This window comes from Haplochromis burtoni, unplaced genomic scaffold (assembly GCF_018398535.1).
Source record: "Haplochromis burtoni strain Fernald_Lab_line unplaced genomic scaffold, NCSU_Asbu1 Contig_7, whole genome shotgun sequence".
Lineage (NCBI taxonomy): Eukaryota > Metazoa > Chordata > Actinopteri > Cichliformes > Cichlidae > Haplochromis > Haplochromis burtoni.
The window spans coordinates 2,615,368-2,687,456 of record NW_024582368.1 but is presented as its reverse complement, the minus strand read 5'-3'; the positions used below and the strand labels follow the sequence as shown (position 1 = coordinate 2,687,456).

The following is a 72,089-nucleotide window of genomic DNA, read 5'->3' as shown; positions in this document are numbered from 1 at the left end:
AACAACAGCTGTGTTCATGCACGTCCCGTAAAGGTGAAAATACTTGTATAATGAAAAAATAAAGGTGGAGATTTATTTTATTGTATTTCTGTTATCAGAACCATGGTTTTCCATCCAACCCCAATGATGCTTGCTGAGCCCAACAAGTACGTCATCAATAGCTTGATAACAAGAAAAAAAAAGAGAGAGAAAGGCATCTCAATATTCTGGTGCAGAGGAGATGCAACATCCACAACCTTTCATCAGAAAAGGTCAGCACTAGCACACCCCCATATTTTAAACAAACCAATTTTTCTTTGTGTGAATTTGTGACATAAATGGTTAGTTTTTAATTAAAGGGATTTTGCAAAACCAGTGGGTGTTTCTTCTTTTTTTTAAATTTCAAACATTCTCATATTCTCTTTTCTGTACATATTTGTATTAGTTTTATATCAATAGTGCCTCATAGTGGGACAATCTCATGTAGAAAATTGCCACACCAGGTGACAATTTTAGATATCAGAATAATGTAACTATTATATTATTACTTTTTTTGAATAGAAAACACATATAAAGCTTTGGAAAGATGGAAAAGCAATGCCATGGGCAAATGCCATGTAAACACTGTACCACATTGGAAGCCAAACAATGAGAAGCTGAGCTGTCAGTCGGAGGATGAAATAATTTCTTTGAAAATGTTTATTTGTAAAGCCTAATAGCAGGTTCTCCAGGAAAGTGAGGTACTGAGGGGGGAAAAAATAACACATTTTCACTAAGTGAGCCTTTGCCCACAGGGAAGCGAGCACAGAGACTGATGGAGACAATAAGCAAGGACCCTGATAATGGCAAAGTAAACATTTCCAAGCATCAACCAAGAGCCAGCAAGAAATTCAGCGCAAGTGAGCAATCTTCACATGATGTAAATAGGAAACTAATGGCCAAATGATGAAAATGAGCATGACTAAGCTCAGTGTAGACTAAGTGTGACACATGCTGTGGAGTGTGGTTAATAAAAAAGGTCAGCATGTGCGATTCAAATTAAATGTGTTCCAGAGATAGAACCTCTTCTTACCTCCGCTCCTGCTTTACAGGCTAATGATTTCGATACTGTTAAAATGTCTCCGTGCATTAGTATAGCCGGATGGCATTGTTGTGCCCACTGCCATGGGTTCATTTAAATTTGTTATGAGTAGCCATCTTACTAGCATGCATTTGGTAGAGAAAATGAGAAAAGGAATGATTTCCTCATTAGACGATTTTCAAGAAAACAATAGCAATTCTCTGCTTAACTGTTTATCAGGTGAGAAACCGTATTTGGGTACCTTCAGTGGACACCCAAGCTGGTCTCCCTCCCTGTCTCTGTGAGATTATCCACACTGATTTCTCCCAGCCAATCATCGAAAAGTCACCTATAAGTGACATCACTATCCAATTAAACTCTAAGATGTAAAATGTGAATTTCCAAGTATTTCAGTGAGTGCCCTGTAAATGGTTAAAGACATGTTGTTGAATTCTTTTTGCTTAGATATTTTCACTTAAATGCTTTACACTGGGAAATAGGGCAATTAAAGGAAGTGAGTGGGTACTGAAAGACCGAATGGAAAATGGGGGGAAAAAAGTTGTTTAGGAAAATGTGTCCGCATTAATTTCAGTTTGGACTGGGGAAGGAAACCAGAGTACTCAGGAAGAACTCACTCAGGGAGCCTATTCAGGCAAGCTCCACTTAGCATGGCCCCAGAAAGTAGACGATTCCCTCTAAGGACCTTCTTGCTGTAAGGCAAGAGTGCTAATCACACTTTATTTACTTTTGGCCCAGTTGATCTAAAGTTGCTAATACTTCTTAGCTTAGCTTGTTTTGGTTCATGCAGTTTGTTTTGTAGACTATTACACTTAGAGCATTTACTTATCTCTTATAACTGTGCAATTGACACTGCTGTCTCTTCCAAAGAGGAGCTTAAATGAAAGTGAATGATATTTAATAGATTTAACATGCACTAGCTTAATCTACAATGGACACTAAAGGTCCCCTAAAGGTCAACACTATAAAGATAGCTTGCTATTTAGAAGAGCAAATCCTTTAATGCTTAACTGTCCTTGTAATGTTTAGCTGAAATTGCCCATATAGAGTGGCTCTTGTGACCACAGTGATTTTGACACAGACATTATCAACATTTAAAAAGCCTTTTAATCAGCGGCCATTTTTCCAGGTGCATTGCTGATGGTGACAACGGATACAAGGTTAGGTGGCCAACCGACCTTTGTCAATATTAACTTGGGAATCAGGTTTATATTGACAAATCCTTGTAGGTGCAAGAGGTACTGTGCCCAGTATGTAATAAAGTAGGACAAATGCCATTATGGAAATGCCAGAAAACATTAAATATGTCCTATAGTTATAATAGGTCCAGGCAGCACGACTATTTTTTTAGGTTGTATGTAAAACACCCATAGGCCTGAAAGGTGAAACTAATGTCGATATGCCTTAGACTTCTGTTCTTTGTAATGACCAGTATGAAAAAGATTTTTCTGGCTGAATGTGTATACAGCACTATGCAGCAGTTTTGAGTGACTACTAATTTCTTCATATTTTGCTAGGAAAATAGGGGAAAGGAAAATTTATTGAAATGTGCAAAGACATCTAAAAAAAAGACAAAAACAGAATCTGTACAATTCAAGCAAGCTTGAAAATCAGCATTGAAAATGGCCACTTTATTCTTCAATATAACCTAAATTGGCTCAGGCAAGCTTTCTTATCATTTCTTTAAGAAGTCTTCAGAAATAATTCTCTGAGCTTACTGAATGACTTCTTTGGATGCTGACTTTTGTTCTGTTCTCTGTCAAGATGATCACACACTACTCCAATAATGCTGAGGTCAAAGCTCTGGGGAGACTATTGTGTGTTTGTCTATCTAGGCATGCTTTTACTGCACTGGCTCCATGTGTCATATCATTGTTATACTAAAATTAAGCCTTTGCCTTTCAGAAGCTTTAAAAAAGGTATTGCATGGTGGATCAGTAGCTGATGGCACTTTCTGTGTTCGTAATTCCATCAGTTTTGACAAGATCCCCAACCACTGGGTGAAAAACAGTTCCAAACCATGACAGAACATCCACTGTCTGTTTCTGGTGAGCAGTATATGTATCAATTGAAGAGTCAGATGCATCTCTCAGATCTTAGTCTGGTCTTTGTTGTTTTTTTCTTTTTCTTAAGGTCGTGGCTTTTAGTAGCTCTTCCTCTGCTGTAGATAGTCATTTTTAGATCGCCCACCTCTTCTATTGTCCTCCACTTGTCTGTTTTTCTCAATTTTTTAGGGACACTGCACACCATGCTGAGATATCCTGAGTGGTCACTTAATGGGACCTTCTTCTAAAAATAGTATTTCATGTCTGTCAAACTCTTTATCTTTGTTATTTTTCATATATTCTACTAATGAAATGGGAGAAAATGATGTGTTTTTAACACAGGCTGCTAGTAAGAACTTATTCCTGAGAATGGTCAGGTTCAAGAACTGGGTGGAAAATGAGTGAAAAAGCATAGTTCAAAGAAATAACTTCACAATGCCACGTTTTTCTTTTATGACATCAGCAGATACTTTCCTGTGTTTTGGGTTATAGTCACTTGTTTCAACTCTTATTTAACATAATACTTTAATTTTGTAAAGTCTGATAGCTTTTTAAATAAAGTCTATTTAGAAAAAAAGCATGGTATGCTTTAGGATATGGTTATCTTGATTGACAAGTCACTACCCTTTGAGTGTACATTATCCTCAGATTTCTCAATCAGATTCTTATGTGACATTTACTACAAAAATCCAAGATGCCAACAGCAAAAATGCTCAAATCCAGCCTTCAAAACATGACTTCACAAAGCAGTGAGTTAAATCACAGAGGCTACATCCATCTTTTATGTACAGACAGTAGGGTTACCAGGGTGACGAGTTCCACCCCATCTAATATCAGATTGTTTCCTTTACAAGAAATGTCAGTAGAAAAGAAAGGCCAAAAATAGCAAATACACATCAATCACTTATTGTTGTTAAATGTCACAAACTTAAATAATAACATAACATTTAGCTACATGGAAATGTAATTTTTAAGGAGCCGTGCTGGCTATTTCACACTTTTCAGCTCTTCTTGGTATCATTCACTGTACATCTCTACATACCCACAGGACCGATAAAAGTACCCATATGCATTATTTATACCAACTCAGAAAATATACGGGAGTATAAGGTTTGTACTTTGTCTCACTCTCACAGTTGGAGGAATAGCACATTAAGTATTCATTATAGCCCTTGTGCGTCAGTGTGGTGGTTACCAACATGACCAAAAATAAATCTCACTAAACTTTATTCTCTATCAAACAAATTTACTTGGATGCTTGAAGGCTGCCAAGGAAGATATTGTCTTTTAGCCCCTCACTGCTTCTATGTCTATAAATGAAAACAAGCTGTGAAGTATTCCAATCTTTAATATTTAAAACTTACGCTGTGATAAAGAATACATTCAATAATAGCACAGGCAACTGAGGGACACATAGAAAAAAATGCAGCATGGTAAACAAAAATAGCCTTTGTTTCCAGTTTCTTATAGTTTATTACCATCAGGAAATATAACATGTACTGTTCTACAAATAAGCATGCAATATATTGATTGTTGTAGCGGAAATGATGAAAAGAATGTATCGTTACACTCAGCAGACATGGAAATATGTCTTTGTTGGGTTATTCAGTTGTTAAAATGAACTTTGCTCAATGTTCAATACTTAGATATACTTAAATGGCATGGAATTTGTAATTTCATGGAATTTATAAAATGTGCACTTATATAAAACACACACACACACACACACACACACACACACACACACACACACACACACACACATATATATACGCACAGTAAAAATGGGATTTGGTATTTTAAAATTGGTGTCAACACTTATTTGATTTTGTTCAGAACTTATACAAGTAATACCAAGATAAGCATTTTGGATGGGCCAGTTAGGGCAGCAGCAGCTATTATTCACATGTTTTCAGTGTAATATAGTGTATACAGATGAGACAATAATCTACAATGCACAGTTAATACCCACAGTATGAACAGCACAACGATCACATTCTCATAATGCAGAAAAACTGTAGGTATTTGGAATATATATGGAACTGCCTAATGGCCCAGTAGTCAGTTCAGTGGTTCCGTGCGGTTCGTGAAGCTTGGACAGTTTCCATAATCTGAGCACAAGATTTGATGTCCAAATCTCAGCAGTCTACTACAGAGACCCAAATGTCAGTAATATTTAGTTTGACAATTTTTCTCTTCACCTTAGGTGAATGCATTCAATTTCCTCTGTTACTGGCAAGGAGGAAGTTCTCACATCCATCTCCTCGACAGTCTTACTAGGGGTATAAGTTGACTTCCAGCGCAACAGTACAATCTTCTTCAGGTACTTAACTGTGTTGTTCTTGACACTAACAAAACAGAAGGTATTTATCATGCTATTGCTCATGGCAATACACTCAATAATGTAAAAAGCCACCAGTGAGTTCTTCTGGCGGGAGATAAGTGTCGGGTGGAAGTCTCTCAGAATGGTGAATCCAAAATACGGTGCCCAGCACAGGATGTATGCGGTCAAGATTCCGATCAGGACCATCACTGTCTTACGGCGACAGCGCAGCCTCTTCCGTATTTGCTCTGTCTGAAAACCTGGGACATTTTTGAACCACAGCTCGCGGGAAATTCGGGCATAACACATTGCCATGGCAATCACAGGGCCAACAAATTCCACAGCAAAGACAAACAGGAAATATGACTGGTAGTACACTTGCTGGTCCACAGGCCATATTTGGGCACAAAAGACTTTGTGAGTGTTTGAGGTGGCGCCTCCATGAGGGTACATGGTCTCAGAGGCAAAATAGGCAGAGGGAATTGATATCAGAATGGGAACAATCCAGACTCCTGTTATCAGACAGTAGGCAGTTTGGTACTTCATACGAGGCCTCAGAGGATGGACTATGGCCATATACCTGGAAGAAAAACAAGACAACTGTTATGCAATATTAAACAGCATATTTAGCAATCTGAGTGTTATGGAAGTGCCATAGTTACAAAGAATTATATCTAAAATTGTATGAAAATATAAAATTATATTGGCAGAAGTCATTTTAGTATGGAAACACAGATAAAAGAAATATGTATGTCCATATGTAAAGGAAGACAGAGGCAGTAAAATGTTTATTGCTACAAATAATTACTTTTTAAAAATAATTTATATTATAATTATTCCTCTAGACACAGCTAAAAGTTTAATATTTACACATTTAAATAAAAAATGCTTATATATTGATGTATGACAGCCCTGGTTTTACATCAAACAGATGACGAAGACCCAAAAATTATGCTACCCCTTGTCCCCGATGTGAACGAGAGCATTATCAGTATGGTGACCACTATTACATCACAGAAATGTTGCATCATACATTAAAGGTGATTTCAGGGAAACTTTGTATTGATTAACGGCAATCCTTCCCTCATAGTGGAAAAGTAGATAAAAACCATGATGGCAATATGGCCCCACGGCTTTAACAGAGCCACCAGCTTCCCTTAGGCCAACCACCAATTAAAGTATGTAATCATATTGCAATTGTTTTAAGGATGGGTAAATTTTGTGTGTGTCTGTTTGTGTTATTTCCAAGGGCCTTTTTAACCTGAAAATGGAAAAAAAAAAACAACTTTTCACTGCAGCTGTTCTGATACGACAAAATAAGAGACATTTAGTATGGTTCTGTTGTGTTCTGACCAACTGAGGGACCACAAATGGAACGGTCCCTATACGGCACTTTCCTGTTTGACCACTTCATACAACATGCCTCATTCACCCATTCAGGACACCTAAATGCTTTCTATCTAACAGCCACACACATTCATACTCTGACGAACACATCGGAAAGCAACTTGGGGTTCAGTATGTTGCTCAGTGATACTTTGGCAAACAGACTTAAGCTGCCAGTTATCAAACCAACAACCTTCTGATTAGTAGGTGCCCTGCTCTACGTCATGAGCTACAGTCACCACAATGCAACCTTGAAATAAAAGCAGCTAAATGAAATTCATTCGTCATTATTTTTTATTTCTTACACCTGTGCTTTCCCACACGTCAAATTCATTATCTCCTATAAAAAAAGGCTTTTAAACAGCTTCTGTTTAATTGAGCACTCACAATGATTGCACCTGTGGCCTAATAGCGTATTCTTAAAAGCCCCTCAAGCATATAAGTCTGAAGGGGACAGAAATGGCTACACTTTGCATCCTCCAGAGAGGTTTTTTTGTCCTTTCCTATTTACTCACCAAATATAATATTGCTGATATGCTCACTTGTCATGTTTCATGTTATTCTTTTTTACATTTGAAGACGGTCTTTACCTAACATTTACCAAATACCTTATATTTAACTTAAAGATGGCCCCTTTGGGACCGTGGAGAGTTACAAATATCTCTGAAGTTAATATACATCATTTTTCAGATGTTATAGGGATGAGAATTATCAATTATTTAGAAACAAGTTTATCATCATACCAGTAAGATGAATATTGAGTTTCTTTAAGCACGGCTCCTGTTTTTTACTTAAAAATTTTCCAGCTGCTATGTAACATATCTTGTGCCTTCATTGCCAAATATTTTATTATGTTCACCAGTTAGTCACTTACGGCATCTGCTGATGATGCAAGGAAGATATATTGCTATCTGAAAATACTATTGATATCTACTTTAAGATAAAGTACTGCTAGTGAGAGACTGATCTACTTGACTACTAGTCAAAAATGTTCATGTTTTGAAATGCATTTTTTAGTAGGATGACCTTTCTGCTGAGCCAATGTTGAATGTTTGATATGTAAGTATTTCCTGCTCATTTCATTTGTATGCTGTAGTATAGCATGCGTATGATGTGCCAGAAAACTGAATAGATAATATCAGTAGGACAGATGGAGATGGACATGAAAAAGATTCATCATAGCAGAATATCTACCTGCTGCATGCTAAACAGAATATTAAGCGGATCTGTTTATACTGAGCTTCTTCAGATAATGAGCAGTCAAAAATGAATTAACCAATGTTACTAATGTGCTCTTTAAAGCACTAGTGATAGAGTGAACAAATATTTTTTCCTTATTGACAATGTCCTAACACTTGAAAATAAATCTGAGCCATGGTTAACTTTTGCACAAAGGTACAAGACTATACTATATAGAGCAGTGTTTCCCAACCTCTGCACATAGGTGTGCCGTGGAAGATTATCTGGTTACACCTGCTGCATCCGGCCTGAGTAATGGGCAGAACAATTACATTCTCTTCCACTAGAGGGCAGTACAACTACCTGATCTAATTAAATGGTTTGCAAACTGCCAGTAAAACAGAAGAAGAGGAAGAAGAAATTAAATAATAGCCATGCTTTGAGTGAGACAAGCAGCAATAGCAATGGATAAATATTTGAAAAGAAGAAGTAGTCAATCTGACCTGTGTCCTGGAGAGAATACCGACCTAGATGACTCTAGCATGAGTAGTGGTCAGAAGAGAGCAAAAAAGGCATACTGGGCACATACTGAGTCAATTCCGCTATGCCTGGTGCGCAGGGAAAAATTATCAATATGCTTTTTGTGACATTTATTTTGGTGGTTTGACAATCTGATAATGTTAACCAAATTGTCAGTTTGGTCAAGAACCAAATAGCATGCAACAACGTGCCTGATACCGTCAAAGCACAACCCACATGACACACATACTCACTGAACGCCTTCTTCAGATCTAAAAAACACGTATAGACTGGCTAAGCAAACTTCTGTGTTCCTTCAAAAATGGGTGGTCTACTGTTTAATGGCTAGGGAGGGAACAACATTGTTCCTCTTAAATCCAGCAGTTGGACTTTGCTCTCCTGTAGGAGGTCAAAGTGTTTCTCAGGAAGTCTGAAGCACGTGATTCCTCTGAAGTGGAAACCCACCATCTACCTGATGTTGCAGAGGCAACCAGGGTACCCCCGCAATGTCCAGATCCTAAAGGAAACTGGGTTTTGACTTGTCTGATGGTTTGACAGAATCATTTTGAAGCCAACCAAAGGCCTGACCAAACCATGACCTCTCCAAACACCTCCCACAGTTCTTCAGCAAATGCCAGATGTGTGTTCCTTTTGCCTTAAGGGCTAAACAAGCGAACCAAACTTAATAGGATCATTACTTCAACTTGACAGTTCCTTCCATAATATCACAGTTCTGGGTCAGTTTCGACCCAGTATTTTGAGTTTTGATTGTTAGTTTATTTTTGGATGATTGTTGTGGTTTTGGGCACTATGAGTATCATTATTATAATGATGATTATTATTAGAATTCTATGTTTCTGTTTATTCATGTTAAGGATTTGTTCTCGGTTGTATCTCACGTTTAGTTTAGTTCAGGTTCCATGTGTCATTCTCTGTCTGTCTGTCTCTCAGTGTCAGGTCTGCGTCTTGGTGTAGTGTTCTCGTTTCCTGTTTTATTGTGAAGGTCTGCGTCTCATGTGAGTGTGTTCAGTTTTACCTCTGTCTCGTCTTGTTGATTATTCCCAGCTGTGTCCACCACCTGTGTATAATTCCCCTGTGTTTTTCTGTGTGTATTTAAGTCGTGTCCTCTGTCATTGTAGGTGCTGGTCCGTCTGTGTATTCACCGTGTTTCATCCATGTGTTCCCTGCTGTCTACCATTGTCTGCCTCTGCTCGCCCTCCTTCTTGTTCGTGTTCTGGTTTCTGTGCTGTAGTTCAGTTGTTTTCCAGTATAGTTTAGTTTGTCTTCGTTTGCCATTTTTCCTTTGCCATTTATTCAATAAACCACCTTCACACCTTCACGACTGCCTGCGCTTGGATCCTCCTTCATTTCTTCCACACGGCTCTTCTCACTCGCCGTGACACATAATTTGGTTTGAGAATTGCCACTAGGAAGCAACAGCCACAATTCCTTGCAGTGGAGGAGCAGAACATGATTCATTGAGACGGTGTCCCTAGCCTACATCAGAATGCTGCCCAAGTTCTGCCAGAGGTGAACATTTCCCACCTCTGCAACAGATGAGATAAAGATCTCCCACCTATGAGCTCCAAGATGGCCAAGGTCTCTGAACTGCCATTTGATTTGTGAGCACAAACAAAAGCTGGGATCTGTTCCCCTGTCCAAAGGCAGAGGAAAACAACTCTGGGGAATACTGCACTGAGCAGGGTGGGATATAAGTATACTGGCTTGGCTCATTGCCCTCCCCACTCTGAACAGCTCCAGAGTTCAGCTTCTCTGCAGGAGACTAGCTCCAGAACCCAAGCTGCTCATTGAGGCAAGCATGGCAATATATCGGTGGTAACACCTCAATCACTAGCTCAGGTTACTTCCCCACCACAGCAATAACATTCCATATCCCAAGAACCTGTTTCAACAAGTGGGGATGAGACCAAGCCTCTGCCTTTGACTACCTGATTCACATGGCCAGATTTGGTAGTCTTAGAATCTCATATCTGCCTTTTGCAAATTATGTCATTCTGTTGGCTTCATCAAATGATGGCCTGCAGCTTACATTGAGGTGGTTGAGAAGTGAAACTAAACTAGCTAATACCTCCAAATCTGAGGACATGGTTTTCTGGCAGAAAAAGGCTGCATGCCCACTCCATGTTGGGAATGAGTTGCTGCCCAAAGTGAAGTTCAAGTATCGTGAGGCCTTGTTCAAGAATGAAGAAAGGAGAGAGCAGGGGAATGAGACATGTATTGGTGCAGCATCTGAAGTAATGTAGATGCTGTACCTGTCTGTGATAATGAAGAGAACATGAAAGCAAAGCTGTATATTAACTGTCCATCCGCATTTCCACCATCACCCATAGTCACTTGCTGTGGTTAGTGAATGGAAGAAAAAGATCACAGTTGCAAAACTAAAAAAATGCTTCCTGTGAAGGGTGGCTGACTCTACCTTAGATATAGGGTGAGAAGCTTGGTCATTTGCAAGGAGCTCAAAGTAAACCTGCTACTCTTCCAAATAGGGACCAACTGGTGTGATTCAGGCACCTTACTGATCCTTGTTTTTGTATTTATGCTTTTTCCCTGTTGGATTATGCTCGCAGACTTCTTTAAACAGCCCAATAAAGACTCTCATTTTTTGTTATTAAGCATATCTGTATTTTTCTTTTGGGTTGATACCTCTGCATTCAAACACTCATCATAACCTCTTGGCTCTATCACTCAGAGAAACATACTGTGTTGTTTTCAAGTGAAGTAAAGACCTCAAGTTCAAAAGACAAAGACAAAGAATTGCACAGAGTTTTCATATATCCCATTATAGCTGAATAAATCAGTGTACAGTTTTCAAAGTTTTTCAAGTTATATAATCTCTATACACTTTATACACAAAAATGAAATATTTTTTTCAAATAAAAAGAACTGAATCTAATTGCACACCCATGCAGACTCACTCACAGACATACAGACAAATGAAAAGATTGAGAAACTCACCTGTCAACTGCAATGGCAAGCAATGCGTTTGTCGACACATAGAGTGACACAGTACGGAGATAGTTCACAGAGGCACAGAGCACCAATCCATGATCCCAGGAAAGCTGCTTAACCACGTAGTAGTCCACCAAGAATGGGCAACAAACGACTGCCACAATGAAGTCGGAGATGGCCAAATTAGCAATGAGCAGGTTGGTTAGATTTCTGAGTTTTTTGTATCTTGTCAGTGTGGCAATGAATATGAAGTTTCCCAATCCACAAACAAGCATGATGCAGACAAGGACCACACCGATAACAATGGTGGCAACAAAGAAGGCTTGACCCTGTGTGGTATCGGGGATCTCATCTGGAGGGATGCCATAGTCCATGTCATAGTTGTCCATATAATGATCCAGCTTGCCTTCTCTGACATTTTCCTGCATCTCTCTAGAAGGTCCTACCACGAGGCTGATATTTGACTCCCCCATATCTTAGCAGAAAATCCTTCTTTCTTTGGGTTTGTTTGGTTTTTAAATTGAGAGCAACTTGATCCAATAAATTAGGTATTAAATGTTCATACTTTGTGGTACATAATGCATTCCAGAGCTAAGATGTTTGCGTGAAGATAAAGTATTTCAGCATGCTGCGTCTTCTTTGGAAACAAAAGGACATCTTCACCTGGAAAAGACATTTCCCAACTCAGCATTACTCATGCAGGGTCACATTCATGGCAACAAGATATGATCACAACAAATTACATGATCGCAATGTTTCACGCTTAATCGTGTTGGCAAGTGTGACATGTCTTTGATTTTTTCCTGATGAATATGTGTGTGGGTAAAGACATCTAGTCGGTGATTTTATGTAATTTATTAGGACCTTGTCACTTTACTGCAAACCAACATAACAGACAAGGCTGATCCTGATGACAGTGCCCTTTATTTCTTGCAAAATTTATCACTTTAATGCCCCTGCACATGAGGTAAGCAACACTAAATATGGCAACCCATCGCAGGAAAAAGGGCACATTTTAACAGGATAAAAACGGATTTGTAGTGATAAGCTAGTGCAATGCAATTAACCCGACTGACCCAAAACAGCGCACAATATAATGTTAGAGAAAGCAGGGAGAATGATACAAAAAAGTAGAATGAAATTTTTTTCTAATAAGAACCATACAAATCAATAGGAGCGTTACTTATTGCTGTCATTGGAAAAAAAAGAGACCCCCCGAAAAAAGCAGAAATATATAGATGAAATTCAGCGTGAAATTGAAATAATATTTCAGGCACTTACCAGCAAACATTGATAAATGTTCCGTGTTTTTAAAGTTTAGGATAAAAGAATAAATAAACAAAGTTTAATTACCCGCTCTTAGTGAGGTGTGAGCGCAAGCTGAAAGTGGTTGTTAACGCACAATCCAGCCGGTGGAGACGCAAGGTCTCAGCTTTGCTGCTCACTGATTAAACTGTGCGTGCTGATGTGACGACTGCTTCTCTGTCCTTCGGCACTTCTTCACAAGGAAAAGTTGCGTCTGGTTCTCCTCAGCTCCAAGTGATAAATCTGACGAGGAGGCGCAGTGAGGAAACCACACTCGTCTTTCGGGTGGAGTGAAAAAAGGGGGTGGGTGTCAGTGTATGTATGTGTGAATTATACCTGAAAGTTTACCAGTTTAATAGACGTCCATAAATGCGCAGCTTGGCATAGATAGGATGTTTAGCTAAGCTAACATTTAATATAAGACTAAATGGTTAAAAAAGAAAATAGATACGGTGAGGCTTTAGGCATCACACCATACAGAACAGAGAGTCCCTTCACCTTTTGTGTGTTGTGTTGTTCATCGCGCCACACTGTGGTTTATACAGATGATTAACTCCCGACTGAATCTCACTCAAAATGCGTGATTTTCCTCCCGTGGGAGGAAGGGTTAGCTCATGCATATTTAGTAAGTTGGAAAAATAATTGTAGTGAACTTGTCTGCAAACAGTTGCTACATACACATCCAGTATGGAGTAACACTAGCATGTTACCATGATTATTATTAGAAAACAGAAATGACTTTCCTTTTCTGGTGCTGCTGCTCTAGGGTGGATACCAGTTAATTAGTTAATTTGGTGCAAGATTGGTTTTATGCAACAGTTTATTCTTCTTCCTTTTCTTTTTCTTTTCTGGCTGGCAGGGTTTTAGGCACGCAAGTCAGTGACACCACACAGAACAGAGCCATTATATTAGATAAAGAGAGTAGCTATGTGGTTTTCTGCTCAGAGTTTGGCTTTGACCCTATGCTGACCTTTTGAAAGCAAAGCCCACCACCTTTGACACTTCTAACCCACAGCAAATTTATATATTTATTTATTTGGTTATGAACATGTTCTTTCCCAAGTCTCGGGTGTGGTGACATCATGTCTACTTATCTTCAAATCACATCACCAATTTATGACATTGTTGCAAGCTGCATTTTAATTTGCATGTATTGTAATATAGAGGAAGAACAGAGAAAAGAAGGGATTCCAGAAAATAAAATAATAATGCTTTGCTTTGCAGAAAGGATTTAAATTCAGCTAACCTAAAGTTTAGCTAAAGACTAGCCTACAGCCTTTTTTTTTTGTCAGTTTTTCAACAACATATTGCAAATTTATGCTGTGCACCACTCGCTGGGTCTTACTTGCAACAGTGTAAATTTAAAGCTTGATTTAAAATAGCTGCTTCACTTCTAACCTTATAGTAGTATATCACAATATATTGGTTAATACTAAGTTGCTCCATAAAATGTAATAAGCTGTCATTGTCTGTCTTTCTCAGAATGCTTATGCAATACCTAGTATTCTTCCAGTGTAGAGCTATGCTGTGTTCTCATTTCCATAGTTCTTTCATCCACACAGCTGGTCCAGTATTAATTTTTCTTTTCTGCATTTCAGTAAAAGTAAATTGTTCAAGATTAAATAGCTCATAGTCTATAATGATTAGTTCAGATTTACTTGTGATGGCAGCACAATGCACAAATCATACACAAGCACAAATAAACTCTATGATGCTTCCCATTATGGTGAAGGCTCTGTAGGTATTCAGTGCAGGACCAAAAAACTTCCATACAGAATGGAAGAAAAATTAATGTTGCTTATCTCTTAACTCCAAGAATTAGACAACTCTAGTGTTATGGCAGTTAGCATTGCTCATTAAATGTTCACAAATCCCACCATTATTCTGATGCATGGTATTGTCTTTGTGATATAGCAGAACCTAGAAAAATTCACTGAAAGCACTTTTGAAATATTCTGATTGGTCTATTCATTAACAAGTATGCAAATGAGTCAGGGTATCTGCAGCACGTTTTGGTTTTGTGTTATTGCTTTGCTGCTTGTGTTAAAGACCGTGTTTCACTTGTAGTGTTGTCAAATTTTTTGAGGGGTCGAGAGAAGCTATAAATATGATTCGAACCTTATATAAACAGTCTGATTAGACTGTATGACGTTTCTGATTAATTCTATGTATGATCTGCTTTGTAGAATGTCAATACCTGAAAACGTTCACTGAACACACTATTCCGCTATTTGACTGATGAAACTCTGCCTTCTTCTGTGCAGTTGTACACACACACACACACACACACACACACACACACACACACACACACGCACACACACCTACAAACACAATTCATGTTTTGCATTCAATCACATGTTTACTATTGACAATAACAACTTGGTACAGTTTGGGAAAACAGACACAAACACAAACACACAAACAGGCAAACAATACTTTGAGCACTGTTTGTCTGTGATCAGCCATCCTGAACTCAGATGAATACACGCAGACAGCAGCACTGTTGACTTTTAAGGCTCAAGGCTGCTGTTGCTTACAATACCTCTGACAATCATATTTCCGTAGCCTCAAAATGCCTTTTGGTATCCTCTCCCACTGAGCATAGCCAGTTGGCAACTACAAGTGCATTTTAAACCTAAGAATGGATAACAAAGACACAAGTGAAACAGCAGACACCTACTCCTGTTATAGACTTTTCTTTTTTTGAACAACACTACATCTACACTCCTGTTCACCTGAGATGAAAGAACTGTCTTTGCATGTTCCTATTAGTTTTTATTACCCTCTAAATATTAGCCACTTGCTCTGCCTTGCTGTGTAACCCAGGAGGCTTGACCAGCAGGATAAACACCAAGCTTTCATTTCCAGCTAAGGGCAGCTCTATAATCTCACCCAGGCCCCAGATTTATTGCTTCTCGTAACCAGAGAAAATAGATAGAAAAGAGAACAAGGAGAACCTGCTTTTCTCTCCTCAGCCATGAATAATATGCACAAGACCTTTAATCTGTGGTTTCTGCATGTAGGTGGACGGATTGGAAATAATCTTTATTGGTTACAGTGTTTTCAGGGAATAAACAGCAAATGAATCAGAATCCATATAAATATATTTCAGGGGTTTTGATTTGGAACAGAAGCTGTTTGTTAAAAATGTTGTTTCTGTCAAGGACAATGGAACACATTTACAAGTCCCTTCGTTGGCCTGGCATAGGTAGTTTTCTGTTTCCTTCTCAGTCATTCATTATCTCTATGTGTGAAGTTGTGTGTAAACAAGTTATTAGATGTCCAGTTGTCTTTCTTTGCTTATGCAGGAAACAGGTTGTATTGATCTGCTAGTAGGAGTCCCTCTTACAATGCTAAATTGTAGGAAAGAAACTTTCTAAATGAGGTCTAAATGAGCTTTGTTTAACAGGCAACATGTTAGGGTGCCCTTTAATGTCAGTGAACATTTGTTGTAGTGCTACAGTTCAGTATGTGGAAAAGACAATTTCACAATCTAATCTCAGTGACTTTTGTTTGAAAGAGAAAATATATATATATATATTTATATATGTTGACATATGCAATGGTCTTTTCTACATTATGTATGAAGACCCTGATGAAGACCCTGGAGCAGCTGGTCCTGGCTCAGCTTCGGCACCTGGTGAGCTCATCATTGGACCCACTTCAGTTTGCCTACCAGCCTGGCATTGGTGCGGATGATGCCGTCATTCACCTCGTGCGTCATTCCCTCGCTCACCTGGAGACCACTGGGAGCACTATGAGAATCGTGTTCTTTGATTTCACCAGTGCCTTCAACACTATTCTTCCCACAGTCCTGAAGGACAAGCTGGAGAACTCTGGAGTGGACCATCACCTCACTACCTGGATTTTGGACTACCTCACCGACCGACCACAGTATGTGAGAACTCAGGGCTGTGTGTCGGACAGGGTCGTCTGCAGTACGGGGGCCCCACAGGGAACGGTTCTGGCTCCGTTCCTCTTCACCATCTACACTGCAGACTTCTCCCACAACTCCACCCAGTGCTTCCTGCAGAAGTTATCTGATGACTCTGCAATAGTCGGCCTATTCACTGATGGGGACGACAAGGAGTACAGAGAACTGACACAAGACTTTGTGGACTGGTGCCAGCTGAACTACCTCCAGATTAACACCAGTAAAACCAAGGAGCTGGTGGTAGACTTTTGCAGGCACAAACATCCTCCACTGCAACCACTGAACATCCAAGGTATGGACACTGAGGCTGTGGACAGCTACAGGTACCTTGGTGTTCATCTGAACAACAAACTGGACTGGTCTCATAATTCAGACGTCCTCTACAGGAAGGGTCAGAGCAGGCTGTACCTGCTGCGGAGACTCAGGTCATTTGGAGTGGAGGGCCCACTCCTGAAGACCTTCTATGACTCTGTTGTGGCCTCAGCCATCTTTTATGGTGTGGTCTGCTGGGGTGGCAGCATCTCTGCTGGGAACAGGAAGAGACTGAACAGGCTGATCCGCAGGGCCAGCTCTGTTCTAGGATGCCCTCTGGACCCAGTGGAGGTGGTGAGTGACAGGAGAATGGTGGCTAAGCTGTCATCCCTGTTGGACAACATCTCCCACCCCATGCAGCAGACTCTGACAGCACTGAGCAGCTTCTTTAGTGGCAGGCTGCGGCACCCACGGTGTGGGACGGAGAGATTTCGCAGGTCTTTCCTCCCTACTGCTGTCAGACTCTACAACAAAAACTTCAACTGATCAAACACACACAAACCCACACATGTGCAATAAAACAAAGTGCAATATTCTTTTCTGACAAAGTTGTATTTTTACTCAGTTGTATATAGAATTTGTATTCTATTTTTATCCTATTGTATATTTTATTCTATTTTATTCTACTGTATATAGTATTTTATTTTATTCTATTCTGTACAGTTGTGTACTGTATTTATTCTTATTATATTCTAATTTTTGCTATATAACTTTTGCACTGTCCACTTCCTGCTGTGACAAAACTAATTTCCCACGTGTGGGACTAATAAAGGTTATCTTATCTTATCTTATCTTATCTTATCTTATCTTATCTTATCTTATCTTATCTTATCTTATGTAGTGATGTAATGTAAAAAAAATAAATAAAAAGGAAATTGCTTCAAAAAAAAACATTTCTTTGAAACGCTGCCTACAGATAAAGATGGAATACTAAAACAGATCATACATAAAACCGACATACTGTAGTCATGTTTATCATGTCAAATTGTAATCAGTGAAATAAAACCCCTGGAGTCAAAGGGAGTGGCAAATATTGAAATAAGTCACCCTATTGTCAATCATTTGATGCAAATAAATCTCTAAGAACACTGCAAGTATTTCTTGCAGCACAAATTGCACAAATTTAACTTCCAAGAGAAATGTGCCCGGCAAAGCTTCTGCTGTCCGAAAGAAAGCCAGAGGAAAACTAATGTGTTCGAGTGAACATAAAAGCAAACACTATGCCTTCAAGAAACATTTATTCTGGACATCTGAATCCTTTTATTGCTTGCTTATAATAGCAGTAGACATGGTTGACTAAAGACTGCTTCCCAGGAGAACTCACAGCAAGTGTGAAATATGGTGGCTGAAGTTTTCAGACTTTAGTCTTTGGTTGAGGTTACTCTCAGCCTAAACCTCTCAGCTACATGGAAGCTTCCAGAGTGCTTGGCATATGCTTGTTGTAAGCATATGTTTGTTAAGGTTATTACAAGAGACTGGAAAATTTTCTGCATTGTGTTTGAGAATAAAATAACGCTGTCTTTATAGTTAGAGTTGTACCTTTCAGCAGGATGGTGATCCTAAGCACATGGCTGAAATTTACATACTGATGCCAGCGTGCTAGAATGGTGTACTATGAAGTAAAGGTGAAATGAAACAACAACAAAGGTGAAGCCAAAAAACAACCACTGGTGATAATAGGTATCACAACAGTGATTATCAACTGTCTTTGCCGACCAAGACTTTCTGCTTGAGGCAAAAATGATGAATTTTCTGCTTCATTTGACTTGTTTTTTGGTCAAAATGGATCAATTGAGTGCCACCTGCTACTGCCAGAGACAATATGAGACACAGGTGTTAGAGACACATAAAGAATATAAAAAAATATAACAAAAGGCAACCATTGTTGCTGCAAATATGGAATGGGAGAACTGCATCACAAAATCATCAGTCTTGTGAATTCATACGTTAGTATGTTGATTTATCCGCTCAGTAAGCTCTTAGCTCTGCCAGTCATTTCTAAAAAGAGCAGATATGACACAAAAACGAATTCAATTAAATTATTAATTTTCCAGATTATTTGGGGACAAAACTGAATTACCTTGTAATCTACATCTCCAGAACAAATATTTTGCACAGTCTTTACGAGGTTTTGATAATGCTTTAAAAACTCAAATATGCTTGAGCAGCCTTTACCCCTGGGACTATTACTGGATGTCGTGTATGGGAAATTAAACGTTTCCTCAACATTTTGGTGAAAAAGAATTTATAATAATAATTTATGTAATTAATATTAATTATTATAAGAGATTGAGTGATTGATTGGTTGATCATTTATTTGGATCATATGTATACAAGTATACAAAATATACATATATATATATATGTACATATATACATATATATAAAATAGACTGGGGCACACTACTGGGGGCCCACTACTGACCCTTAGGGGACTCCACAAGCAATTTCCATGTACCCAAATCTAAATGACACATATTGTCACACATACTGTGTGACAATATGTGTGAATAGAAGAGTGAAGATACAGGAAAGAGTAATAAACTAGAGACTTTAATTTGTATTACTAAAACCTTGGAAGAATTTTCCTGGAGAGACTCTATATATCAGGTATCATAGTTTTCAGCGTTCTCTGTTAAGCCAGGCTTTCTGTGTGTATCTCTGTGTGTGTATTCAGATGAAGGGGGGATTCATGCCTCATATGACTCATCTTGTGCACAATGTGATGCTTTTGAGCGCCGCCTACTCCACTAGAGACATTATCACATCACAATGGTAAAATGGCGATAAAAGTCTATAAAGACCATTTGCAACACTGTTGCAAATAAGACAGGAAATAATACTGCCGAAAAATTATTAATTTGGGGATTTAGCGCACAGAGAGGCAAAATAAACATTTTAATTTGAGTTATTTTATTGCTGAGTGCATTCTCAGTGCTGCTGTTTATTTCTGCCACAATGGCTGCACATTAGAGCTCTGAAAGTTTAAACTGCACACATTTAAACATTAAATGTTACTGTCTCATAGCCTAACAGAGACATGGAAATCACTTTAGTTTGTCAGCAGATCATAGTGAAATTATACTGAACGAATAAGAATTCTTGGGGTGTGTTTGCAATTGCGGCACTTTAATTAAAACAAACTTAGCAGCAGATTAGAATCAAATATAAAAACAACCAACATTTTCCACATTACCAAATTAACACATGCATGATTCAGTGACAATGAAATGCACAGTTTGCACTGCTGTAATTTTACAATTGTGGTTCACTGGCGAAGTACAACTTACTGTAACAAGTTGGACATAAAAAGCTCTGCTAAATATCACAATAAGTGCATGAGAAAGAATCTAAATTTAAAGCGGACAGGGGCTTTCATTTCATTAATAGCAAATTGTCATGTTTCTGCTTCAGAGCCATCTTTTCAGCAAAACACAGAGATTCTACTTTACTTTTCACTTGACTGAGCTCTGCAATTTGATTTGAAGTTAAAACAAATAACACAATGTGCAAGTACAACATTAAAAGAAAAGTTGTATGTGGTTAGGTCAGGACTTATTTCAGTTATGTCATGGTTCTTGTATTTATTGCTTCTATTGGAAATTAATAAAAACCCATTATTAACAACCTTTTGCGAGGAACCTAGGAGTGATTTTTGACTCTAATCTAACGTTTGACAAACAGATTAATGCTGTAATCAAGATCAGTTTCCTTAACCTTTGGCTACTTGCTAAAGTGAAGCCATTTCTCTATTTTAGAGACTTTGAAAGAGCTATCCATGGCTTCATTTCATCTCGCCTCGACTACTGTAATAGTCTTCACTCTGAAGTTAGTCTGTCATCAATTAGCCATCTGCATCATGATTACTAACTGGCACATGCAAGCGAGGCCACATATCCCCCATACTGGCATCATTACACTGGCTGCCAGTTAGTTTTAGAATTAATTTTAAGATTTTATTATTTATTTTTAAGGCGTTGCACGGGTTAGCACCCTCATACCTTTCTGATCTTTTAAATTGGTACACTCCAATGTAGCTTGCCATCACCAATGTGTGAATGTGTGCGTGAATGGGTGAATGACTGAATGTAGTGTAAAGCACTTTGGGGTCCTTAGGGACTAAGTAAAGTGTTACCGGTATACAAATAAAGGCCAATTACTCCTGCAAGATCACTGAGGTCTGCGGATCAATTGCTCCTGCCTGTCCCGAGGTCCAGATTTAAGCACAGAGGAGATCGGGCCTTTGCTGCTCCTAAATTGCGGAACAAACTTCCCCTTCACATCAGGACCTCACCAACATTGGACACTTTTAAAACCTGTCTGAAAACCCACTTTTACTCCATGACTTTTAAATCAGAATAAGTTTGTATTACTTTTATTTATCTTACTTCTTACTCAAATCTTTTAATTTTATGATTCTTTTTCTTAACTTTTATCATGTCTCTGTATGTTTTTATTTCTTTTGATTATCTTAATTGTACAGCACCTTGGTCAACATTTGTTGTTTTAAATGTGCTATATAAATAAATTTGACTTTGACTTAGAACAATTGACTATACTGGATATCTCTGTATCTACTCACATGGCTGCTGTAATTGCGTGAATGTTAATACATTTGTTGTGCAATACCTTTGAGGTTATAAACAAAAACACAATCAATACCAACTTGTAAATATAAACAAAAGCAGAATGAGTATCAACAAGTAGCCACTTTCGGCAGGAATTGTTCTCCACACCTCCCACAAACTGCACTACATGAAATTTCCCCTGTGTCCTGTGGTGTGCCAATATCCAGGCTGCCAGGGATCTAGAAAGCAGCTGACTAAGAACCAAAACAATGGTATGTGACATCCCAGTGCTTTCGTGGGCTGGCCATTTGTGTTTTCTTTGTGGTTTTGCTTTGTCATCAACAGTATTGCTTTTCTACTTTCTGCCACAAAGGCAACAATAATCTCTGGAAGCCCCCAGGATCAAAGCATGCATGGCAACAGCCAGAGGGTGGTTTGGGGGGCTATTTCGCCATCAGCCACTACTGTGCAGCGCTCAGTCTAGCATGAGACAGCCAAGGGTGAGCAACCAAGTTTTCACACATTAAAGGTGCTAAGGTGGACCAAGCACTCCGGGAATACCACCAGCCCACGGGAGAGAAGCGTGCCATCATGTTTAAGACAAGCTACCGGCATGAGGTGCACAAGGAAAAGTATGAGCGCTCGGATATCTTTGAGGATGATGCTGAAGAATCTGCAGGTAACTCAGCCATCCAGGGCTGGGAGAGCCTCCAGGAGCTCAACAGCCGTTTTGCCCGGTACATCAACAGGGCAAGAGTCTTAGAGCAGCGCAATGCCGTGTTCCGCAAGCAGCTGGAGACACTGCAGCGAATGGAAGAGGCCAGCGGCTTGGAGGAAGCCTTCACAGAGCAGATTGAAGTCAACAGGCAGCGCATTCGAGAGCTGTTCTCCGACCATGCCAAGCTGCAGCGGGAGCTGAAGGATGCTTGCCGCATGCTGGATGAATATACCAACAAGTAAGAGAGTGGGTAGTGGCTGGTGTTTTATGTGTGTAAGGAGTCAAACTTCTTCCTCAGATATGGAGTAATGAGCAAAATGTCGTTACTATAGAAATGTCATTAAAATGCTAATGAACCCAATACTAAGATGATGATGACAATTGTTGCAAGAAGCGTGGCATTTTTTAAAAAAGCCTTCAAATGATCCTATTCTATAATCAAGAATTGGAATACGGCAGTCAGGAAAATTTGTTATAAATGGTTTAAATCATATGTGCTATACTGTGTCACTAGTAATTATAAAACACAATGTTAGACATTAAATTGTGATAATGCCGCGAACTGTATAAAGGAATCAGATTATATACTTTTATATACTTTTTTTCTTTTACCCATAACAAAAAAGCAACACAAGCAAACATCCATCCACCCATTTTCTAATGCTTATCCACTCCAGGGTCATAAGGAAAAGTCTCAAATGTTTGTGAAGTAAAGCCCGAAGTATATCCATGGCTCCAGTATACTATTAGGAAAACAAAGGGGAGGGAGAGAGCGAGATATTTCTTTTGTAAATAAGGTGAATCAGTTGATTAATTGGAACTGTCTAGAAAGGCCTTGTAATCATTTATCTGCAGGCAGTCTTGCTGCATTATTGATCAGTTAAGAATAACATTAACCAGCTTTGGTTGAATTAGCAGATAAAGGCAGGTGGATTTCAGCATGTATATTCGGGATTTTTTTACTATGACACATTACAAATACAACAGAGTTTGTTCAGCTATCCCTTCTCACTGTGAGCTTACCATGTCAGCAGGGCATTATATATAAATAATGTGGTGGTATATAGTGTAATCACTGCACTCTGGCTTTATATGAACACATAAATGAGTTCTTTTGTCATTCAGATACAGAAATGAATGTGATTATCAGGAGCAGCTTCGAGGCACACTGGAACAGTTAAACAAGGTAATATCTATAGTTAAAGCTATGTTTGTTTAAGCACCCCTACAAAAGGACATTTATGACTGCGTTTCAGTAAATGTGCACTGTTACTCTCTAACATTTAAGTGTGGAGCATGTGTAAGTAAAAATATAAAAACCTTCGCTGATGATATTTTGGAAAAATTAAAGTTTGCCTTTTTTCCAATGCATTCTTCTGTATTTTAAAAATTGACGAAAAGCAGAACCACAATGAAAAGATATTTCATCTGAAAAAAAAAAAATCAGTATAAAGGATCAGATATAATTCATTTAGATTGAAAATACCAGAGCGCTACCACTATGACACTTTGTGGGACAGTAGAGAATTTTCTTCATTGTTATTTGAATGCAGTCTGCCACTGATGTTTTTGTTAAAGAAAAAAAAATAACATTGTGGCACTCAATTATTTTTTCCTCTCTTGGGTCTCTTTACCTGCAGGAGGCTGACAGCGCTCTGCTGAGAAACCTGGAGTACCAGATCCAGTCTCAGTTTCTGCAGGATGACATCAGTTCCACCAGAGACAGACACAAGAAGGTCAGTACTCTAATGGGAAATGATCAAAGTTAACCTAAACCAAAAAAAGGAAATTACTTATTGAGCTTTGCTAACTACTAATCCTCTTAAGATCTTATTTAATCATACATGAAGTATTCTCAGCAAGAAGGCAGTAAGAGCTCACTGAGATCTGACTTCTATCCTGGCAGTGAATAGTATTAACAGCCATCATAGCGACATAGCAACGAAGCATGTTTGCCTAAATCACAGAGATTACTATATTCTATTTCATATTTATCTCCTTTTTTATATACATGGCAATATCTTTTCTAGACAGATCTTGATTGAATACTATGATTGCTACTTGAAAGATTTACAGCGCACCAGATTCTCCTGAGGCTAAATGTAGTCTGCAAAAGCACTACTTTATTAAACATTACTAGAATAACATGGACTTTTTTCTGCATATTTACACGAGATTATCATTGCCTAACTCATGTTTAGGGTTCATAATTAGTAATGCTAATACTTTAGTTGCTATCAGCAGATATTATACTGCTGAAAAAAAGAAAACGTAGAAAAAAGGCAAAGTCATTGTTGTGCTTTGTGCATTAAGTTTCCTTCAAAACTCATTTGCAGTAACAAATTATGCAAATTCAAAGGGAAAATAAGCAAATGCTGTAATGACGTGGATTAGAGGTTTCTCTAAAAATGCTCTGCTTGTTTATGCCATGTGTCTTTAAAACATCGATTAAAATGGTTAAAACTCTATAAAACACAATTTTTTTTATCAACTACAAACAAAGAGCGCTCACATAATAACCCCCTTTCAGTGTTTAATTACGCTCTGGCATCTTGAAATTGTTTTTTGACAACATAAATAAACTCAAGAGAGTTTTTTTGGTCTCGATTTATTGCCTATTCCCCACTCAGTCCTGTTCCTTTTGACCAGGCAGCCCACCTCAGGCTGCAACTCTTTGTTGTGACTCAAATCCTTGAAATTATTGCCAGTGGATATATTATGATGTTCCTGGGGATTTGTGAATTTACTGTCGGTGATGTGAGCGCGGAAAGTATTGCTCAGAAAATGCTCGTCATATGACTGCAAAGCACATAGAAAAAATAAAAATAGACCCTCTTTTGTGATGTAGCAATAGCTAGAAGGTCCAAAACAATGGGTGCAAAAACACTGAAACAAAACAAAACAGCATACTTTGCACAGAATTTCATGCCTAAGCATTTTCTCTCCTTTTTACTTTCACCCAGCGGCGTGTTTGGTAATGAATTAATACATGACTCTGCAATACTGAGATCATGAGCAGATCAATGGGCACTACTGTCAGTGTATTATGTCAGAAATAATAGAGTCCTCTCACATGAATATTGGGCTTGTGGTCTCGAGCTTTGAAGTATCCTTGTGGAAAGACTCTGAGCTCAGCCTATTACAAAAGGATTTGGACAGAAAGTCTCGGCCATGCTCGAAGTAAATGTTGTGCCATTTATAAATACATTTCAGCTAAATGAAAGCCTTTTATCAAATATTTCATTTTCAGCTGATTTTCAATAGATTGTGATAAAGAAAAGAGAAAGGTTTGTTAGCTGAAGATTTTAGTCTACAAAGTGGAAGAGTTACAGATTTATTATTTTTATTTTCATTCTACTTTTGCAGAGTTTTCTTACTAAAACTTTCCTTTTATATTGTCTTTCTCTCCATAGAACCTCGCAGAGATCCAAACCTATGTAAACATTTTAAAGCAAATCAACCAGACGCTCCCCCTTGTTCCCAATGTGTCAGTTGGCATCTCCGAGGTGAGGTCACTAATGCTGTCATTGTGTGTGTGTGTGAGTGTGCATGGCCCTCCCTGGGGGAGAAGATGGTGTTTGCATGTGTGCCAGCCCCGGCTACATGTCTGGGGTTGATGAGGTTACTGGCTTCTCTGTCCAATTGGTTGCCTGTGACTGCATCTGTTTTTGTATACGTGTGTGAGTGCATGTGCAGAAAGCACAGGAGAGAGACAGTCACAGTGCCATCCAGACACATTGACAGGCCTGCAGTATGAGAGTGTCAGGGCACATAATGAAGCAAATGCTGTGAAGAACGGCTGTGCATGCTAATTTTCTAGTAGCGGCGCCACAGTGACAAGCGTTTGTGTGGCAAATTGGAGATTTATTTATATAAACATTTCTCAGAGGCATGTTGACTCTAAATGCAGAAATTGTTTAATTGGTTGGATTAAGTCTCTGCGGGTACTAACAAAGAGCCACAACTCTTGGTTCTGCTGTGCTGAGCTGACATCCAGTGGAAAATAAAGTGTAAGCAAGTGGGCATGACTTGTGCATGTGTGGCAGTTCCAGATGTTTCCACAAAAGACAAAGGAGGACACTGATTGCTGATGAAAATGGAAACTGTGTGGCCTTTGGAATTGACAGACCACTTTGAATTGCTAGATATAATTTTGTTGCACATGTACAATGACAATAAAGGGGTGTTTTATTTTATTCTACACTCTAGTCTAGTCTATTATATTTAACTGGGTTGAAATGGGGGTATTCTTTCTTCTGAAAAAGATAAATGAGGGTATTCTTTGGGGTATAGTCACCCTACAGGGAGGTTTCAAGAACATCAAATACATGTATACTGCAGATTACTGAAACTACCAGTTTGCCCAGTAAGATTTTAATATGTCACATTGTATTTATGTTGTCTTTCATGTCATCTTGAGCTCTAGAACTCAAAGCATGTCTTTTCAGAGAAATATTTGCATGGCCATTTTTTGAGAAAATTGTGAGACATCACTTCTCCTCAACAAAACTTTAATAATATTTATTGGTAGCAGTAATTAGTTTAAAGTACATGTGAAGTGTTTTGTATGTTTCTTGGTTTCTTTTTAGTTGTTTTGAATGGAAAAAATGAAATAAACGTATTTCTCTAAACCTTTAAGCTATATAATAACAATTAAGCTATTTCAGTCTTATAAATGAATGCCTTTTAAAGGACAGAGAAGCACACCAGCTTGTGACTTCAGTGATGCAGATGTGACTGTCTCTATCTTTCAGGCAAGATTTAAAAAAAAAACCCCATTCTGGGCACATTGTGAGCCAAGCTGATCTCTGTATACTGTGTTTGACTCACTGACCTGCCAGCTGTTTGAATGCCTTGCCATGAATGTAATGTGAGTAACTATGAACATTTATCGGATCCCAATTTATCTTTATTTCTACTTGCAGCCTTTAGTTTAAGATGACCTAAAAAGTGTAAATTTCAGAAACGTCCTCTTAGTTTAACCTTTTATTTTACAGCAGAACAGCCGTACGTATTAGAGATTGTCAGAGTAGTACAGACTTTTACTGCAGTAGCTGATGATACGTTTCAAGTATGGATTGGAAAAAAATGTACAAATGTTAATAATGTCACTTTCAACGACAACAGCAGAAAAGCCAGTAAGTATTGAAAATTACAAACTGTTAGATCTAAAAGGAATGCATTTCAAATTAACATAAAAAGCCACAAAATTCATTGAAAATTCCTTACTTCGGGAAGAGAGACCTTACTGCTGGCTAAGTATGTGTGGTATTACCTTCATTTTGTAGAGACACACTGCATTTGTCTGCATGTCTTCACTGATTTGTGCTCCATGTGTGAAGGAGCAGGAGAAGCTGCTGGCCCAAAAAAAAGTACCAGTGCTACAGAGTCAGCTGGAGGAATACAAGAGTGCCCTCTGCCAGCTGCAGGCCCAGAAACAGCGACTACAGACTGAGGTGGGTCACCATGACAACAGGAGGTTTCGCCTTAATTACATCATGTTTTTTCTTTTTTCTTTTCTTTCCTTTGCTCTTTTTTTTTTTATTGCCAAGCTGATATTTATAGAAGCACACAAAAGGATTTCTCAAAGGAGCCAAGAGTGTTTTTATTAGAGGAAAACTATATTCCACAAAGACCAGTCCAAACTCCCAGTGGCTGCTGTAACTAAGCTCACTTTTAGAGTTAACTGATGATTCATTTGGTCTAATTCTGCAAACATTATTCAGTTGCAAAATACACATCTGAAAGACTACAATATCACACTGCTCATTATTTGATTTTTCTCAGACCAAAATTCCAAAATCAGAATTTATTCTGATATCTTTGCACATTTGAAAAGCTGCATTTTGTGTGCTTTTGTGCTGTGTATGTATTTCCTTGTCTAATTAATCAATCCTTTCCATTCTAATGCATAGAGTGGGCTGTTATACAATTTATTTACAATAGTTTACATTTTTCAGTATATATATATCAATCCACTGTTCTATAAATTGTGTTTCAGTCTTTTTTTTTCTACACTTGGATCTGTAAGATATCCATATCAGTGGACATCCTTAGATATACATACAACTCTCGCTCTAAGTGCAAAATCCTGGACTGAGAAATAAGGATCCTTCAAAGCTATTCTAGTAAAATTCAAAAGTTGAAACACGAAGCTTGAAATGGAGGTTACAGGTTCCCTTTAAATAGGTTTTCACCTAACAGCGTCATTATGTCACAGCAAAAGATGCCGCAAATGTGCCAGTAGGTGTCAGCAACGGCCCTGCTATGGAAGATTAATAAGCTAAAAGGTAGAGTTTTGTCAAAGTAGTGTGTCCTTTCATGAAAGAGAAACACAGCAGTGCTTTATTTCAATAGCACAGATAACTCAAGAATAAATATATTGTCTGCACTGATTTCAAAGCACATGTTCTTTCATCTGGCTGCATTGCTTTTGATATAAAACCTCTGCTATATGCACAAATAACAATCTTCAGTCAGCTTTCGTTATGCACTTTACATACCTGTCTATTTGATCCTGCAGGTATAATAAAGATGCATACAGTGGCATTTAGTTAATTCTCAATATTTCTTAGACACATTGCATTACCGCTAATAATGTGAATTTCTCCTTGAAATCACCCTTGTCTATTCTTCTCTGCCTCTTTCTATTCTATCAGAGTACAATGTTGGAGCAAGCCATCAAAAACACCCAGGAGAGCTATGACGATGAGATCCAAATGTACAATGAGAAAATCGAATCTCTGCGGAAAGAGATTGAGGAAACTGAGAGGTCCTTGGAGAAGTACACCAACGAATGTCGCCACCTGGCAATGTATCAGACATCCCTTGAGAATGAGCTGGAGAGGTACAAGAGGATCATTGAGAATGAAGATAACAGGTAAGCTAACACCACTTTGCTTCTATTACACCTAAAGACACACTCGCACACACCTGAATGAGAACATTAGTTGCTCACTTCACTGAGTGATCACTAACAAGAATGTCACATACTGCTGGCGCCCAGTAAATCTGATACAGAGCAATAAATTCATTTAAATGAACAAATTATCACATGGCTAAAAAGGTTTAATCACACAGTCAGCGTGAGCATAGTCTTGCAGCTGCTAAAATAAATGTAATTTAAAAAAAATAATAATAAATTTAAAAAAATAAATTAATTTTCTGAGATCAGCATAGATTCAGGCAGTGCACACTTCTGTAAATGTGATCTCTCTTAGGACCCTACAATAATAGAGAGAAACAATCAGAGAGCCCTCTATGAGAAAGCCTTTGGCAATGGAGCTGTTTTTATTAACAGGCTGAGAAGTGATGGGAAAAAGAAAAGAAAAAATAGAACACGTTCAAAACAAGACAAATTTGATGTACCTCTTGCAAAATATCCTTTTAATTGTGTGTAAAAACTTCAAAATGTAAAACATTAATACTGTCATGGGTAATTTGTAATTGGACAAGTATTTTTATGTATCACCTTTGTGGCTTTTTTGACACTTAAAGCCAAAACTGCCAGCATAACTTCCAGGGTCACTTTCTTGAAAGACCTTTGGTCACTTGGCCTAAGGCGTCGATGGAGGTTAGATTTGCTCCTTGTGACACTCAGTAGGTTTATTTTCTCTGCACAGTCCACCAACAGATGGCACCGTGTGACAACAAATGTGTCCTTCCTTACCAGCTCAAGGCTTTTTGTTTTCATGAAAGATTGCCTATATTTAGGTCATTTTATGTGTTATGTGTTATTTCATACTTTGAATCATATGAATGATCAGGTTACCCTGCACAGGAAAACTGTTCAGAACATCACTGTGTAACAATTTACTGCTCCCTTTCCTGTAGGTTGAATTCAGCAATAATTGGCACTCCCATTACCCTGCTTACCCCTAATTACCGCTACACTCCCAGATCTACTGCATCAAGCAGAGGGAGAGGTAAGATCACCAAGAACATAAAACATAAAACAGCTAGTTTCAGTCGCAGTCGTTATAGTTGAGACACCAACATGTGTCCTTAAAGATTATGTCTAACAAAAGCAATTTCCTTATAATATTTAGAATGTACAAAGATTTAATAGTGCTGGTGTATACATTTTTAAATTTTATTTATTTATATCTAGTTGACCTAAACCTCATTTGTGTCTAGATATCACACAGGCTATTCAGGAGATCACCAGTATCAAGCCACGACAGAAGATAATGGTTAAGAAGGGCCTGAAGAAGAAGGATCTGACCCCAAAAGATGTGATGGATAGTGGCCAGGAGGAAGAAAACAGAGCCAGTGGAGAGGGTCCAAATGAAGAAACGAAGGGGGTCAAGTCTGAGGAGGTGCAAGAGGAGGGGGGGAAGAGAGAAGAGCAGAGACCTGCTTTCAGTGGAGTGTCTCCACAGGATGTTCCAGATGGAGCTCAGATTAGCAAAGCCTTTGACACTCTCTGTAACATTGTCAGAGAAAGAATGAGGAAATACAAGAAGCCTGAACCAATCGCTGATTTCTACACCAAGGGTCGTTATGTGCTTGTCACCGGTGACGGAAGCTACCTAGATCCCTGCTTCTACACCTCCACACCATCAGCTGGCCACATCTTTGTTACTATCAGAGATGGAATGATGGCTCCCTATGAACCTTATGGGCGTGACACACCATCCCCTCCACCTCCTCAACCCATGATAGATCCTAGGCCTCTCAGTCCAACCGTGCCCACCTCTGGAGGAGAAGGAAAGGAGGATAAAAAGGGTGGAATACAAAAGGATAACGGAGAAAAAGGTAAAAACAACAATAGAGAGCCTCAACCTCACTCAAAGGAGCCAAGACCAGTATCTCCACCCTCTGGCCCAAGCTCTGGCCCCAAAGATCCCACCCCAGGTGCTAAACATCCCAAGAAAACTAGGGATGACAACGGCCCAAGCGGGCCCACTCCAAAGCCTGCACCTCGTGGTGCCAGCACCAGCTCCAGTTCAAGTTCCAGCACTAGCACCAGCACCAGCTCGACTAGCTTTACTCCAGATGCCATGACTTACGAGAAGGTGGAGGTTGTGGAGTCTGTGGAAAAGTTCTCCAATGGCCGCAAGATGAAAGGTTATGAGGAAACTTCCGTGGTGGTGGAGACCATGATTGAGAAGTCCAGCAAGAAGAAACACTGAAACCATGTCACCTGACATAAAGGGTCAGAAAACCAGGACCCTACATGAGACAGGTTCTCTAGCTGGAAGATAATATTGATACATTCGGACTTCATAACCACCACTGTTTCTAAAACTACTGTTTTAACTCTAATGTTCTTGTCTCTTAGGGAGACCATCCACACATAAAGAGCAACTAGACATTCCTGCTTTGATAAACATTGCTCTTCCATTTGCTTGCAGTCTCTGGTCTTGCGTCCAGAATATGTTTTGCTGGTTCCATAAGTACTGCTGTTGTTGTTCGAGATATTCACCCATACTCATGCTGAGTCCTTTACTGTCTGAAAACTTGGAACAATGAAAAAAACAAAGCGCCACCTATAAAAAGAGAGAAAAAACACAAAAAACTGAAAACAAAATGCTGGGCCACCCTTTTTGAACTATGTCTTAGAACTCTGACCTTCCCCTTTTTAGCTCAATTGTTCAATTGGATGCCACTGCCTGCCCTCAGCACAATTTTGCTGTGTATTAATTTGCTTTGATATATTTAATAATAAAAAAGACCCAAACATCAATTGATACATTGTTGTATTTGCCTTCACATAACCAACATGTAGCAAGCACCTTATACGTTCTTATACGTTTATATGATAAAAGTCTTTTTTACTGGACATTGTAGGTGCCTTTGAACATTTACAAATGGCTTAGAAGGTCTTACTGCAAAGGCTGCAGCAAAAAGAATAATAATAGGATTTTTTCTAATGTGACCTTACCTTGTTCATAATGTAAGACAATTGTAGGAGACAAATATGATACAGAGTATGTAAAACACTTCAGAGAAGATTTCTAAGACGTATTTGAACAGATTAGTCTGAAATCTCACTTTATAAAAATGTATATATTACTTGGATTACTGCTATTAATTGTGCTAACTTATTTGAGTAAGATTGAATAATGGCTGAGATAATTAAAAGTCTCCATGCTAGTAATGGTCTTTTTCCACATTCTCTCCTCATACATGAACACTGATTTAAATTTCTGCCCAATAGAGGAAGTGGAAGTAAGCTGTAAAAGCAATTTACTGACATTAGATTTTAAGAGCAACAGTTGCTTACTTACATACCGAACTGCACACTGAAATTAGCACAGGCATTAGCATTCATTTTGGATTATGAGGCAGCCTGATGAATGCATATCTGATATTCACATTGCTTTTAGTTCGGGTTGCATCTGGGTAGCTAGTTCAGACAATTGCTAACTTTCTGCTCTTTGGTGCTGCTCGTTTTTCATCCTGAAAGAGTTTGTTTTGTAGGAAAGTAAGTGTTTTAGCTCTCTTTAGACGATCCTTATTTACATCCTAAAACATATGTCCAGAAAACACTTTATTTACTGAGTGAAGCCTCTTTGTTTTAAATATTTACAGTCAATAGGCTGTAAATAATTTATATGACAGTGATTTATTGGTGCTACATTTTGCTTCTATAAATAGAGGAAGTGTCTATAGTACCTAGGCAAGGAGCCTTTTAGGGGGGTTATTCTGTTTATTGAACAGCACAATACAGAATGAAAGAAGCCTGGGAAAGATTAGACGATTTCACTTGTTGATGTGTTTTACAGTAGGGTGACTGCTATCCCACGGTGATCCTGCCTGTGCTCCAGTTTTAGTGGAGCACAGGCAGCATCATGTAACTGAGAATGGCTGGTTTTCTACATGCATTCACTGCCTTTGGCGGTGTATTTCAAATCACTCAAGTGCTTTAATAAACAGCTGAATAGATTTATTATAGTCCATCAAAGATTATGAAATATGAACTGATGACTACAGGCTGCAAAATGAATTACACATTCTTTCCATGTTTATATAAACAGTGCATGTCACAAAAATATAAACAGAAAGAAATAGCACTGCTCTGTTTGCAAGATATTAAACTTTAAGTAGAATGGCACAGAAAATCATTTACAGTCACAAACTGTACAACATTTGGCAGAAGAGAGGTGTAGGGCAGTTAAAGCAAGAGCATGAAAGAGTGGCTTGTGTTTGCTTTATGTACAGTTCTGTAGAGTGTAAAAACCCAAGTGATATAGTTTGTTTTCTCTCTATAGAATAGATTATTGAAGGTTACACTTTTATCATGACTGGATTACAAGAAACATTCATCGAAGGGGCTAATTTTAACATCTGATAACAAAAATCAGAGACAGGAGAGGAACGGAGGTAGACCAAAGGGAGGATAACAAGGGACTTAGGAGAACTTAAGAGATGCAGTGAAATTTTAGAGAAGGACAGAGCGAGACTGCAGAAGGAAGATAGGTGATAGGTGAGCTGGCAACATGCAGATGGGATTCTAGTTGTTTTTACTGAGCAAACTCTTCAGACTTCTCTCTACAGCCTCATCCAGCTCCTCCTCCAGCTCCTCCTTTTTGGACATGGCCAGTTTGGACTGATAATCACGTACTATCTGGTCTATATAAGGGGCACTTTGTGTTCCGTGCAGCATGAGAGTCCACTCCTTCAGGACCCCTCGCTGTGGCTCATCACCCTGAAAGCCCACCTCAAGGACCCAGGTCCCACGGGGGTCCTCTCCCCAGGTATGCGTGGTCATGAAGGGCCACTTGTCAAAGCCCACCTTGGAGTCATCATCACGGGGCCTTCGGCTCAACAGTATGGATTTTGTGCCCATTGGTGAGGTCATGTTGATGTTGAGGTCACCACGGCGGCTGGCATTGACAGTGACTACAGTCTGAACATGCTCCAGGTAGCGGACAAAGTTGTCCTTTCCCTGACAGGCTTCAGTGGTTATGGCCAGCACCAGCTTGTTACCAGACTGGATTTTACTGGGGAAGAAGAATCAGATTGGAGAAATGAAAACTACATGTTAGAGAAGCATAGCAAAGTAACATAACAGCTATAAAAGAGAATGATGAAACAAGACCATGTAGTATGTGTAGTAAGTATTATATGGCCCTGGACAATGGCACTGGGAATCCCTGAATGTAATCGTGAGAGAACAGGTGAAAGAACCGTTACCTTTTACCTGCTCTTATTTTAATGTTCCAGTAAATACAGCACCTGACCTATTTTTTCAATAGAACCAGACAACCCTGGCAAAAAAAGGAAAGCATTCATGACTGTCATGTCTGATTAATTTACTCTGTACTTTTTTTGTTGCAGTGAGAATAATATGCTCTTTGGTCAACACTAAAAGACCACATACTTGATATTCTAGAAGTAACCAGTTTGCAATGAGTCTAAAGCTTGTTTTCCAAAATTTAGAGCACAGATGTCATAATTTCTTCTTACTCAGTAATTTCACAGGTGTTCCCTATTTGTTAAATTGACTGGTAGTTGCATAGCACCTTTTTACTACAAGTCTCACACAGTGCTTTTATTCTAATAGACGTCTATTATTGCATATGATCAAAATTTCTACTGATTTCTAGGCTCATCATGAGATTTGCTGTTTGCTATGATAGCTGGTTTCTCAAGTGTTGTCGCTTTTTGGTTGGTAAGACATACTTTTATAACTCCCTGGGTGATGGGAAGAAAGAGTGGGAACACAGCAGGGTAGGGGTGGTGGCCAAAGGCTGTGAAGAGGCTTAATAACATTATTAGAGGCTAAGGCCACATCACAGCAGTGGGAAATGGGCCTGGTTTAGGGGGTGAAGAGAGGGAAGCAGAGAAGAAACACAGAAACTGAGAGAGAGAGACGCATGGAACAGCATTCAGTTTGAAAAATGATTAATAGGGCGCTATGCAGAGCACAGCGAGGTGAGTGCAGTGGTGAGCTGATGAAGTAAATTGCTATTCCCAGAAAAACAGAACAGCTCGTAGCGCAGTACTGCACAACAAGTTACACCCTGTGATAAGAAATTTGACATAGCCAAATATAAGAGCTTTGTTTTTTCTCCATCAACATTAGAAGTGTTATATGTAAAAAGCCCATACTGTAAAGAAGAAACACTTCTTTAAAAACATGTAGTTAATGTCTGGATGTACTACAACAGCTTTTCTTGGCATCTTCATTTTTAAAAGCATTATTCTTGGGGAGTTAACTCGTGATTTATTTTTTTTATTACAGCGTGTGCATATGAACCTAAAAAGGGGATCTTGTATGCAGCAGCTGCATTGTGCCTATCAGTTAACATGCAAGAATAATTACAGCAGTCGGCCGTGGAGCAGGGACAGAGATGCCTCTGAAGGGCAGGACCAGTGGAGATTAAAAACAAACCTGCCACACAGCGTGGCACTGTGTGCCAGCTCCACTGATAATGAGAAGTTCTCCTCCAGCAAAGTAAGCTGCAGCGAGCCTGAGCAGCTATCAGATCAGTGCTGAGAGTGTGTTTGCTAGAATGGCGATGTTAGTGTTTATTGCTTTTCTCCGCTGATACAATATCATCAGAGGTGGGCTTGTTGTAATTATAGCTCTACCACAATAGAGGCAGCAAAAACCCTGCAGTGCTGCTTTGGAAACAGTGAACTGATGAAAAATATGGCACAGCCAGTATAGCTTTCAACACACCACTCAAAAGAAGAGAGAGGTTTCTTTTGGAGCTTCTTACCTATGAACATCACCCGCTACTCATTTTTCCCTGAGATATGAAAACCTTTTCATCTCTGTGTAAAAAATAGGTTATTTTTTGTTTGGGGGTTTTGTTTTGTTTTTTGCACTGGAAGCTTAAATATCCAGATAATAATGGCAGTGTAAAGTCACCAGCACTCTGTATAAGAGAGCAGGTTCTTTCCACCATTTGCATGTGGTCTCTCCAGGGATGCAATAAAAGCTGTACCATGCTCTTTTTTTTTATCTGTCACTGAACTCAGGGGAGGGACACACAGACACACAGACACACAGACACACACAAGCACACAAAGGAACATTTTCACACCATGTTGTCGTGACTGAATCGTCTGTGAAGCTCTGATTAGAGACCGAAATAAGGTACTGTGGGTGTTGATGGTGGAAGAAAATACAAAGACGGACTGCATTCACTCAGCTTTTTATCTTCACCCACACACTGACACTTTCACAATGCATGTTAAAGCATTACTTTAGGTCACACACATCTACACAGACGTACACCTCCGCCAGGATTGATGGCATTTCCAGGGAACTCCAAGCCTACTTGTGTTGCTCTAATTAGAGCAAATAAGAGGGATGGAGGAAACCACCAGGCATCGCACACTTAAGCTCAAAGCCTTACGATATGACAGATGAATGGATACCAGAACCCTTGTGACTGGTGCAGTGGTGGGGACAGGGGAATCAGAGGAAGGAATCAAGACAGAGATGGAGATTGGAAGCACAGTGAAGTGAAAGCAAGGCTGTAGTTGGACAAAATACAGGGAGAGGTAATGTACTAATGTAGTGAGGATAAGACGAGAGGGAGGACGCATTAACTACAGCTGCATCTGTGAAATATGAGGGCAGAGACTGAAGCTGCCAGAGCTCAAACTGATGTAGTTAACATTATTTCATGTGAGAAATGCATCATGCTTAGAATGATATAGTCATTTTAAAGGAATCCCATCCAAAAAACTATATTGCCTCCTTCCCGCCAACTCCCGATGTAGCTACAACTTGATTACGCACTCAGACATATGACTCATAAAGGTCACTTGTAACAGGCATGCAGTTTTAAGCATGTTACATATTCCCTTCTGTGCTTTAGTAATTCTGTTGCTAAAGATGCTCCCCAGACATTTTGTAGACATAGATTTCTTGTGAGTGCACACTGGGAAACAACAATAGTAATGGTAAATGGCCTGTATTTGTATAGTGCTTTCCTAGTCCCTAAGGACCCCAAAGCGCTTTACACAACCAGTCATCCACCCATTCACACACACATTCACACACTGGTTAATGGTAACATTAGCAAATTAAAGGAAAACCAACAAAATTTTAAAGGTCTCGTGAAATCTCGTGGAGACAAGGACCAAAGCTGTTGTTTTAATGGTGGTGGAGTAGAACGTTACCTTAGACATCAGGTCAAAATCTCGCTTAGGTTGTGATATAGTTCACTGTGTACTTCATATTATTGCCATACTCAAACATTCAGTGACTGCTTGTATCCTATGGTTTGGAGTATTGACATCCTGGAAGAGACCACTCCCAGCAGAACAGAGGTGTTCCATCATAGGATAAATATAATTATCATCCATAGCAACTTTGTATTGATTTGTAGGAAAGCTTTGCACATATGACACATCTGGACCCAAACCATGCCAGCAGTTCCCCTACCCCTCACCCACACGGCTTTAGAGAACCACCATATCACCTTTCTCCGTAGGCGATTGCAGGCTTTTCCTTTATTTTGTCCCCTATCTGTAGTTGTATTGACACAAAATCCTTCTGGTAAGTGCAGACTTCATGATGTGCACTCAGTCACTTCCCTTTAACAGATAAATTAGTCATCTGATAAACTGAGCACATACGTCATTCTTCGCGATGAAGGTCAAACATCCCAGGGAAGTAAAATTAGCAAAACTGTCACTATCAATCAAAACAAGACAACACTAGACAAAATGTTCAAATCTATATGACCACTTTAGATGTTTGATTTAAGATGAAATTTAGAAATGTAATTCCTCCTCTGCCAGGGTATTCAATGTTGATCTTTTAGAGGTTCAAGACCAGCAGAGACTGATGACCCAATCCAAACATTACAGCATCATGAAGTAGACACTCCCTTTGCGATGTTTTATTCAATTGGGCCATACTGGGATTACCCAGTAATTAGTTGAGTGTGTCTTTTGCACTCAGCAGGGTTTCACTTTTAAACTTTTGGGTAAAAAAGCAGTTTGAGATTGTGGACTATACAGCGTACATATGTAATATGCAGCATTTGGGGCACAAGAAAATGCAGAATAAGTAGAAATGTGACTCACTGGACTTCCTGAATGGATCCAGCTACACAATGAAAACGCTCAGGCACAGTTTTCCATTCCTTTGCCATTTTCACCATGCCACCAGCATCCAGCACGCCATAGCCGAAAAGGTGATTGAACTCGAGTCCCACGCCATTCCTTCGCCACTGGTGAACTTCGTCATGGAGCTGGTTTCTCTTAGAAGTTAGGACTGACAGGTGCTGCATGTCTCTCCATGTCAGGTTAGGGCTGTGGATTGACAGTCATGAGCGCACATATGACAAAGGCAAGGGGGGAAAAAAAAGAGTGACAGAGAAGAGACAGCATTGTAGGTTAGCTGTGGCAGGGCTAACTAGAAAAACACGGAAAGCTTAGTTACAAGTGGTAAAAGCAAAAGAAAACAAATGTTACATTTGTAAACATTTCTGATTCGTGGGTTTGCTAAAATTAATTCAATTATCTAAAACATCATAGAGTCTATGCTTGGAGGCAGAAGGTTGCTTTTGTCTGTGTCTCCCTCCATTATATTGGCTGTGTGTAGTGACAGCTTTGTTCTGGCTGACTCACTGACTCCTGCTGCTGCACGATTCAAGTGTGTTTGGGCAGTAAAAAGGCTCGTGGGTTATTTGCTGCCGGACAGGGTGAGCATCCGCTCCTCCCAACAGCAACATCATTATTGTGTGTGCAAAGCAAACACCATTTCTTTACTCAACTTCACTATCTGGTGTTAGTTAAAGGCAAGAGAATCTTGTCACCCTTTAACGTGAGAAATGAAGCATCTGAGAAAAGGAAACGTCTCCCCTCGAGGATTATAGAAGCTGTAATTCTCCAGGTTTCATAATAATGTGTGGGTGGGTTTGCTTAAGTGTAAATGTTTTCAATTACTTTCTGATCCACAAGGATCCTTTTCTTTAGAACTAATGAAACTCATAAAGTGAATTCTATCTTGTAATGGAGTGTAAATGGCATGATTGACAGATTTAGTACGACACATCAAGAATGGAATCCATAGATTGCAAAGATTAGCCTCCAGACAGAAATATTTTCAGCAAGCTAAGATAATAAGTGTTGTTTTATTTGTTTGGTTTTTTTTGGTATCATCTGACATATATGGGAAAGTACTGAGACCTCTTAAAAGAAAATGAACTGAATTTCTTTTAGCCTTGCACTAAGGTATAAAGAGCATTGATCCAGGGTTATTTTTGCCGTTGGTACAAACATACATTGAGTCTGTGCTCTGTGGGCGTTAGAGTGAGTGCAGTTTTTCCTTTTCACAGTTGTGATAAATAAGCAACTCTGTGAAAAGTGGAGAGATTATTTGTGCTCTCAAGGAGTTTAGATGCACACAGACAGAGGACGTTAAAGCCATTACTTCAGAAATACACAAAAGCTCGAGGTTGTACTTAAAAACAAACTGAAGATTGTCCAGATCTAATGGTTAAAATTATACCTTGTGATTATCACTTTCTCCAGCAGAGTGAAGTTGAATAAGGAAACCTAATTATGTTTTTATACAGACAGTCTGTCTAAATCAATAATCGCAATTATTATAGCAATTTGAAAGGACCAGTAGAGTACATACTTAGCCTCAAGAGCCAGAGCAAAGACACCAGCTGCCTCTGGCGCTGCTGCTGAGGTTCCCGAGTGACGCAGTGTGCAGTTCCCGTACAGATCTGTAGTAGCCTAAAATAATCACAAAAAGGCAACTTTATACATAGAATCAATCAACATTTTTTATTGTTTAAATTTGTTTTTAGAAGGCACTCTTCAAGTACCAGTGAAAAAATTATATATATCAAAGTAATTTTAATCTTTATTTTGTGTAGTTGATTTTGCCATTGTTGCAAATATGCAAAAAGATGTAACGTTATAATCAAAATTTCATTATAGTAAGTCAGTAATATGTTATAACAATTGTTGTATTAAATCAGATAACTCAATATGCATAAAGAAAATCCAATATTTCTTCATATACGGTACAGAATTTCTTTAAAGGACTTTGTGAAATACAAATAAATGTTGTGGACACGGGGAACAAGGACAAAAAAATTGTATGAAATAACAGTGATTTTGTCTGAAATAGACACAGTTGTGCATGTGCGCAAGACGTCTGAAAGCCACAACTCCAGACCTGTTACTGATCCATTACGAAATTTAAAAAGCAAACGTTAAGCCAAAAATGGGAAAAATTACAACGGCTGGTTTCCTCGGTTCCCACTTACAGAGTGACACGTGATGCAAGCTAGGGGCAAACATGCTGTTGTCCTATTTGGAACCATATTGCTCGCATCAAATTAAAAACAAGCACAACGTTTTAAAAGAATATATACATTCATGCATTCAATTTTTTGCACTTGACATGTTGTATTTATACTATTTTCAATGAAATCCTTTATTTAACGTGTTTTCATTGTCTTTGCATATATTATAATTATGTTAGTGAGAGTGCACAAGATACAAAACAACCTTTTTATTATGTTTCTGCACAAATATGAAAAGACATAGAGAGATGTGCATGACCAGGGTGCTTTGGCTGAATAGCTGTGCACACACATTGAGAAAATGTTTATGTCTCTGGATAAACAGTGTTTTCAATTTTAATTTGTGCTTAATTAGAAATGATAACAGACTGACATTAATTAGAGGGGAAACCCTTGGGAAGATCCATGACTTTGTCAACAGCCAAAGGTGATTTGCATAATCGCTTATGCTGCCTTTGCATGCTTCATTCACAAGCATGTTATATAGGATGTTGATCAATTTATGTGCATACAAAGACAGAAGAGCAATTATTATTATATATTATTATCCTGGGATTATCCTAAAACAACCCAAGATGTCATGTATTTGTTCTTCACGTAAATGTGCAGATAGGCTTGAGCCAGCTGTACTTACACACACTCACACAAACACACAGACATCCATTATGCAATTAAATGCTGGGCTGTACGTCACAATGAGGAGCAATTCTTCCATCAGAAACTGACAGCTTCATAAGTTACATTCATAGTATCTTCTGACTGCAGGGCGAATTGAAAAGCTATTTACAGTTCCATCTATGAATCAGAAGAGCCATCGTTTAAAGGCATTTAACATCACAAACAAGCCTTGAGTCATCTTTGAATGGAAAAAGATCAGGGACCCTGAACTATCAAAACATTTGATAGACATTACGGCAAACATTTGAGGTTGTTTCTTCTTTCAGAACTGTGTTGCACATTGAGATCAAATAAAACACAAGCACACTCACCACTCCAGCCTCTGGGTTCCTCTTCCGTCCATTACTGAATGTAGATGCCAGGGTGGATGAGCAGCTCTCGTCATACAGAGCAGTGCGCCCATCGTTGATGGCAGAGTTGATGGAGATTGTCCACATACTTGAGGCATAACCATCGCAGTTACAGTCATCATAGCTACCACCATCTCCTGAGGCCCAGACATAGATGCTGCCTTTCCCTCCGCGCCCCTAAAACAACATTATCATCATGATCCCAGTGAAATGAAAGTGTGTCACAGTTCTTGTCTTTTTCGCTGGAATTCATTTGGGTGAAATTAAAATTGGAAATCTGAGAGTTTATGATACATATCAATGCGTGATACTTTGCTTAGAACTTTAAATGATTGAATAACAGGACTCCTGTGTATATTTCTCAATTACTCACTGACAACAGGCCAGTCAGACCTCCCTTGTCACAGGTGGTGGTTTCCTATTTGGAATCATTTCTTTTAGTCACTTCGGGCGTGCTCTTTAGAAGAAACTGCTTAATCACCCACTGCCCACTGAAAGCTGGCAAAACTCTGCTGTCTTTTGGCAGGTGTTTTTATTTGTTTAATTATTTGTCTTCTTTATTATTTCGTGAAGTAGAAAGAAGGATCTGGGGAAAACTGGCAGGGAGTCAATGAACAATCTTACATTATTAAAGGATCGACACAGAGGATAGCATTTAAGCAAAACACATAAACTCCACTGGCCCACGCTGTCCAGCCCACTGGTATTAAAATTAATTGATTTCTAGAGCTAAATAAATTTTATTGTGATATTCTGTGCCTGTAAGCATGCAAAGCAGGCAGATCTCATCAGAAGGTCGTAATATTAAAAAAGACACAATGCTATTGATGAAAAACTTTGTGATCGCACAAATGATAGCAACAAGAAAAAAGAAAGCACTCAAAAGAATTCAGTGAAATTTCTATTGTGTACCGGAACTGGCAACTCACACAGGCACACAAGCCTGTTTTGTCCTGTCTCTTATTTTTCCATTACAGCATGTAAATTGGCATTGCTACAGTCGAGGAAGGTAAAATGACAGCATTTTTTTGTCTTTTTTTCTACACCTCATTCTGCAAATTTAAACACAGTAAAATGACATCTTTGTTACCGATAGAGTGCCTTGAAACATGAAACAACTGACTGTGGCTCCACGCAGAGAGCATCCTCCTCACCAAATGCTGCACCTGTTCTACAAAGGCCGACCATTTCCCCACAGAACAAAGGATCAAGTGGAGGAGGAGTGCCATGTCCTACCTTTCATGATGCTTATTTATCTCTTTTTATTTGAAATGCAAAAAGAGGTTTGAGTGTTGTTGAGCACACCTATGTGCTTTAGGCCTTCTGCAATCTGTCTCCTGCACTATCCAAACAAAGTGCTTTCATTTGGAACAACACCCAGTGTATTTAATTCCATTAAAGCCGTGCTGCCTTATTCAGCTGTTAATATGAAATAATGTGCTTCTTAATTTTAAATGTTTCCCTTTGTGCACAATGCACATCATGTTCGGCCTACACAATAGCTTACATAAGTGATCATTAGAATCTAAGTGGCAGATCGCAGAGTGGCTGCTTGATTAGTTGTGTTTACATGATCAGACATTACAGTGAGCTTTGCTCCCGCTCACCTACCCTGCCTACGACAGGGTCATTTCAGACCAACCCACACCTGGCTACATGATGATTAATCAGGCAAGCAACTGGCAGTGGCACTACTAGCGTGACGGCTGTGTGAGTGTTTGTGTGTGTGTTTGGTCCAGACACTGCTGATGTTGTCTGGCCCTAAATTGAAAAATTATTTATTTTCAAGGTCAGAGTAATGGTTAGTAGTAGATGTTAGGTTAGAGTAAGTCTCTAGGAAGTGAATATGGAGTGTGTTCATGCATGCTCAGTCGTCCAGTAAGGAAATCCCAGAAAGGTGATTATGTTTAACTGGAGAAAGGCATCCTGGACAGGGAGGAATGCTGGTTTGAGTCAAGGAGGGAAGACCATCCCTTTAGGGGGCCGAAGGGTTCATCTTTCACCATCTTCCAATGCTTTGATTGCAGCCTTTCCCCAACTTTGTGTGAATGGTACTCATGGCCACTGATCAATGGTCGTTGACAGTTTGTATATTAGTAATCAGGAAACTGACCACACGGCCCATTGTTAGTCAGTGGTCTTAGTTTCAGTCACTATGCAAATGTGCTGTTCATAAGGGTTGGAGAAATCTGCAGTCAGCTGAGACTGAAGAAGTCACTTGAATGAGTGAAAAAATCTACACTGATCTACACTGGCTGTAGTTCAGCATCAGTGTACTGTAGAGCGCATGGTACCCTGAGGGTATCACCTTTTCATCTTTGCGTTAGTATAGTAGTTACTTGTGCCTCACCATCCGCAAAGAGTAATTTGGCTCATGAGCATCACTCAAGCAAAACATGACAAAGAGTGTGAGGCCTCTATGAGTCTGCATTGTAATCTACATGCTTTAAGCTTTGCTAAAATGCTCATAAGTACAATGCTGTCATATTAAAGTTGAGCGATAGATTGTCCACAGTTGCACTTGTTTAACTACATTTGCCTACATTTGATAACTGGCACAAAACACAAAGTATATTTGAGGGTAATTGGGATTGTTACGTACATGCAAATGCTTTGACTTTGACTAAAACTAGATTAAAAACTAAAGCTAAACATTTTAATTAATGGAAATAAAATAAATATTAAACTTAAAAACAGAAATAAGTGCACTCACAAATCTGAGATAAAACAAAAACAAATGATACAGCATTTTGTTGAACAAGGTGTGTATTGAGTCTTTAGACTACCTACATGATAGTGAGTCAATTAAAGGTAATTAAATATATTTGTATTCTAATGTCTCTTATGAACATGTAAAACATAAGCACCTGACAAATCACCTCATTCTAGAAGAATAGTAATAAAAAAGAAAATATAATAAAACTAAACACAATAAAAAGAATATGAAATCATACTCTAGAAACTAATTGAAACATTAAATTAAAAACAAAATGAAAAGAAAATCTTATGGTAACCACAACCCATTTACAGTTTTGAACAGGTGACTTTACTCAATTTCTCAAAACCCTACAGCTGGTGTAATAAAAGACCCTGTGTACTTGTTAGTGCCACTTCAAGGGTGAGTAAAACCTTCACAGGGGGCGGCACTAAAAAATGAAGATTTCATTCAAGAGATTTAAAGATAAATTTCCATCACAGGTTCACAAGGTGAAGGTGCGCCTTTACCTTGTTCACGCCGTCTGCCATAGCCTGCAATGTGAGCTCTCTGGGTCCATCCACTGTCTTGCCATCATCAGTTGGTCCCCAGCTAGCACTGTAGATGTCAATAATCTGGGGCATGTGACTGATGGATGATGCCTCAATGATGTCAGTCATAAATGGCTGGTCCAGCATTCTGATACCTGAAAGAGTAAAAGTCTGACTCCAGTTTTGTGGTACAAACAGATGCCGTCAAGTTGATACCAAAAAGTAAGTATAAGTTACTAATTTACTTGCTAATTAAAGAAAGCATAGGTTTTGCATATCCATAGTGTGCAAAAAGTATGATGCATTCATGCATGTAAACCCTAAACAATGTTTAAAGCAAATCTTTATGTTAGCTTTGTAGCAGAACATAAATCAAGCTGTCAGTACTGATTTTCTTATTTCTAATTTGTTACTCAAAAAGCAAAAAAAAAAAAAAAAATCAAAATCAAAATGGAAAAAAAAACTGGACTCGTGTCCTGTTTTTCAGTTGAATCTAAATCTTCCTACTTCTGTGAGTAGAGAAATACCATTTTAACATGTTTCAGCAATGTAACTCTACTCTTCCATAATGCCCTACAGTATATTTTATAGGTCGAAGCATTTAGTATCTCCCTTGCTGAATCACCCTCCCAGCTTTCACCACATCACCATCATCGGGCCTGATGTTTAACATTGCTGTCCCCTCATTGTTATTCCTCTGTTGAAACTGCAAGCTTATTATAACACACACCTGCCACCTTGGAGTTGTAGGCGACTCCCACACCACAGATGTTGTTGTTGGCTGCCGCAGAAACCTCTCCAGCACATCTTGTGCCGTGACTGGTGACAGCGGAAAGCAAAGAAAGCGCTTAAAATGATTTGCATTCATTTACATACATTTGAAAATGATATATTGTGGTTTAGGTCTGAGCTAAGCATTCACACATTCATTGTACCCCTTGTCATTGTTGCCTTTGTGTGTGTCTTGAATGAGGATATTGATAACAGCATGGGTAGATTTAGCCATAAATCTATTATAATTAACAGAATGGATCTGCCTGAGGAAAAGCAACATTTCCATCCATTTTCAGAGCATTTATATGAGTCTGAGTACGAATGCACATATCAGCATTTTGTGTTCGTCATGTGATGCGTGTCTATGTCTCCATCCCGTTACTCCCCACAGGGACACTGCAGTCAACCCTTCTTTCCCAGCATGCTTTGCTACAGACAGGCAGCTATTTATAACAACCAGCCGATTAACCAGCAAGTATTGCCTGACAGTCAGCAACTGCTTCAGTACCAGACCCAAATACCCGCTTCTCTATGTAACAGACACTTGCACATATGTAGATATAGCTGAGCAGATGGAGGTACAGAAGGAGAGATAGAGAAAGAATATAGTTCCCTTTGCTCCTTTGCTCCATATGTTTTGTAGTGGTAGTGGATCCCCTGGTGTGATTGGGAGGCAGATAAGACGTTATCAGACAGAAGGTCACCACCATGAACACTTGTCCCTGAGAGGAGACTAGACTTGTGGTTGTCCGCCTTTATCCACCTTATCTCTTCCAAGTGAGAAGCTAAAAATAGCCATTGTGTTTTCTATTCTCTTGTGTTGGACAACAGCTCTGTTTATACCACACCATTATGTCTTAATGGAACTATGTGGAGAGAAAATCAATAGAAGAGAGCTGCCAGACTCTAGGGAGAGCACACACGTGCACACAAAAACACACTGAGTATGTGTATATAGAAATAGGCAATGTCTGGGCGAGCTTTACCTGTTAAACCAGTCATCTGTGTAGCGCGGAAATGGGAACGGGTCATTGCTGCTGAAGTCGTAGCTGGCATCGGCATTCTGAAAGGACCGAATGGATGCATTTACGAAAACAACATAGAGACAGAAAAACAGCAGGAGAGACGACAGGGCAGAGCATTTCACAGTCAAGTGCTGACCTTATCACAGTCTGTTCTGTCATCCTTATGCACCGGTCAGGGGTGATTTTGAATTCTAAGCTTGCTAGTGCGGAAGCTAATCAGGTAAATCTAGCCACCCAACCTGCAGCTCAGAGAAAATTTAGGCAGTTTTAGAAATGTTTTCATTCACTTTTTTTTTTGCCAAAACTACAGCATGAAGCAGCAGTGAAGGCAGGCTACATCTAGTCTGATATTGTTTTTGTTAAAAAACAAAACAAAAAAACAAACAATTTCTTTGCACATTCCTTTATATGTTGCATGGAAAATGGAAAATAGGTGAAGCAGTCTTTTGGAGCATTTGCAATCATACATGAAAACAGAATATATAAGACAATAGTCATTATTTGGTCTGACCACCTTTATTTACACAGCTTGAACTCTCTTAGGTTTTCTGGGAATTCTTTAAAGTAGTCTTCAGGAATAACTCTCTGAGTTTCTTGAAGGGCATTCAAAGCTTTTCTTTTTGTGTTGGTTGAGTTTTTCTCCATTGTGTGTCAAGATGATCACACTGCTACAATAATGCTGAGGTCCAGGCTCTGGGGAGGCCAGTCCATGAATGATAGTGTCCATTATGTGTTTTTCTATCTTTTATGCTTTTATATTTGACCTCATTGCCATGCTGAACAATGCAGTCATTGCCAATTAGAGTATTTCCAGACATGCTACAGCATGGTGTGTTGGACCAAAATACTTTTCAGTGATCATAATTTCAACAATTGTGAAAAGATCTCCAACACCAGTGCCTGAAATGCCACCTTAAACTATACCAGACCCACCACTGTGTTTCACAGATGACTTCAACTCTCACTGTTTTACCTGACCTCTTTCATACATACTGATATTTGAATCAAAGATGGATTTATCATTCAGTTCATACCTGTCAGTTCTTGTGTAATTTGGCATACCTCAACCTGTTTCCCTACCTGAAGAATGACTCAGTCCTTGACAGCCACACTTTTATTGAGATCATTTCTGTTAAGACTTCAGAAAAAAGTTGATGAATCAACTGAAATGACAGATGCATCTCTCAGGTCTTCTGGCAGGTCTTTTGTTTGTTTTCCTATTTTTGAGTACATGACTTTCAAATACTGTTCAACTGTAGTAGTTTTTTAAGCCTAGTACTTCCTCTTTTGTCCTCCGCTTGTCCAGTTTCTTCAATTCTTCTTAAGGACACACTGCACACTATGCCAAGACTTGCCTAGGTTTTCATTTAATAGCTATTTTTTTTTTTCACCTTACTGAAAAAAATATATTTCATGCAAGTCAAACTGTGTTATCTTTGACATTTTTCACAGATTCAGCTAAGAAAATTGGAACAAATTGGTTCTTTGCCAAGTTGTCACCATAGAACAAATGTTATCTAGACAATACTGATTCATCCTTTAAGATATATGCCTTTTTATGTTTGAAAGATTGATAGGTCAGTGCTAAGTGGCTAAAACAAATAAACAAAAAAAACCCAATTCCTCTGAAATTAAAAAGATAAGACTCAGTAAAGAAGCAGTCAATGTCCAAAGAAAAACACTGAAAGACCTTTAGAAAGCCTGGAGAATTGTTGGCCTAGATCACTTTAAAAAGTCTGGCCTGGTTCTTTGGAAGCAAAATATAAAGAAATGAGTGGCGGCTCGAGACTTTTGCACAATACCTTAGAGCAGCATAGAAAAGCTTACATCAGCATTGAACATTATTGTCTAACCTTCATAAAGACATGATTTATTGTAGTGCAGAATTGTATTCGACTGTATTAGATTTAGCTAGCTTATCCTAATAAACTTACAGTATGGTTTATACATTAAAACTCATTTGAACACCTTCATGCAACACTTAACTACCAATATTTAATCTGCGGCAATACTAAAGTAATGTGTGGTCACAGTGGGGATTTCAAACTGAGAAAGTAATGGCCAAATCACTGCCAACATTTAATTCCACATGGCCAAAAGTAATATGATCAGAGCAAACAGCAACGGAAAAGCAAGAGAAAGAAAATGCAGGAGACAGACACACATCCACTGACAGATAGTAACCCAGTCAACAGAATTATCAGAATAACCATGTCTGGAAGATATACACACACAGTAAGACATCCTCGGGTAAACACTACACTTGTTCTTACTTTAATACAAAATGACCTATTGACTTATTGCAGCAGGTGAAGTCTCTCCTTTACTTGTCACTCTTGTCACTTGGAGTGCATCCTGTTTTGAGCTGTGTATTTAGTCCCTATAACATGCCGCTTTGTGTGGTCACGGAGAAAACACAGCACTGTTCATTAGCTACAGACCCAAATACATCAGATCATTCTTGGAGGCTGTTTCCATGCTGCAGATTGTGAGCTGTGTAGGCTGGCATTTGGAGGAGATGACTCAGTCAGCAACAATGGAAGAAGAAAAACGACAATAGCTTAGTGACCCAATGGAGAAACACTGTAATTATCACAATGTGGAGCAGACAACTAGAGGACAGTACAAATACTTAGAGCCACTAGGGTTACGTGATGGAGATCACTTCATAACTATGTAATTGTTTAAAGAGAAGGGGTAATAAACAGAAAGGTGAAAGTTACCTAAAGTATTTATGACATTTGGTTTCCTCTTTTCGTGCTCTAAGTAGGTATGATGCCACACAAAAATTACATATAACATATGGCTCAACAAAAGCAAAGTTAGAAATCTAAAGTTTTGTCTTTAAATGTTAATACTCAGAGCAGAAACATTTGAAACTAGAACATGCCGTTCCCTAATAGATTTTGAGTCCACGTCAGACGCAGGAGTGTGTCCTTGTTGTCTTTTATTAAATGAAGTGAAAAGTCCTGAGCCCTAGTAATAAATGACACCAAGCCTGTCGATGAATGACTTTCTGTGCTTCTCAAGCTCTTCTTCTGCTATCAATCAGGCTCTACTCTTTCTCTGCTGTCCTGTGCACAGCAACAGTCGGAATAATGGATTCTGCCGAGCCTCAGCCTCGTCAGCTCTCCCCAGCAACCACTAGCTGTTCACTGTCACATGAGCTTATGGTACTTAAGTGAACAATGAAGCAAACTTGTCATCCATCCATGCTCATTTGGTAGTGAGGCAAGTTTTTTTTTTTCTAGAGTCAGCTATAGTAACAATTAGATCACACGAGTTAACAGCTCATTCACTCAATTGACAGCTGCAAAGTAAGGTTGTGCAACTGTACAACTGTACAACTTCGTTTACTCCATATTTCTGTCAGCTTTTTGGCTTATCGGGCCAAAAGGAGAAGATGTATCCGGACAGGACTCTTGCCACATTTACACTAAGCCTTTTTAAGATATCCTGTCAAAGAGATATTTCACCTTTAAATTTTACTATGGCTTTATTTAAACACTACTTTTAACTTTTTAACCTGAAGTGGTAAAAGTACTGAAAATACTGAAAACATTTAAGAAGAGCTTAAAGATGTTAATCTAACCCTCTCCTTATTTTACAAATCTTGTTGTTTTGTCCGGCCCAACATGGGAATGACTGAACCAAGTCAGTGTAATACGACATATTAGTGGGACCCCTGAGAAATTGCTCTAAGTAGTTAAAATTTGTTTTATTTCCTGAGGTATGTTGGTGATGAAGGGGGAAACTCAGACAAAACTTTCTTATGTATCTCTCCCAGAACCATTTATCATGTTATCAGGACAGATTTCAACAGGCCACTAGTGCAGATAAGCAAATTTATAATGTAGGAAAGTTAATGCACGATTTCTTGGAAGCCCTTGGCAAAACACTTTAACTATAGTACAAGGTCCCAACCAATTTCAGAGAGTTTACACTGCCTATTCTCAGTTTTAGTGGACATAATCTTAGGCCGCATAATTCCCTTTAAAATCTTTAAAAAAGTCTTTGTGAAGACATCTCTCCATTACAGAAAACAACATGACATTCCTCAGAAAGGACCTAAAACTCAATATTACAACCTTTCACAAAGTTCAATTTAAAAGAGAAAAGACAAATGTTATATCCTCTAAAGCGAATAACAAATAACAACACTGATCAAGTTGCATGCACTTGTCTCAGAACTATGGCCCCTATAAATAAGCAGTCTCTTTCTTGTGCCATATCGCTCATGCAACTTTTGACTAAAAAAAAAAGAAAGAAAATTGCTCTGACAACCATACACAGCAATCTGTAGTGGTCACTGAAATCAGCCAGTAATTAAATTTTCATTTAATAAAAATCTATAATATGTCCATAAATCAGCACAGTTTGAAATCCACTCACATTTCAACCCTTATGTCTCAAAATACTATTAGTGTCTTAATCTGTTTACAGTCTTATGCAGATTTCAACCTTTTTGGTGCTAAGGTCACACCCCTAGAAACACCATAATAATTGTAAATAATTTAATTATCCTTAAATGTTATCAAACACAAAAGTTAGAGATCTCATACATGGCATATCTTTGCATATCTGATAATTTAGCGATACATGAAAACATTTGCAAGAGTGTACACACAAGAGTGTTTGTGTGCCGTTTGATTTGAAGTAGCAAAAGCTAAAGAAACGCATCCGTGCCCATATAAGTAACAAACTAAATTAACAAGCGGCATCACTGTGGTATTTTAAAATGCCATCTCATCAGCCTGAAACACACTGGCTTCTTCAAAATGCCTTGGTTGTTTCATGGCACGCCACTCATTCAACACGCAGTGCAGCCGATTGCTTAACGTTATAGAGAAATCATTTACAGGTGGATACAAGTGCCAAAATCAGTATTTATACTCTTATGATTACTTTCTTGAGAAAGCTCATTAGCCATTTGAAAACCAAGATGATTGTCATTTTCAGTATAAAGAATCTAAAAGATTCTAAAATGCTTTTACAACCACAGACATTCAACAATATAGAAGTTGATTTTAGAAGTCAGTCATTAGTTATTTAGACGTTTGAACCCCACATATCTCCTGAGACATCCATGTAGGCTCACGTGTCCGTGGGTGTTGAAATTGTGTCTGTGGATCCAGTTTGCAGTGTAAAAAAGGATTTGAGTGTTACGTGAGAGTAGAAGGGCATTATACAAACCAGGAGAGGATAGAACAAAGAGAACACTAACTGACAGCATTAAATACTATACGTAATGTAGTTAGATTAGTTATATCAGTGTATCAGCACAGAGCTACCGGTCACCTCACAGTAAGAAGGTTCTGTGTTTGGGTCTGTCCAAAGACGGGCTTACCAGGTTAACTGGTGGTTCTAAAGTGGCTGCTGGTGTAGTTATCTGTCTATCGGTGTTAGTGTTACCCTGTTAATAACAATGATAATAACAATAATAAATTGATGACAAGACATAGAAGAGCTGAGCCATGGGTAAAGAAGTCTTCATGCATTAAATACACGAATTTCACTGAACTTCAGGGGGATAAATGGGCCATGTTTGAATTAAATTGGTTTTCCTATGGTAGAATGCAGATAAATCAAAAGTTAAATGCTGAAATTTATCCAGTGGTTGAATTTCTGTAGTGAAGTAGTTGTTTCCTAGGAAGGGAATGACTGCCCAACTGCAACATTCCTAAATTTCACCTGGCTAATGGGACTTTTCAAACTAATGGCTGCAGAGGAAGAAGCGAGCAAACTCTCATGTATGTATCCACTTTTGAAAAATTGTTTCAGTTATCTGCTGCCTCATGCTGTTTCATTAGAACCATGCTAAATATAGTGAAGTGTCATTGTGGTATTTTAGCATACTGTTTCATCAGCCTGGAATACGCAGGCTTCCTCAAAATACCTGGCAGCTCAGAACAGCTGGTCCAACATACAGTAAAGCTTAGTGCTAAGCTGTCAGCTGAAACAGCTCTTCATTGCAGCTATACTTCACCTTTTGTCACATCTTGTGCATCCTTTTGGAGAGGGACCTGTTACTGCTTCACTCTTTCTGGCTGTTGTGCTGGTTAATTTCGACTATAATTCACTGTTTTTAACAACTGCTGATAACTGAACAATACTTAACCTTCTACGTGAGCTATGCTAACCTTTGTTAACAGGCGATGTCCTTTTGTTTGCTTTCTCTCCCTCTTCTTGCTTTCTTTTCTGTGTGGATACAGTGGCTCACGGTCCCCAAGGTAGAATAAATAAAATATTATCAGTGCTGTAAAGGGCAGTCCTGGTATGGGGTGGACCAAACCATTTTGTTTCATTTGTAAGGGGTGAGAGTTGGTATTTTAGGCAATCAAGCTCAAATCACACAGTCAGTTTATTCAGGCAATTATGTCATTGTTATTTAGAAATTGAAAAAAGCGAAATAAAATGAACTTTTCATTCCAGGCTTGCAAGGGTCACCAACACCATTGTTCAGCATTTTACTATAACTACAAGGCCCCTGCAGATTGTCTGCATGCTGAGATACAAAGAAATATCAACTCCATACTCATCTGTAGGAATTAAATCAGATTCAATGTCTGTTATTTTGCCTGTGATTTTTACTACTATTATTTTATATTCAGTTCTTTAATTTTTTTGATGGTAGTAAAAACAATATATAGAATTTGTTAGAATATAGTGAAAGACTTGAATTGTGAGATGTGTGTTTTTGTGAATCTTGTGAAGCATTATTACTCTTGCACTTGCAACTAAAACACAGCCTCGCATTTTATTTGTCATATCAAAATGTATCTCGTAAACTGTAGCATTATGATCTTGAAAAACAAGCAGCCTAAAACCCTTGCATGAGCTGGCATTTGTCTCCTCAAAGCAGCTCTACCACATGATCAATTCAAAGTAACGACTCGGGATCAACTCAAAATGGTTTTTAATGTTTTCTTTGTTTTGTTTCGGGGGGGTTTTCTAGGTATGTCTAGGTCTATAAAAAAGCACAACAACAATAGCTCCACAGGATTACATACACAGTGCCACGCACACAGACACACACTTTGGATCTATGCACAGCATGATCCATCAATCCAGCGGAGGATGCTCCTGCATCAACACAGCTGAGGCTGTGTTATTTTTGGGCCACAGCTCATCTCTGTTCACAGGCAAGACATGCAAAGGCAGGCAAAAATGGATACATGCATGCATAACAGAGGGAAAAAACAAGCCACATTTAATGCGCAATAGCTACAGCAGACAAGTACAAACAGAAAGCCCTTTGCGTCAGGATAATCTCCTGGAAACAAAACATAAGCAAACAGCTGAAAAAAGAGCCAAAACTCTTGGCATTTTTAGATAAAAGCCTAAAATACCATAAACATCAGTTTTCAAGTATAGGAGGATTTTGAACTCAACAAAGCATTAGAGTTTCTTTAGAAGATTTGCATTTGTTCATCCCTAGATTGAAGAAGACACCACAATGCAGACACACTGATGAAACTGCACAAGTTATAGTGTAATCAGACTGAACCTTCAAGGCCGTGTTCCAGTTAGCAATCCCTCTTGTCCTTTAAGGTTTTATCAGTATTCTGGAGATAGAGCATCACATTATGCAGCACCAACTACCCTGGCATTATCTCTGCTTGTGACAGATCGGCCTGCCATTGTGCCTGCTACAGTGCAGTGTGCATTAACATTAAACAGCTTGGCTGGCCGTCTGCCTGCCTCTGCGTCCTCCGGGAACACAAGGAGACTCAGCAGCCATGAAGGCAACTTGGAAAGCACCTGTCACTGGCAATGACAAACCACACAACGCCCATGAAATCCTCGACCTAAACTCCTGCTTTGTTTATTAACAGCACTTTACGCAAATGAAGGAAAGTATGACATTAAAAGAAAATGTATGTACTCACATAATTTGATGCCAGGTCTGGATGTAGATAGTCAATACCTGAAATGGGACTTTTTTTTAATTAATATTGAGTCATATAGCATGCATCACAGAGGATAGCAAAATATCTTGCCATTTTTATATCACGGTTTCCTTTTTGCTTTATTATATTCTGAATGCTTGATAATGAGGATAATGATGAATAATATTATTCTGACACAACTTTTCACAAATTTGCAAATGACTCAAATTGCGCAATTCAATTTAGATGATTAACGAACTGGGAAAAGAAAAAAATTACATGTTAACAATCTCTAAAATTAATATTCCACAATCACAGGGCCCAGCGTCTCAAATATAATGAAATCAAATGCAGTTGTATCTTTGGACTTTAAACTAGAAAATTGAGCCTATCAGCTTGGATTCAACAGTTGTAATGGTAATATTCAATATATGCAAAAATGATTAAATGCTTCTTTGTGTGTATAAAAAAAAACAGAATGCATACTAAAGGAGAAAGAGGTTTCTGGGTTTTTTTATTGCACAATGACATGCGGCTGTTTGAAAACCTGGTCAGTAAATCCTGATTTCATGCTGTGAGTCCCCTCAAACAGGGAGACAAATTAATCAGAACCAAGATACATTCTTTATTAAGTTCAACATATACAAATAAATCGGCTCGATGGATATTTGGAGGTGTGATTAAGTGCTTCCAGACAGTGCTCCTGGTTATAAATTAAGGATTTTATACTCACCGTCATCCATGATTGCGATGGTAACTCCTTTGCCTGTGTAGCCCAATTGCCAAGCTTCAGCCACATTAAGATCCAGCCCAGGGGTCCCGTCTGCCTGGCCTGTGTTTATCTAATCACTCAGACAATATGGAGAACGTCCATGACTCATGGCACCCAGGTGAGCCACCATTAGGAAATTAGTCAACATGCAGAATGTGTGTATGTGCAGGATGTTATGGATAAGGACTGCTTGAGGGTGATTTTGAAAGGAAGGGGAAGTAAATGTCACCAGATTCATCTGACATGCCAGATGAATGAAAGCGAGCTTGCTACAGCATCAAATTCATGCTCACCGGTTAATGTAAACGAGGGGAAACTAGGCAACATGAATGCAGAGATGAGATGGCATGATATTTGCCAGGCTAATTTAACAAAGAATAACAATGTTCATACAGACGGCGGTAGGGAATATGGTCGGTCTCTGAGTAATTAAGGTGGAAAAAATGTGGGCTGGTGCTAAAGGTCAGGCTTCACGCAGACAGCTAGCTGGCTTATTACTCACCAGATACCACTGCTTGGTGAATAAAGGGTCACTCATGTTAACTTCAATATCGTTGATATTTCTGTAGCCTCGCTTCTGACGACTGAATCCCTCCTGTTCGATGACATTCTTCACCTGCGGGGGAAAGGGAAAAAAAGAAAAAAAAGTCAGGTCAATGTCAGTTTAAAATCAACAATGATCTCACGCACATTTTGAAAAGAATCATACAAAGAGCCAAAAGAAACCCAGGGGTGTTTATGCTGGAGCACAGAAGCAATAAGATTCTCCTTGATATGACGCTTGAGATGTTGCCTGGGATTGTTCTGTGCACAGGAAATCACAAAACCCAGCTGTGCTCTACTGTACCGTGAAGGCAGAACATCACCTAAATGAAAGAGGCTATTTTTTTTCTCCTAATAAGAGTGGCTGCAGCTGGAGCCGGGGGCTCCCAAACTCACCTTGTCAGTATGCTCAAAAGCCACAGCAATTACACTCGCAAACACGCTTGTGTTTCTCTGAATCATCAAAGAAATCTCAGCAGATGAACAGCTCTGATTTGGATTACAAATGCTTACTGAATGCTGCCACAATAACCATTATCGAGCTCAGAAAGATAACATAGGACAGAACAAATAAATGATTGGGATGAAATGTAGTTGCTTGATTAGCTGGTGGTTGGCATGAAAATGACTGGTTGTCTTTGATAGCGATGTTGTATTTAATTTCTGCTCACACTTCAAATCATAGAGCTAAGAAAACACTCCCATTATTCCGCTGCCTTCATCTCTGTCAGCAACTGAGGACAGGAGTAATAATAACCTATCAATTTAGTCATTCTAATTGGGAACTGCACCCCATCTCCTGTGACAGTTTAACTTTTCTCTCTCTCTCTCTCTAAAATACTGTACCCATATTCAGTCATTTGGAAAAGCTGAATATGTGAAGTAGAGGCAAAGGAACAACAAGCCACTTAATCTTTTAGAGTCTGGCACTGGCTAAACCAAGCCTGAAGAGAAGCTCTCAATTTGAAATTTATTGCCAACACTCTGCTTGTCTTGAAGGTCATATGGACAATGATTTCATTTGAAGGTTTTGGGTCAGTTTCTGATTCTCTCTATTTCTCTGTGCGGTTGTACGTGAGAAACTAAATGTGTTTTTCACAATTTCAAAGCTTCATTTTCAAAAGAGGTCTCCAGCTAAATGTTCCTCTTATGTTTACCCTTCACAAATTCCCTCTAGTGTGTCACAAAGAAACAGGCATTGTCTGGCGTGTTTACCCACAAAGATAAGAGAGCGGAGCAGCACTTAAATGTGTCCTTCTAAAATGGCCAAAGCCTATTCAGCTGGCTCTCCTGTTATGGTATACCCTACACAATCATGAGGCAAAGAAACTGTAAATAAGCACACAAATCAGCTAAACAGAAACTAGCTCTGTAAAGTAAGATCTCTTGCTTAAAGTAAGATCGCTGTTTTAGCCTTATATTACTTTTGTTTTCACAAAATTGCATTCATATTCAGAGCGGCTAGCGGCAATATCTATATTATCCTGGCATTTCCTCGTCTTCTTTCCATCCATCAGCAGTTTATTCCTTTACTTGGCAGGAGAGTTGGTATTTCCCTTGAGACAGCATGTCATTCTGCCCACTCACAACATCAAACAGTGCCCATGCACTGCCATCACTCTCCGCCTTTGCCACTGCCTGCTCACAATGCTTCAGTTCACTCCAAATCAAAGAGCAGTGCTGGCTGTCTCCTTTCTCACTGCCCTCATTTCCCTCCTGGCTTTTCCATGCGTGCATCTTTCGGGGTCAGGGGATGCTGCTCACTCACAACATTTTTTTTAATGTTCTACATTCCACCTTTGTTCCATTCCCACTTTTTAATATAGCCTTTTAATCTCTATTAAAAGGCTATATTATATTATCTATGTCTCATTAAAAAAAAGTGTATTTCAGGAATTATGGATGGACGGATCAGTGGATAAACTGGGAAAAAGCAGGGAAGTATAAACAGGTATGCACAGAGAGAAATGCAAAGGAGAGATACAAGTAGATTATTTGGGTCGGAAGTGGGTCAACACGCTCCACTAATAGAATCTGAGGAATAACAGGGTTCTTGGGACACCACCCAGTTCCATCAATACTGCTACTCAATTAGACTGCATGTTAAATGAGTGTTTAATGACTCAGTTACAGGTAAAAAGAGGTTTAACAGAATATAATATCTACTAAATACAATGCTTCTTTATTTAGAGCTGTGGAATACAATTTCCACCAATTAGATCTTTCTTTTATGTTCCCAGAGCTGAGAGATATTGCTGTAGGTTGGGAAATGACAGAAAGATACGTCAAAATTATAAACACAGAATATAAAATCAGACTTGTTGACCTCATAGGTTCTGGAAATCCAAAGAAAGCAAAAGCCTTGGTGTCACACGTGAGCATGTCAAGCAGCTGATTAAAACCTGGAATGTGGACCTGCCCATGTTCGTGCTGTCTCACTTCCATTTGCAGAATTAGCTCGTCAGAGTGGCTCGCATTTATTTTCATTAGCACCTCTCACAAGCGCAATTAGAGAGGTTAGTTGATTGTCTGCAGCAGGACCTCCACTTTCACTGCATCCAACAGTGGACAGAGCTGAACACACACAGCTCAGCACACAACAGTACTGAGCTTCAAGATGCGGCACATACGTGTTTTTATATAAGAGAAAACAGCTGAAACAATTTGTGAGTGAGTCCAGTGTCATGACTGTCATGAGATTACCATAATTTACACTTGCTTCATAATTGATCGAATTATTTTTCAAGCAAAAAGGCAAATATTTACTGCCATAAATGTAAGAGTTGATACTTTTCTTCATTACTGTAAACTGATTATATTTTGGGGTATTGGACAGTTGGTCAGACAAAAAATAAATATGATTGTGAGACTTTGTCTTACAGGACAAGTAGCAGTTAATTGAGATTAAAACATCAGTGAAAGTGGGCGACTTGTAGCAGTGACAGGGGAAATAACCACTGGCAACCCAAAGTGGGCGAGTCAGGTCAAAACTAATCTCTACTTTGAGGTTGTCATAGGCCATTAGCTACAAAGCAATCCCCAAGAAAGGCATTGCTTTATGTGTGTAAGGCCTTATGAGCGGAAAAATTGTGGTAAATGGGTAGACTTATTAAATATTAACCCAAACAATAAGAAGATTACTTGAAAATGAGAATAATGTTTACTTACAGCTATTGTTTGTCAAGAGGTAACAAACTGTATGTGGAAATGGATCATTGCACGACTTATTACCCAATCCAAACATTTAAGATCCCAAATTAATGATTACATACTTAACCAAGTGCAACATAAACATCACCAGACTTTGTAAGAAAGTATATTTTTATTAGAAAAGCAGATGTCAGAAGAAAAAAAAAGCCACTTTTTCTCATTAATATAGCTCAGCTTTTACTACTGCAAATGCAGAACCACTGAAGCGCCGACTAATCCAAGAAATGGCCCTGTTTATTTATGTGTGCAATCAAAATGTTTCTGAGGAAAATGCTAATCATAAAATACAAAAATGAAATAAAACAAGGAATTAGATTCACTGCAACATTATGAAAAATAAAATCTAAAATAACGTCCAAAAACAAGTGTATTACGTTTTAGCATGTTATTTAGTGCTGGGTTTGGAATTGCTTGCATTCTATTTGGCTCTGATGGGAAAAACAAGTTTTCTTTTTTTTTGTTTTTCTGAAAAATAAACAGAAAAAAAGTCAGGACGACGACCAGTTAATCTTAGGCTGAGCCACAGCTTATCATAGTGTTACTGCATAATTACCCTGTAGTTGCGTAAGGACTGCAATTTCTCATTGAGAACTGGTGGTAAAACTGCTATGACTATATACACAATAAAGCACTAAACTAGATGTGGAGCCAAAGGATTTTGCTTCAGTAGCTCATTGGAAGTTTCAGTTTGATGAAATGAGGGTGATTGTGTAGTAGTTTATTTCATTTCTTAGAATTTCTTTAGCCTGCTGTTTGCCAAGTGGTTTGTGAAATCCCGTCCTTGTGAGAGTTTATATCTATGTATTGTCTTTATTTAGAATGTTTCTTGGAACCTGCACCTTGCTTTTTTGTAACAAGCACTGCTTAAGTTAAATCTCTTATTTAGGACTTTTTACATATAGAAAAAAGACACATGTATACACAGTATATTGTTTCATTGTCATATGCATTCTTACCCTTTTGTCTTTTTGGAGCTGCTGTCTCCTACGGGCACTGCGTTTGCTCCGCCTCTTCGAAGTATCCTGAGGGTAGAGGTGAAAGAGCCCTTCTCCGAAGGGAAGCTGGAAAGAAAAGAAAAGAAGTACAAGACAGGGAAATGGATCAGGGGCAGAAATACAGATGGGAGGGTTGAGGCAGCAATCATAAAGTGTGAATGACAAATCAAAATACAATAGTTCATAAAGGAAAGAGGATAGCAGGTTATCTTCCAGATGGAAACAAGGGCACTGACTCCCTGGCTTTCACAGACGGTTAAGCCTGGAGAACAGCATTGGGATCAACCATAATAGGTCACATGGGGAGGGAAATGAGATGCATCATCCAGAGCGTTCCCTCCAGCACTGTGCACAGATTAAAGACCCCCTTATGCTTTAGTAACAGTCAGGGCACAGGTCAATCCTCACAATAAATGGTTTCAGATGCGGCTGTCAGATCTAATGTGAAAATGTAACACTTATCAAAAGATTCTCCTTATCTGCCAATGCTCTTTTATTTGAACATTTTTGTCAGATTGAAATGTTCTCATAGTATTACAATATGTGTTATTATTATGGTGGCGATGATTAAGAGTAGTAGCAGTAGCAGTATCATTATCATTGCTTTACATTGGCTGATCACAGATCTGTTTTGCTGTCTTTCTTTTGCCACTCTTTAGGCTTACATTTGTATGTGTGTCCCCTGTCTGTATCCCAGTCTAGTTAATTAAGCTACAAAAGAAGAGAATTCAAACAACACAGACATTGTTTAATGGCGCATATCCCATTAAGACAAATATAGCTGCAGATTACATAACCTGGGAGGCAGTAGACGGAGGGGATGATCTATTGCCTACAAGAAAGCGAGCAAGCCATAGCAGAAATAGCAATGCTGCACAACTACCACAAGGATGTTATCAGATTATGATGATGAGATACAAATCAAACACTTTTCTTTATTATTATTATTACTGTGGAGGTGAGAAGAGAAAAAACACACATCCTCATTCAGAGCTGTGCAGACACCCCTCCGTTTACTGCTACGCCTCACTGACTAAGGCTCCAGCCAATTTCACCCACACATTTATTTTGACATGTGACAAGGAACACACACTGCTGGGGAATTATTTCTATCAGTCTGCCATAAACGCCTTGTTAAGTCTTCTGACATGTTGAAAGGCATCCGAAATTTGTCGAGCTATCTGATTTGTCTCAGGTGAGACAAAGGAGGGCCATGAATGTGAATACACTATGTGCTCTGCAAAAGACAAATAATAAAGAGGTGTTTTATATTTTATTGGAAAATGTGTTTTTCTATGTCAGTCTCTGACAAAGAGGGCATCCAACAAGGTATCCAAGTAAATTTGCTGTTTTTTGATGTGAAGCATTAAAAAAAGGGGAGGGGGTGTCCAAAACTGTGAGGATTATATCAAACCAGAACTTCGTGTGATGTTTTGTTCATGAAATGTTTTGTCTCTTCTTCGACAGCATCTTTCACAGATGGCTCCAGGTGCATCTTCCTTTTGCAGGACACTGAAATTTGATGCGTTTTTGAAATAGAATTTAGCCCACGGGCCGGTGGCAAACCTAATAAACAAGGCCTGCGGTTCAGTGAGAATGACGTCATCAAGTCAAGAAAAAGTGCAGTGAAGTCAAACCAGAAGAAAACCAGAAGAAGCTTCTCAATGTCTCCTCTACTGGATAGTTTCACTACGTGCAATATGTCTGATTGTTTTAAAAGAGCGAGAATGACCACAAACGTTACTAAACAACCAGAAATATTTCGCGCTGACATTTTTATTTAATAATATTTATTCGTTTATCAATTGGACGGTTTACTTAAGAAAGAAAGAAAAGAAAAAGAAAAACAGTTGCTGCCAGGATTGCGTGATGCTTTTTTAATCAGAGCATCCCTACCTTTCGGGCACTCTGGAACCCATGTTGTGTTGCAACTTGGTGCGCTTCATCCTGTGCGTCCTCATGCAACTGAACCAGAAAATGGTCCGTTAAGACTCCTTCTGCAGCCTGCGTCGCAAGCAGCAGCGCGTTCAGCAGCACTGTAAATCCCAAGGCTGTCCCATATCGGGGCGATCCAAGCATCGTGTCTGGCTTGTGTCAGTATGCCTTGTCTGCTTGCCCGTCAGAGTAAAATCAGTGTATGGGATGCTCCTCGTCAGAGAAGCGAAGAGGAGGAACAGGAGGAAGAACAGCGGGATGTAAAGGTGTCGAATCAACGCTTTTGCGAACGCATCTCCTCGTCGTCAGCTGATGGTGGCACTGGAAGTTGGATTTCACCGAGGTGTACCCGCTCTTACCGTGTGCTTCGAGTTGGGGCGGTTGTGGACCAAACCTGCATCCTCAGCTTTCTAGCTCTCCTCCTCCTCCTCTTCCTCCTCTCATCTGTTATTCATCTACCTTCCTAGCTCGGGTAGTTTCTGCGCGTGACGTTGTACCAATGGCCTCGGCGGGTGTGTCCCGTCGTTTCCTCCCCCGGATGCGCTCGAGGGCACTTTTCAGCACCTTGGAGAATTCCTCCTATCGTCCTCAGAGTTGATGGAAATTCTATTGATGGGTAGGCTGTCTGGGGCTGGCCATCCAACTGGGGGGGGGGGGGGGGAACCGCTGAAAACTCATGTGACATATAGCGACCTTTAAATACAGCTTTCTATAGAAGTCCTACAGAAAGATTTTTATGACATGATTCTTCAATATATTTCTAAGGCTGAAGTTCTCTTGTTTTACCCTATATATGTGCAATGATCAACCTGACCGTTTCTGTGGAGTGGAATGAAAGCATAGTCCCACTGGACTATAATTGGTCATTTGGAGGTGAGCAGCATGTAGCAGCGAAAGGAGTGCTGGTACAAAGGTAGCTCATTAAAGGACTCCCTGTCCTCCTGCTTTCTTGCTGCTGTAAACTGGAAGGTGGGCATACAGGGCTGCTGGGAGGTGATATGAGGGTGGTCTGCATGAATGAGAAAGTACAGCAAGATGGGGAAATGGTTGCTTGCTGTGATGCTACTAATTTCCTTTACACAGACAACATTCACCAAAGAGCATTATGAGTGCTTATTGCTGCGCAGTTATCTGTTGTTAATGCTATAGTCTTTTCAGTTCAGCCACAAGGACTCAATAGTGAGAAGCACTCATTGCAATTGCTGAATAAAAATGCCCCCAGAGCCCCCTTCATTCAGGAGCCAGTTTCAAATTCAGCAAATTTTCCTTTAATGCAACTTTTCATGCATTTTTGAACATGAGCAACGGATTGAGAGCGGTACCATTTTTGCATTCCTCAGTGTCCAGTAATAAGCAAAATATCATAATTACAAAAATACTCTTGTGCAAATCATTTCCTCCCCCACCAAATGTCAGTAAATGTCAAGAGGCAGCATCATTAAATCAAATATTTGTGGAACATAATTAGAACAGCCATACAAAATATGCAAAACCTCATTTTGTATTTAAAATGTTCCTCTCTGTTAACTCTGTATGTACTTGTTTGAAATATACTAATGTACTTATATAATGGCATACTGTCTGGTATAATGTTCACATTACATTAATCTGAAAGGCGTGACGAGGGAGAATGATAGCACGGGGATCAGTTAGATGTCTAGAAAATAATGAAGGTGGATTTTCTATAAGTGGATCTGCTTTACTAATCACTGTTTCCATGCACCATGCGGACATCCTCCCACACTCCTGCTATTCTGCTACCCAGTGATTATTTATTTAGCTTGGGCAAGCCCTTCTCTTCAGCATCAGTAAAAATTTCTTCCCTGCTGGGGCCACATGAGTGATACACATGTATGTTTTGACTGCTGACTCACATGGACTGTATCCTGGCCCGCCTGCCTGCCTATGTGTCTGACGTGCTGTAGCATCTTCTGCTTTTAAAGAGCAACCTTGATTGTTTTTGGCAACTCAGTAACAGTTTTGTGAGAGACGTGGACATCAGCAGGATGTTGAAAATCTTCTCACTGTCTGAAGTGATGCTGACATTACACCTCTATCTGCAGTTATTACAGAAAGAAAAAAAAATCTTTGAAATGCAAGTAGTACAAACTGCTCACCTCTCACAATCAATATAAAGTTACACAATAAATAAGGGTTTTAATTTTAATTTAATGTTAAAATTAATAATATATATAAGGATACTTTTATAATAATACATAAATACAATGCATTTACATCATGCTCTTTATCTGAGATTGCTGGCACTGCTTGCTGTGCAGCTCTGCATCTCCCAAATGATTCTTTTGAATTTCCCTTGAGTTTTATAACAGTTTGTATATAAGAGATCTGTTTGTAGCTTGTGGGTGGATGAATAAAGTCAGATTTTTAGAGGCTTCGAGTAAGTGCATGAAATCCTGAGAAAATGTGAAATAAATTAATGAATCATTTGAAGAAACATGTTTTAGCTCATATTAAGGAAGGCATCCTCTTAACTCAAGTTTGCTTGTTAACTCATGAAGTAGAAATTTGTTATCCATTCAATTTTAATTGATCCAATTCTCCACATCTCACTGCAGTGGTTGTTCTATGAAACATATTATAACAATAGCATTTTAAAGTTGAAATATTGCTGATGTTCAGCACTGGAAAGTTTTGTTTCCACAAGCATGTGCTATCATAAGTTAATTAAAGAGCTCAACCTCTGGCAACCTTTGGATACAGGATAAGTTACAGTGGAATTTAATTTACAACTGTACAACCATCTATTAAAAAACTGGCTTTGCAGAGATGGCATTACATAAATGGAGTTGTTAAAAGGCATTGATGTGTATCTGCAGTAGTGTTGGAGGAGGTGCTGAGAATCATGGCTCTTTAATTTTTCATATTTGCCCAAGGCTGTAGAGAAAGCAGGGTGCCTGTCAGAGTTTGGGCAAGAGGTAGAGAGATTAGACTGACAGCTACAAGGTGATAAACGGCAGATAATCAAACACGCACACACACATACACACACACACTGAAACCCACTGATTGCTAAACCACGACAAAGCCTCTGCAGCCTTTACCAACCTTTCAACCAGACAAGAAAAAAAACACTATTGATATTTCACGCTGAACTTTATATTGTGTTTCCAAAGATAAAATCAAATAAACACTGAAACAACCAAGACATTTACATCTGATTCCAGTTTCTTAATATATTTTGTGCGCAAAAATCATAAATCATAAATATTTTAAGACTATAGAGAAAATGCATTCCCTGTGACTTATTTAAATGTTGAGCCCACACTCTAGAAATTAAACATTCAGTGAGAGAGCAAGTGTGTCTATTTTTTTTGGGGAAACCTGCAAAGCAAAACATTAATATATTGCATTTCTCCTCTTTGTTAGTGCCACATATGTTAGGAGCCACATGGAGGGCGAGGCAATGATAGAAATGACAGAAGCTTGTCTTATCTCCCTCAGTAGTTAAGCTGTCATTTCAGAGGCAATCCTCTAATGCTTCGGCAGTGCTGGCTAGTGTTGTGGGATGGGATGTCTCTGAGCGTGTTGGGGGTTATGGTTGCTATACTCACAATGATTGCAGATAGTTTCAGCAGCCTCATATTTGATGGTTTTGTTCGCTCTCTCCTCTGTCTCCTTCTGTATGTTTCTCTGTTCCACTCTACTTATGATATAAGCAGCTACTGCATGTCGATCTGCCCCTGTGACATAAGATGACGGCCTTTATGGGTAGACCTGGGTTGGCAGACATCAAAATTCAGACAACACTGGTCTTTCATGATTTCACGGAGGTTGCAAGTGATCATTACTTTAGTGTCTCTTCCTTTAGATCATTCAGTTTGGCTTTGACTGCGGTTCAGGCATCGTGCAAACCAAATATAAATGATGCATAAGTTGACATATGTAAAATGGGATTTTTGGCAGATCTCATTGCTCTAAAAATTGAGAATAGTTCATTTTACAGACTCGAGACATGAATACGAGGATGTAAAACTGTATTGACCAGATCTATTATATTCCAACGGAGCAGCTGGAGAAGAGGTTAACAGGGAGCTGCAAGAAGAGGGATTATATGTTGGTCTTAATGTGCTATGAGGCAGACAGCACATGGCCAGCTCAGGTGCAAACACCAGCCTGATTTGTCATGGACCACTCAGCTCAGCACCGAGGAAGATTAAACTGAAGTCATCACTCTCTCTATTCTTCCTGCAAAACACTGTATCATTTAACATTTCCTCCCCCACATCAAAGCTACTGAACTTGTCATGTTTCATTGTAAGTGCTGTTTACATCCCCTCAGTAGGTCTGAGGGAGTCTCAGGAAAGCCCGTTTTATCCTTGGGGAAACAGGTAATTCAAGTTACCACAGCCCACAGCTTTCATATGAAAAGTCCAAAGCTACACTGCTGTGATGTTTTGATTTTTCTCTCTGTGGGGCGCTAGCTAATATAGTGCTATTGATATTCCTGCCTGTGCTTCTGTTTAGCCTTGAGCTAATAATATAAACCATGAAATACTGTAATACATCTATCAATATAAGTGTAGGCGAGCCACATTCTACTTGTGTTTAATATGCAGCAACATGATGTAAACTGACTGGAGTAAAAACTCACTATATCCGTTTTAGTTGTATTGAAAATATACTATGTTGTGCACATGTTTTCCACTGCTAAAATATCGGCACTTTTTCGATTGATGTTTTGGCCAGCTGCCGATTGTGATTTTGTGAACAAATCTATTTATTTCTCAAGCAGATGAAAAGAATAAGTCTGTTTTTTATTCTCCCCATTACACTTAGTGCACAATTTTTCCAAGTATCTCCTGAAAATGTAGTCAATTAAATACCAGGAATACAGGGAAAATGAGAACTTTCAACTATTCCTTTACAAACGTTAAATATACATGGAAATACAGTGTATAAGGCAAAAACAGAGTTTGTAAAGTTTAATGAACTTGAAAGTCAATATTTGGTATGACCACGTTTAAGCTTTCTTATTATTTCTTTAAGTCGTAATAGCTTTGGGGAGGCTATTGTGTGTTTTGTCTGTCCAGGCACTCTTTTGCTGCATTAGGAGTGTATTTAGGATCATTACCATGCTGAAAAATGCCAACTAGATGGTAGCTTTTGTTGCACCCTCAGAGAGACATGACTCCATTCTCCAACTTTTTGCAACTTTATTCTCCTCAGTTCAGGTTTGGAGTTTACAGGCAGCATAGCGCATCATCAGCAAAACATTGCTTTCACGTCTCAGACACTGTTTTTTTCCTTTTTTTTCTGCGCTTACTGATGACATCACTCGTCTGAACTCTGACCTCCTGGAGCTAGTGAACTACAAAAATGAACTAGAAATGTGTCCAAAAATAAAACACAATTAAATAAGAATAGTATTTAGAGATTTTCCCAACGATTCAGAAAATGTAAGTTTTATAACTACTTTTAGAGCACAACACTTTTATATGTTGTTGAATGGTGAATCAAAATCTGAGTGATTAAAAAAATCTCCAACAATAAAATGGCTGAAATGTAGCCTCAAACCATGATAGAGATTCCACCATGTTTCACTGAGGTACAGCTGAGATACATTCACTGTTTTACATATTAATGACAATTTCACCCCAAAAATGTTAAATCTGGATTCATCACGCTTTAAGACCTGTTGTCATGTCTCATGTTCTGTGTCAAGTCTTTGCTGGATACTTTTTCATATTTCTTTAGGACATAGCTTTTAGATACTGTTCATCTGTTGTAGATAGATTTCTAAGCCTGCCACTTTTACTTTTGCGCTCCACTTGTCCAGTTTTCTTGGATGTTGTAACAAGACTCTGCAGACCATGCTGAAATATGCCAAGTTTTTCGCTAATAGCTCTTTGGAAGTCACCTTCTTGGTGCACAACATTTATTTTATGCCTGTCAAACTAGCATTTTTCATGGTTTCAACTAAGTTAATGGAACACCTTGTGCGTTTTTGTGACAGGCTGCTAGTAGCAAAGTGCCCTAAGATCAGGGGCTAAACAGAATGATTAGGGCACTTTTGGTTAATGAGTAATTAAATCTCATAGGCAGGTTACTGCATATTACTAGTGAATGAGTTCATTTTTCCTGAGCTACAGCCTGTCATCGCTTCCAGTGACAACAGAGAGATACTAGCTCAGTAATAACAAAATAATGACGTCCCACAGCCTGCTTATAGTCTCATCGCACAGATTTTTCTTCTCATTTCTGTAATGTGTTCATGGTGCAGATGCAAAGTTGCTAAACAGTCAGTAATGACTATTCAGCACATGGAATTTAATAGTCTGAAAATGTAAATCTTACATGTGATGTGCTAAATAATTTTAGAGTTTTAAAATCAGATATTGAATCTCTACATTATGTTTTGGTTTTTGTGAAACATCTTGTAAAACTAACTCAAGTAATTACTGAAGCAATTCAAAGATTGCACGAACATATCAAGCAGTTTAATATAGCCTTTACAGTGATGAACTTTGGACTGGTTACACCTCGGGTATTGTTACTAGGTTACATCAAAGGCAGCAGACATTATTTTTTATTTAAGATGACGCAGAATAAATTCACTCACTGACTTCTACCTTTTATACAAGCTTTATATTCACAGTGTCAGTACAGCTTGCATAACATCTGCTTAGATCTTGTTGAATTGCGTTGGTTAAATCCACAAAGAGCAGTGAATAAATAGCAGAACAGGCCAGCTGATCATATTCTGTACACACACACACACACACAAAAAATCTACATTGTTATATGACTTGGAGACACAAATCCCCCGGGTGTAGCAGATCAGCCAAATCACAGCTACCTGCTGTAGCATCCTCTTCTCAGTAAGGGAGCAGTGCTGTGCTGACTGTGTTGTATTGTGTTCTTCTTCACTCTCTTTTGTGACAAACTTACAAAAACAAAGTTGGAGGTTATTATTGTTATAAATAATGTACAAATGTACAAAGCAAATTATTTTGAATGTATTGCAAGTCATTTATAAGCATACATTTGAGCTGAATGTCTTTACTTGAAATGACTGATGCTTTATTAAACATCACACAATTTGGTTTTGGTCTCTAGCATCATTGTAGATTGAATCTAAGTCGATGCCTGACATCTGAGCACTCTTTGTGTTTTTCACTATAGGTAAATTTATTATCCAATCAAAAAAGTGCTGTCTCAAGATATAATGCATTATAATTAACAGTCCATTAACAAGCATACCATAAAGCTAAAACTCTGGCTTAACTCTGACTATGATTACGAGTGTGTAAATATAATAGTAATTGATTGCCCTTAAGTTACATTCATTAATTTAATCTGATTTATCCCCATCATTATATTTTTTTAGTGGCTGTGCCATTGTCTGTTTATCTGTGTTAGTCATACGACATACCTTGCCTCTATAATTTCTTCTCTTTAGCCAGACTTTTCTGTAAACCCAGAAATAACATGAACTCACTGGGCTTGTACAAAGGCTTAGTATCAAAAGGGGGGAAATGCCCTATATTATCAAAGATGTATTGCTTTCTCATAAACTGGAAAAACAATACACCATTGTAGCCTGTAGCAATGCGGTTCTCACGCAGCTTTCTTCACAAACACCAGTGAAGGTGAGGTAAGAGCAGCCACCTGCTATGATATTCAGAGTGTGTTCTGAATATAAATTTAGTTTAATTGGAAAAGAAAAACAACTGTGCGAGCAAAGATTATGCATAATCACAATAATTATTTCCCTCTGTGTATTACTTATTTTGAGGTGTGCTTCCTAATGAAGGCGCCACCTAGGAGGGAATAAAGGACATGCAAATTAGCGTTAGGGATGAATCACTTGGAGAGAGGGCTGAGGGCTGAAAAAAAAACATTAAATCTGATTTGATTAATTAACAAACTCACTTTTACTCTGAAGGAAATGGCATCTTTTACAATTTGCCTGAAAATATTAAGACAACAGTGTTTTCTTACTTTAAATTACCAAGTTGTGTCCACATTACATCAATCATTTGGGTTGATTTTCTTCTTCTTCTTCTTCTTAAACTACTGTGACACATTTGTTACTGGGATATCTGAATTTGATTCAAGCAATAATTTTCCTGTCTGCTCACACACTCCCTCCAAAGGTCTGGTTCCCTGCTTTGCTGCTATTTGAAAACAAAGTGATGCCTTTAAACTGCAGTCATTTTGGCTGTTGCCACTGCAGTAATGTCAGATCAGCAGTTTTAGGTAGAAAAGTATACTACATTGCTGGCATTGTATTTCATGCCAGTCTCATTTGCGAGAAACTGTTCAGTGACACATAATGAGATGATTTGTCAAAAGCACAACAGCAATCAGCTAAATGATACCAGTGGGTGCTTTATAGTTTACAGTAAGTTTGAGGATAAGTCATTCTCATCACTGTGACAAGCATTCATGCTCAGCATGCATTCAGAAATTATGTTGATGTTATGACTACAGCAGTTTAATTGCCATTAGTAGTGTATCATGCTGCGTGCCCCCAACATGCCAGATTCAAACACCATTTGCTGCTGATGATTTTGATTGGACACTGTGGAAAATATTACCTCAAAGTTAATTTTTACTAATCAAGCCTTCTGAGCTGGACCTAGTCCTCACCTACTCATAGCACTGCCAACTTTCCCATTTCCTTTCATACGCTCATTAAGTCATCACAGAAATCAGCCACCTCCAATTGAAGGTGTCAGCAATTCTTAGCTTTAGTCGAGCTGTGGTATTTGACAGTGACATTGCATGCCTTTTTAAAAAGCCTGCAGAAACACTTTGACCTTTGAACCACCAAAAACACTCATTCCCTGAGTATACATATGTCTCCAAAAAACAATGAGTCTCTAGAAAGTGGTAAAAATACCAAGAGAGGTCAACCTTCGGTTACGGACACTATAATATACCTGAATGAAGCTAAAAATAGCTAAACAAACCCAGCAAATATTGGAAATGAATGTAAAATGCTCAACATTTCCTAATCAGCTTCTGCAGTATGCCAGTTGCCTCAGTGGCTAATTTCTAATGTGTCTGTGACTACAGGAAGGGGACAGGCCTGGCGACCTTGGCAGGATATCATGACAAAGAGTTTGTATCACTCAAACAACATACACAGCAGTCTCTGTGTGTGGGCTCTGATGCTCTTTCCATTTTAAAAGGACATTAGGGCTAATGGTAATGGTATCTCAGAGGTTTCCAAGCCCCTTTCCAGTACTGTCCTACACGCACAGCCAAAGAGCATAGTCCATTAAGAAAGCAAACAATGTGGATATTTTTCATAGTCCACACAGGGCACAGAGTAAACATAGCTACAACCACAAGCAATTAAAGGCTAATCATGTGCTTTAGCTTTTTACCAGTTCTCAAAATCTTGAAATTATTCTTTAATAACACAAAAGGGTGTAAGAGTAAACATTTCCAGGAATCTGCCTGTAAACTTGCAGGCAACATCCCTTTTACGCATTAGGTACTGAGGGCAAAGTTTATGTGTGGAAAAAAAAATGTGTTGTTGAGCATTGTGCGTGTGAATACAATTTTTTTTTCCACGTCGCCAAGCTGCAAAGGCTCATTACGATTATGTGCTTTATGTGTAAACAGAGTACACGTTAGCTATAGCCACGCTCATGGAAACATGGGGTTTGACACCTTTTGGCAGACTCTTAGCACAATTGTGAGAAGCTGCATTGTTTGATCCAGCCTGGGATTAGCAATGGCCACAGACTCCTTTGTAGTCCAGTAACTCCACTGAGTTTCCAGGAGCTAACCGATAAGGCTGCCATTCTGTGTACTGGCTCTGAAGTCAACACAGCTAATTATCAGTCCTCCTCTGGGCTGATTAATTTATTCAGTCTAGACTAATTTATTTAATCCGGTAAAGGTAATTCATTCGAATGGTATTTTCACACTTTCACTTCCCAACTTAAATAACCATAGCCACTTAATATTCTTTTTATTATCAAAAGCTGTTTGTAGCCAGTCGACTGTGGATGATGTGTATTGCTTCCTTGAACACCTTCTTCACATATCCATCATGTCATTCTAAAAACAGGCTGTGAGCAAAGTGTGTAAATAAACACTGCACTTGCTGCTCCAGGAGGGTCAATAAAACTACAAA

The 72,089-nt window shown here is 38.8% G+C and overlaps 3 protein-coding genes across 5 annotated transcripts; 1 reads left to right on the top strand and 2 right to left on the bottom strand.

Moving 5' to 3' along the window:
- Positions 1 to 4,823: 4,823 nt before the first annotated feature.
- Positions 4,824 to 13,038, bottom strand: prokr1b (prokineticin receptor 1b). Of its 2 annotated transcripts, none has more exons than XM_042225120.1 (3): positions 12,761 to 13,038; positions 11,486 to 12,142; positions 4,824 to 6,005 (listed from the first exon to the last, which is right to left on the bottom strand). In XM_042225120.1, the coding sequence occupies exons 2-3, from the start codon at positions 11,950 to 11,952 to the stop codon at positions 5,300 to 5,302; spliced, it is 1,173 nt and encodes a 390-aa protein (XP_042081054.1). In that variant the 5' UTR covers positions 11,953 to 12,142; positions 12,761 to 13,038; the 3' UTR covers positions 4,824 to 5,299. The 2 variants fall into 2 exon arrangements, with proteins under 2 accessions (XP_042081054.1, XP_005914160.1); XM_005914098.3 differs by having other exon boundaries at positions 12,833 to 13,038.
- An 8,980-nt stretch (positions 13,039 to 22,018) lies between these two features.
- LOC102290642 (filensin) lies at positions 22,019 to 32,007 on the top strand. Of its 2 annotated transcripts, none has more exons than XM_042225110.1 (8): positions 22,019 to 22,557; positions 23,445 to 23,505; positions 23,960 to 24,055; positions 25,733 to 25,825; positions 27,608 to 27,775; positions 28,979 to 29,199; positions 30,153 to 30,244; positions 30,456 to 32,007. In XM_042225110.1, the coding sequence occupies exons 1-8, from the start codon at positions 22,193 to 22,195 to the stop codon at positions 31,451 to 31,453; spliced, it is 2,094 nt and encodes a 697-aa protein (XP_042081044.1). In that variant the 5' UTR covers positions 22,019 to 22,192; the 3' UTR covers positions 31,454 to 32,007. The 2 variants fall into 2 exon arrangements, with proteins under 2 accessions (XP_042081044.1, XP_005914158.1); XM_005914096.3 differs by having other exon boundaries at positions 22,021 to 22,557; positions 27,662 to 27,775.
- A 1,181-nt stretch (positions 32,008 to 33,188) lies between these two features.
- pcsk2 (proprotein convertase subtilisin/kexin type 2) lies at positions 33,189 to 62,577 on the bottom strand. The gene is made up of 12 exons (XM_005914094.3): positions 61,937 to 62,577; positions 60,002 to 60,106; positions 55,795 to 55,908; positions 55,254 to 55,362; positions 54,521 to 54,558; positions 46,593 to 46,669; positions 45,563 to 45,651; positions 44,812 to 44,987; positions 41,548 to 41,763; positions 39,880 to 39,980; positions 38,319 to 38,546; positions 33,189 to 34,267 (listed from the first exon to the last, which is right to left on the bottom strand). Exons 1-12 carry the CDS (start codon positions 62,117 to 62,119, stop codon positions 33,778 to 33,780), a joined length of 1,926 nt encoding a protein of 641 aa, XP_005914156.1. The 5' UTR covers positions 62,120 to 62,577; the 3' UTR covers positions 33,189 to 33,777.
- Between the last annotated feature and the right edge of the window lie 9,512 nt (positions 62,578 to 72,089).

Excerpts from the sequence above, each read along its gene's own strand:
- prokr1b (XM_042225120.1), bottom strand. The coding sequence starts at position 11,952 with ATGGGGGAGTCAAATATCAGCCTCGTGGTAGGACCTTCTAGAGAGATG. Across the intron at positions 6,006-11,485 it reads CTTGCCATTGCAGTTGACAG|GTATATGGCCATAGTCCATC; the intron begins GTGAGTTTCTCA and ends TTTTTCTTCCAG.
- LOC102290642 (XM_042225110.1), top strand. The coding sequence starts at position 22,193 with ATGTTTAAGACAAGCTACCGGCATGAGGTGCACAAGGAAAAGTATGAG. Across the intron at positions 23,506-23,959 it reads CACTGGAACAGTTAAACAAG|GAGGCTGACAGCGCTCTGCT; the intron begins GTAATATCTATA and ends CTTTACCTGCAG. Across the intron at positions 30,245-30,455 it reads TGCATCAAGCAGAGGGAGAG|ATATCACACAGGCTATTCAG; the intron begins GTAAGATCACCA and ends ATTTGTGTCTAG.
- pcsk2 (XM_005914094.3), bottom strand. The coding sequence starts at position 62,119 with ATGCTTGGATCGCCCCGATATGGGACAGCCTTGGGATTTACAGTGCTG. Across the intron at positions 41,764-44,811 it reads TGGCAGACGGCGTGAACAAG|GGGCGCGGAGGGAAAGGCAG; the intron begins GTAAAGGCGCAC and ends ATGTTGTTTTAG. Across the intron at positions 38,547-39,879 it reads GCTCTGGCTCTTGAGGCTAA|CCCTAACCTGACATGGAGAG; the intron begins GTATGTACTCTA and ends GTCAATCCACAG.